General features: G+C 35.2%; 2 protein-coding genes and 1 non-coding gene across 3 annotated transcripts; 1 reads left to right on the top strand and 2 right to left on the bottom strand.

The window, feature by feature from the left end:
* Positions 1–17255: 17255 nt before the first annotated feature.
* LOC121230071 (small nucleolar RNA R71) lies at positions 17256–17362 on the bottom strand. Its single transcript, XR_005928023.1, has one exon. It is a non-coding gene; the product is annotated as a small nucleolar RNA R71 (small nucleolar RNA).
* Positions 17363–32680: 15318 nt separating this feature from the next.
* LOC121228934 (uncharacterized) lies at positions 32681–36167 on the top strand. Its single transcript, XM_041111968.1, has 4 exons — positions 32681–32877; positions 32971–33898; positions 34115–34842; positions 36035–36167. Exons 1-4 carry the CDS (start codon positions 32681–32683, stop codon positions 36165–36167), a joined length of 1986 nt encoding a protein of 661 aa, XP_040967902.1.
* Positions 36168–46723: 10556 nt separating this feature from the next.
* LOC121228935 (uncharacterized) lies at positions 46724–47731 on the bottom strand. Its single transcript, XM_041111970.1, has 2 exons — positions 47029–47731; positions 46724–46911 (listed from the first exon to the last, which is right to left on the bottom strand). Exons 1-2 carry the CDS (start codon positions 47729–47731, stop codon positions 46724–46726), a joined length of 891 nt encoding a protein of 296 aa, XP_040967904.1.
* Between the last annotated feature and the right edge of the window lie 24358 nt (positions 47732–72089).

A 72089-nucleotide genomic window follows, 5' to 3' on the forward strand; every position in this document is an offset into this window, starting at 1 on the left:
ACACATTAAAAAAAATCTTTAACCCATATTATTTTCGAAAATGATTTCTTATTTTATATTTTTTTTGATAAAAATCTCTAATTTTTAAACTAATAGACATAATCTTAACCATCAATCATTTCATCATTCAATTAATACCTGTCAAATCAGTTGAAAAAATAATAAAAATAAAAAATAAAGTCGCTTTACTAATATTGATTTTATAATTTCTAAGGTAATGTGAAATCAGCTCCAATGATTTTTTTTTATTTTTATAAATTGAACTTACTTAAATAATATTATAAATTAAATGCACAAATTAAATAATATTATTTACCTTTTTTTCATGAAATAAAAAGATTAATTATCAATATAGATGGGATTGTAGAGTAATTAGTAAAATAATTAAAGTAGGCACTTGAAGAACCCAACTTCAATGTTAGCGTCTTATATATATATATAATGGGAAAATATTATAAATGGTTCTCATATTTTATCAAACTTTCATAATAACTAATTTTAGTTAGTTTCAATTATTTTTTTCCCTAGTTTCAATACAATATTGATAAGTTAAAGTCAAGATTTTGGTAGGAACTACAAGTAAATATGACATTAATTTTTATTAATTTCTTATTTTAAAAAAATTATCTTGAAATTGAAATAAAATTATGAGGGAATATTTTTGATATTATTCTTTTCTTTTAGTTGAGAGTAAGAACAACTTGTTTCTATGCTTTGGACTAACAGTGAAATAAGATCACAAATGGTCCCTCATTATTTTATCAAATATTCAAGATAAATTCTTTTAAAAAGAAAATTAGTAAAGCCATATTTATTTGTAGCTCTCACCTAGTTTTTGGCTTGAAACCTATTAATATTGTATTGAAACTGAAAAAGAATTGAAACCAACTAAAATTAATTATTATGAAAGTTTGATAAAATATGGGGACTATTTATGATATTTTCCCATTTTTTATTTGAGCTGAAAAGGTATACACACAGAAGGTGCGGACTTTGAAGTTGGGTGCTCCAACTGCTAACTTCAACTATTTCACTAATTAATCAACAACCCTATCTATTTTGTTAATTAATCTTTTTATTTTATATATATTAAAAAACCCTAATAACAAAATTAATTTAAATATTAAAAAAAATAACATTACAATTTTCAAATAATGGAAAATGGGTCTCTCACATACATTCTCTTCTCCCCTTGCTCCATATTCTCACATACATTTAAAACTAGATACAAAGCTTGAAAATGGAAAAGAGTAGGTGACAGAAACCGATTTTTAATTAATTGTAGAATTTTTTTATAATATGTAAATTAATTTTATTATTTTAAAATTTTAAAATTATTTTTAATTTATCATAAAATTTAATTTAATTTAATATTTAAATTTAAAATATATTTTTTATTTATAAATTTATTGAAGAAATTTATAATTTCTAATATTATTTTTAAGTAACTTATAATTTATGAAATAAATGATCAATTATAATATGGAACTTAATTCAGTTTATTAAACTTAATTAAAATATAAACTTATTTCAGTTTATAAATTATAAATTACTTGAAAATAATATTATAAATTATAAATTGTTGAATAACTTCATAAATAAAAATTGCATTTTAAAATTGAAATGTTAAACTTACTTTAATTATAAATTAAAACATATATATAAAACTTAAAATAATAAGATTTATTTAAATATTATTAAAAAAAGTCAATTTATAAATATTTAATTAGCTTTGAAAATTTTTTAAATATCAAAATTATACATAAACTTTAATATAATTTGCAATGTTATACATCAATTTTAGTTTGGTGCATTTGTATACATCAAATTTTAATTCGGTTCAATTTTCATATTTCACTAACTCTATTACCTATGTGACATAATTTTCCGTTAAATCATGTGTAAATTACTGACATGTCATTTTATTAGGTTAATAAACAAACAAATAAATTGAAATTATTTTTAGGTAGAATAAGAAATTAAATTTCCTAGAGAAAATAAAAAAAATCCTTTTTCTCAAGTATGATTATTTTTTAATCTAAGTGAAAATAATTTAAATTTATTTATTTGTAAACCTAATAAAATATCATGTCAATACTTTACACATGACTTAATGAAAATGTGAAAATCAAACCAAAATTAAAATTTAACCTATACAATACATTAAATTAAAATTAATGTATAACATTACAAGTTATATCAAAATTGAACGGGGAGAAGAAATATTTAATTAAAATTATGCTTGTTAGCTTAAGGGGCGGGGCCCACTCAAATTTTATAATTAAAAAATGTAATAATAAAAAATATTTGCTTTTTATATTTATTAACTTTTAAATGATAATAATTGACTGAATGATGAAGTGATTTATGGTTAAAAAAATAAAATATATTAAAATTAGTTTTTGGAAAATCGATTTCCCTCTCCATTGTAAAAATGTGTACAAGTTTGGTAATTATTTGAAAAGATGTATTAGTTCGAAAATTATTTTATTTTTATATTATTTAGATTAAATAACCGAAAAGTTAAAAATTTTGTGAATAGTCGTTGTTTCTTACAAAATTTAGTACTTTTACTTCAATCTAATATTTTTACTTTTAATTTCAAATTCAAATGGCAATTTTTTTTAATCTATATATTAATTTTAATTCCCAAAATATGATTCTTGCATTTAATTTTTTTCATAGATATTGAATTCAAAATTTATTTAGGAAAGTGTATGTCTTCACTAATCATTTAGCAAAATAGGTAGCTTACTACTTTGTAAAGCTAGAAGTTGGAGAGGACTCGGCTTCGAAGTAAGCATTTCAAGCCTCTGATTCGGTTTCTGGATGTGTCGATTTTGAAGTCAACTCCTCCACTTATTGACTTGACTTTACTCTTTCTTTTTCCTGCACATGTTGGACATGCAAGTTTTGTCACTTTTTTTGTTAAAGATTCAGCATCCAAATCCATTACTCCAAGCAAAAGTTCTATTGAGAACCAAAAAGCTTCATCAATGACCATTTCCAATGCTTCAACATCCCCCTAAGGGTAAATGATATCCTTTCATTGACATTACATGATTGATGAAAAACGAACATGGCCATGGGTCATTTGTAATAAGACAAATGATTTAATTACTATGTGTTAATAATTGCCTTTTTCATATCGGAAGATGTAACGTAAACCATGAGATAAATAGGATCATATTGAAGAATGAACTTTATCCTAAAGAGATTAAAAATATTCTATGAGGGTAACACACTTAAGATATGGTCATTGGACAAGCAATTAATAAAAATAGTGATCTGCCATAATTCGATATGAAAAATTGACTTCTTTTAAACACTTAAAGAGCTTTTAACCAATCATTTTTATGTTTTATTTTGATTTTTTAATTTCTATTTAATTTCCATTTTGTTAGTTAAATTATGTTTTTAAAGTGTGTTTAGTGACCAATTAGGCAAAATCTTGCCTAATGAGTTCTAACAATTATTTTTAGCTAGTGTAGGAGGTGACTTGGGACAAATTACAAAGGAACAATGAGGCTACATCCATGTCGCAACACCACATCTGTAAAGTCATGACATTGAAACTGGACAATCAAACACCACATCTGTAAAGTCAAGACATTGAAACTGGACAATCACTTGGGACTGCATTTCGAGCAACAACAACACAGCGTGTGGATTGTAGCCAAAGTCGCAACATCGAAGGTTGGAAGTCGCAACACCAAGTGTCCAAGTCGCAACAACATGTTGCTAAAGTTGAGACATCGACGACTGTCACCAAGGTTGAAGGTTCTTAACAATGGTGTAACAAAGTAGTGACATAAGGAGCAAAATCGCAACACCAAAGCCACCATATAGATGTTCGAGCAAAGTGTGTGAAAAGGCGTGACATTAAAATTCTGATGTCTCCACATTGAGGCTGGACGAGCTTAATTATGAAGGGCCTTTTTAGTTAACACAAGCTTAAAAGGTTGTGTAAACTCAAGGTATAATTGTCTAATTTCGGTTTTTAAGGATCTTTTTGGTTGATAATTAATTTTTAGGTTTTAGATTAAAGCTTTTCTAAAGTGGCTGCTATAGTTGTCTTAGGTTTTCAATATTTTTTTCTGTAATTTCAATTTTTAGTTCTAATCTAGCAAACTTTTACAATTCTAAGTACAAGTACATTATTCGTGGCTATTTCTTTTCTTCTTCAAAAGTGCTTAATCGAATCTATCATTGAGAATTTTCCTTCCTCTTCATTACAATCAGCACAACCAAGACTTCGATATTTATACACTGAGCGTCTCTAAACTCTCAATTTTTATTTATTTAATTGTTTAAATGAATTGGAAATTGAGTGGGTGTTGTGGGATTAAAACGAATAGGAACTAAATTCATTCGAAAATTTGTTAATTAAAGTGGGGGCAATTAATTTAGGATTTAGGGATTAAATGAAATAATTAGACTAAATTGAATAAAAAATAAAAACCTAAAATTAACACTCTAAGCAAAAATTTAGATAAGGAAAACTAAGAGGAGACCTTCTTAAATATAAATTCAATTGTCCAATTAAAATTTATATTTAGATTAAAACATTAAAAAAATAATAGGAAAATATGATAAGAACATGGAAAGAAAGAGAAAAGGCACTCTCATCTTTTTCTCCATTCAAAAACACCATTTTAGCTAGAGGAAGAATCGGTCATTAAGGTTTGAGCTTCAAGTCTCCCATTTGGTGAGTCTTTCAAATTTATTTCTTGTAATTTTTATATTTTTGGAATCCTGGGAGCTTGATTTAGTTAACTTAGAAACTATTTTGCTAAATTGTTCAAGTTTGTTGAAGATGCCATTTATGTTTTCTTGAAGCTTTTGTGGCTATTTGGTTAGTGTTGAAGATTAGACATGTTAAATGACTAGTTTGTAAAGTAAAAGTTGTTAGTTTTGAACTTAGGGAATAAAATGAAATAAATTTAAAACGTGTTTAAAAATTTTGAAAATATGTGTTCTAATGGACCATTGGAGGATGAAATTGAGATCAATTTTGAAATCGAAACTCAAATGTCAAAGTTATAATATTTTCGGTTTTAGGGACTAAATTGAAATAAAGGCAAAACTTAGAGAATTATTGTATAGATGAAATTAAGCTAAGGCAAGATTGTATTGTACTTTTAAATATTATTTAGAATAGTAAATTGAGTTAAATTATGCTTTAGATCAAGAATTACAACAATTGGAGGACGTACAAAGAAAAAGAAAACTTGTCGATTAATCATTGTTAACTAAACCGCTACAGTTTTTTCAAGAAAGTTCATACAATATAATTTAAATTTCTAATTCTAATGTGCTATACTTGATCTGGTGATAGTGATTATCATTGATTGGAATTGTGCTATAATGTGAGATTAATCCTGATTAAATTAATAAAAGTCTCGTATACGAGGTTACGAGTTATTGCCCACAAGTTTTGAGCTCTAGCATGTGTTTCGGACTCGAGAATACAGGTATATAAAGCCCTGGCCATGCTAATTGTTTTGTAGGTTCAACCCTTACGAGTGATTAGACACTATTATCCGATTTGTGTAGGTTCAACCCTTACGGTTGACCAGGGACTATGATTTATTATTTGTGTAGGTTTAACCCTTATGGGTGACTAGACAGTATTATTCGATTCGTGTAGGTTCAACCCTTACGTGTGACCAAGAATTATGATTCATTATTTGTTTAGGTTTAACCCAAATGGGTAACCAGACATTATTACTTTTACCTATATACAGAGTTCTTTTACGAAGTTTCATCGGGTATTATTGGGAATAAAAAAGTGACGTTGTGTCATTGCATGTTGGCTAAGTTATGCATATGAGTTGGATACAAGAGATAAGTTAGATTGAAATGAAATTGAGAACATTTGAGGTTATATATGTGATTGAGCTCAAAATCTTATAAGTTGATGTTGTTGTTTGAATCTTTATAGGTATATTTGAAATACATAATGAATTGTGTATGGTCTTAAGTGATTGGGGTAAGTAAATGTTTACATTGTATGAGCTTACTAAGTATTTTAAATACTTACTTGTGTTACTACTTTTTTGTAGATTTTGGATGTTTAGAATGTGTGGATCGGATTAGTGAGAATCTCACACCTACTGTCACTTGATTCAGTAATCTTTTGATGTTTAAAGTTGGTTACTTATGGCATGTATGTAGAATGGTTAATCTTTGCAAGATAGTGACCATATTTTGGCATATTTGTTTTGTATATAAGCTTATATGTGTAATTTCGTAGTGATAAGAGTTTGGTACCAATTTAATACTTAGCAGGTTGATGATAATAGCAAAGACTTGAATGGTATTATGCTTTTGAAATAGGTTGTGACATGGAATGGTTAAAAGCTTTGATATGAATTGTATTTAAATTAGTTTATTGAATTGTTGGTGCGAATGAGGGCATATTGGCTTTATGCTAAAATGTTTAGGTAAATTGGTGTTTTGGTTTTGAATTATGCATGTTTTGGTGTTAACTTGAATAGCATGAAATGGCATTATAGGTCACTTGAAGAAATGGTATGGAAACTTACTCAAATAGGTCATTTTGCTTCATATTGGCTACCACACAGTCGTGTGTCACACATGGTTGGATGACACAGCCATGTGTTCAACACGTTCAGCGTAGTTTTTAGTTCACACGACCTCAATGAGTTACACAGCCTAGTGACAAGGCCGTGTGACCCTTAATTACATGACATCAGTCTATTACACGGTTTGGGGACAGAACTATGCTATATTGCACCACACGACCGTGTGACCTCTGTTTAACCTTTTTACCTATTATTTTGTAAATGTTTCAAAATGGTCCTAATTTGGTTCTAAGTTGTTTTAAGGGCTTTCGTAAGCTCGGTTGAAACTCGGATTAGATTGTAATGCATGTTTAACATTGACTTAACTTATATATATACATTGATTTATTGAATGTTATTGATCAAGTTACTAACAAATGTTCTGATTTATTGTTGTAATATATTGTAGCTCAGGTCTGGCGACTGGACTGAGTAGGGGGTGTTACATAAATAATATTATTTAAATAGAAAACACAATCTCACTCTAAGTGAGATAGGGATGAGCGGCACACCCAAGTGTATTGTACTAGGGTTGTCGCCCCTCACCTGCTATATAAGGGCAAGTTGGGTCTCTCATGTATTGGTCCAATTATATATGCTTTCTAGACTTTTGGCCCAACACATTATAATTTAATCCAACCCAATGTTTACTTTCAATTTCTTAAAATAAATATTACTTATTCAATTAATTTAATTAATTTAACTAAATTAATTTCTCAATTAAATAATATTTTAACCCAAATCTAATTAAATTAAAGCCATGATAATTTTACCATAAAATAATATATGAAATATATATTTAATTTCTTTATTCAACTAATTCTTAATGGCTAATTAATTTAATATCATTTTCAAACTTCAATTATTTAATTATAATTTATTAAATAATAATTCAAAAACCTTAAATTAATTCTCAAGTACTTAGCGAGAAAATATATTCATTGCAAATGTGATTTATTTCTCTTACTTCATCATTTCCATTCATTTGGTTTTACATGCAATTCATTTTTTTGCTTCAAAGGGTTTTACATCAATTGAACATATATAATTAGAGCTCAAATAATTTACAATTAAGTTTCGTCTTTTTTTCTATTAATTATAAACTTATTTAGTCACGAAGTCATTCCACTAAAGTATCATGACCGAGCTTTCCCTTAATATATATATCATTATAAAAGCTACTTAATAAGTGCTCATCCAATGACTTTGTCATAAGTGTTAATTCTCATAGGATATCCTCAATCTTATTGGGATAAACCCGTTCTCCCAATGTGATTATATTTTATGTCATGGTAATAATTACATCTTCCTTTATGAAAAGTTATTTACTATCAAATAGTAATTAAATAATTTATCACATTTTTTGCTTTTCATCTATCATGTAATGCCGATGAAAGGATATCATTTACCCTTTAGTTGGGATATGAATCCCACTATTGTGGAATGATGCTATATAATGCAAAAGTCATATACCCAACACACCGGCTTTCGATTCCTTATTTATTTAAACCTAGGCTTTTACTTACATCCATCATCCACTCAAGATTAAGGTATGATACACTATGAACGTCATAAGTGAATAAATCTATAAATGAATTTAGGATCTATTCTACTTGGGTCATGTTCGATGTACTATCAGTCTAATCATTCACATTTATGTCAGTCTAATCAATCACATCCATGTCTTTATTTTCTAGGAGTCATCTACTCCAATACCCAAGATAATGTATCTCCTTAATTGGACTTTATAGAAAACATATTAGTCTTTCAATCAGTTTATTTTTTCTTGTTCCCCTACTGTGATTGACTGATATACTGAGTTTTAAGGGTTCTTGTTCCCCTTTTTGATGTTTTATTATGGTTAAAAATACAAGGGTGGTCAAATGGTCAAAGGGTAAAAGAAACATATAGTTAAACTTAACTTCAAAGGCCAAATCTATTCATTTGAAAATCCAAAAATCATTTCATCACCATACATTTTCCCAACATGAATATTTATTCATCTTTAGATCCCAAATGACCAAACTTAATTTTTCCTCTAATATCAGTTTTTACACGATCAAGCCCAAAACTTTAAAAATGGCTTATTATCATATTTGATGACTTTCCACTAATTCAAAATAGTTAAATCAACTAAAAATGAAATTTCTCATAGAATATATGGATAAAATTATCAAAATAGTCTCATAGAGAATACAAAAAAAAATTTGGGCGTGATAGTCAGACCCCTCCAATATAAGAGTGCAATGAAAGGAGTGGGTATAGCGTCAGGGAAATTGAAGTAAAGGAACCAAGAGTGATGGTTTAAAAGTAGTGATAGTTAACAAAAGGTAAGGGTAGAAAACTTGGAGTTGAGGTCCCAAAGGAGTCGTTCACATAAAAGGCGTTGATCGAAGGATTGAGCATAAAACTCCTCTAGCAACAAGGGTATTGCTAAATTGAGTGGGTCGAATGTCAATCTGCCCATGAGCAAAGCTTCTTGAAGCATTAAATCTGTCACATCCTAAAAAATAGGTTAGTAGAAATTAGGTTGTTAAACCAAAAGGGGTCACACCTTGTTTTAGAATAATTGTTGTAGGAATCATGTTAAGTGAATTGATCTGGTTCAGAGGTTAAGTGTAGTAGTTGTGTGTGAGAGTTCTTGTGTTCAAATCCCTTCCCTTGAATCTTTATTAATTTTCTCCCAACCATTGATTTAGAAAATATAGCTTATCTATTATCTTTAATTTTTGTTAATTTGTTAACAAAAATAAGCTTGTTGGTTCAGTAGTAAGGCTTTAGCTTACCCAAACGTCTTGTGTTTGAATCCTGTGTGTGTGTAAAGTGGAAATATTTTTATTTATCTGATGGTAGTTAGTTAGGGGATTTAATGGGATATGGGTAATTTTCTTTTTTGTAAATTATCCCAAAATATCCCCTAAAATTTCTCCCTCACTTGGACTTTCCTCTCTTCTAACTTCCCTATTTTTTGTTCTTTTCCATTTTTATTGTTTTATACTAAAAAATTTTCTGTCATTTTCTCCTCTCTACTTCGTCCCTTTTCTTTTGTCTTTTTTTTCCTATTTTGCATGATTAACAACCCTTGTTCTTCATTGTCGTCCTTCTTATTTTCTTGTTGCCACTCTGATGTTTTGACCTAGAGTTGTTGCCCCTTTTGGATTCAATTGTAGTTAGTTTGTTCTCGTTTAGGTAAGTGATTCTGTATTCTTGTAAATATATTGTTTAGTTACTCTTTTCTCTTTTTCAGAAAAGGTGAGAAAATATTTGGGTTAATGTGTGAGTTTTAAACTAAGAGATTTCAGTTTTAATTAGGTGAAGATCAAGTGGCGAATAATCCTCTGGCGATTAGTGAGCAGTAGGATCTATTACTTCAATAGGGGTAAGTGACCAAATGTTTGTAAAGGGCTGATTTTTGGGACTAAGGTCGAATGTTTAGTGTGTGTGGTAGATATAGTGTTTGGATTTTTTTGCATATTGTTGCTAATTAGTCTTTTTAAATGTTGTTTTTAGGGTCTAGAAGTGTGTCGTATCATCATTTTCTAGAAAAAAAATAAGGTGTGTAACAATAATCTTGAAAAATAGCGAATGACGTGATGCCAAAAATTCATTGTTGATGCCATACGATCATGTAGGCCACACAAGCTGGGTTAAGTAGGTCGTATGGGGCACATGGACTGGGCTAGTTGGGTCGTGTGGACCCATTTTCAGCAAATTTTAGTTAGGATCATGTTTTGAAGTGCGAGGTCAATGATTCTGTAGATTTAAAAAGTGATATGTATGATGTATGTTAATGGAAAACTGTTGTCCTGATATGATTGCAAAATTTTAGAGGTATGTTGCCTTATACAATGTGATTCTGATATGTAAATTAATGAACATCATTGACATGTTTCTAATTGGTTAAGTATATACAATTATTGATGTGTTATATTTTGTTCAATTCTCATAGAATGTGACATTATGATCATTCTGATTAAAATGATTCGTAATTATTAAAACCTGATATATTTGTTTTGTAAAGCATGAAATCACATGCTTACTGGTTTCTGTTAAAAAAAACAAATGTATGTTCAACATACTTACTGTTTTGATTTTGTATTTTCATGTCATGTCTTATTGCATGGGGTTGGGATAATTTGGAAAGGAGGAAGTTTTGACAGTTTAATGATATGCACTATCTGGCGGTTTAACCACATATCTATTATAGCAGTTTGACTGCAAATATAGTGGCTCAACCATGTATATCTGATATGGTAGTTTAATCACAACTCTGGTGGCATTGTCTACAATTTTGTTGGTGTGTTTTTGGAAGGATGAGTTTTGGGTAGGAAGTTTTCTGAAAAATCTATATTATATTTTTCGAAAATACTGCATTGTCATAATCATGCATGCACAATTTTTCCATTTGAATTTGATTTGATTCTTTGCAATGTTTTGATATGTTTATTATGTTATTTATGTTTCTATTTGAGTTTAGTTATACACTGAGCTTTATGGCACACCCCTTTCAAGTTACTATTTTAGGTAATCAATAGAATTAGGATTGTGCAGCGTTTGGGAACTCGGATTGGTTTTCTTGCATATGATGGTTTGAATTACTAATAATTAAATTTTTGGGACTTTTGATTTTTGGACTAATTTTCAAATTTAATTTTGGTTTCAGGTTTTTGTAGTGGTTTTTGTTATTTAGTTAAGGCTTCTGCATGATTTCTGTCAATTAAAACCCAATGCTTGGTTTCCAAAATTAAACAAGCTAAGAATTTTCCTGCTACAAAGTTTTATTCAGAATTAAGAGTTTTACAAAGTAAGTGTATTAAGTGTTATGATTTTACAAAATTGGGTTTTGTAAGTAAACAATTAATAATTTCACATAAACTTTTTAAGGATGATAAATTCTCCTACCAAGAAGTTTTGGCGAGTTTTTATAAATCCTCGAATTTTGATTTCGTAATGAGAGACGTTTTGGGAAAATAAAGAACCAAAATTTCAACATATCAAAATAACCTTCCAAATTCGGTTATAATGTCTATGCCAGTTTTGGGACGTTACAAGATCAAGTTCGAAACGATGCGAGCATGAGAAACTCAAGTCAAGAGGTTGTTAAAGTTCCCTAGAAGACACTAGAAGTTTGAAGAAGGGACTGAATCCTTGTAGAATTTTCCAGAAGCTTTAGAACTCTCTACACTTGTAAAACATTTAACAAGGTAGTTGAGAAAGCTTTAGATGATAGATCTAGGCCATCCATTAAGATGTATTGTAACTGTTAGATCCAAAGAGGCTTGCCTATATAAGGCTCTCTTCCTTTATTTAGTACAGGTTAACTTTGAGAGTAATAAAGGTACTTCCTCATTCTCCCATATTTCTCTTGTGCTTTCTAAGTGCTTGTCTAGGTCAAATGTACCAATGCCTCTCCCAAGTAAGGATCGAAGGTTGACTTAAGCTTATAGTCATTGGAACTAAACCTAAGCTAGTATGTGACATATAATTGGAGCTAAAGTCTCGGCCCGTGACACATGAAATGTTTTGGGTATAATTTATAGTTACATGGATATGGAGAATTTATGTCAATGTGATAGCATTTGTAGCATCTTTTAAACTGAAAGGACACTAGGTTGCCTCTCTGTGTTAGAGTGTATCAAGAAGTTGCAAGTTAGTTATGTTGTTCAGATTGTTAGTAGGTTGTTAACATTCAATTAATAGTAGTTGAGTTCTATAGCTTAGTAAAAATATGTATATTAACAATAATCAAAGGTATGAAATATGCACTCGAGTTTAAAATGTAAAAATATTCATTTTACCAGTCTTAGTTTTTTCATATTATTCCATTCACTTTCATGGTATCATTCGCCTAGATCCTAGTTGTGTATTCTTACTACGTTCTCATGGCTCAGTCCACAAAATTTTTCTCTGCCAATAATACCAATCCTCTACCTGTGCATGATCTGGCACCTTCGGTTCACTCTGAATATGGTAAGATTCTTTTAGTGCAATGTTTTCCTAAACATAATACTGTTAAGCTTGATGAAAATAATTTCATCCAGTGGTAGCCAACACATTAGTTCATCCTAGAAGAATATGAACTCACCGATTTTGTCGATGGATCTTTTTCATCTCTACCTCGTTTTGTGTCAACTCAAGACGGCCAGATGGTGTTGAATCCTGAAGCCTTAGTGTTTCATCAACAAGATAAGCTCATTGCGTCGTTGCTATCCACGATTGACGGCCCTTTACTCTTATGTTTCACTTATGTGCGAACCTCTTCTGATGTGTGGACTATTGCCAATCGTCAATTTGCCGCCATAATTGGTGCCAAGTTGTCTCGCATCAAACATGATTTACATTCCATCAAGAAAGGTACCCTAACCATTAAATAATACACTGATAAAATTCAAAATACCTATGCTTTGATTGAAGCTTCAGGTTATCAGATCTCAGAGCCTAAGAGGGTGGACATCATTTTGCGGGTTATGTTCGGATTATGATGCAGTCATTACTCTTGCATCTTTCTCCTCCGAGCTGCTTTCAATGAGAAGGTTACTGAACATTCTCCTTGAATTTGAAAGTCGGCAACGACGCATGGTGTTGGAGACACCCTACCATTCAAATCTCCTTAAAGCACCTTTTTCTGGATTGGCAATGGTGAACTCTTCAAGAACTGTTCGTTCCTCGCATGGTGGTCGTGGGTGAGGTTTCAGGGTCATGTACAATGCCAGATCTGTGGCCGTTTTGGTCACGTGGTGCAAAGGTGCTTTTATCACTTCAATCAGAACTATGATGGTCCACCGGCGCCAATGGTGGTTCGCTCGTCCTATGAACGACCTGTTGATGTAGCTAGAATGATGGAAATGTGCAAGTGTAGACAATTGTATCAAGTAATAAAGTGACAAGTAAATGTCAAGTTATCATACCCACAAAGATTGTGAAAGAAAAATATTTATGAAATGAAAATCAAACACTTTGGTGATTAAAAATATTTTGATTTTGAGGAAGTGATTAAAAACTAAAATTTAAGTAAGTAAAATAAAATAAAAATAAAAATAAAAGTTTCAATGCACGATTTCAAAAGATGGTTTTAATCAAGATGACATAATTGTGTTAGATCAATTACATTTCTTAACTTAATATTATTAAAATAATGTTCATGTTGTTATGAATAAATTCACGGCAACTTGGTAATTTGTTACTTGATACGATTGTGTACATTTCCACATTTCCATCATTCCAAGTTTTTGGCGCCGTTGTAGAGGAATGTTTTAAAAGTCATTATTTTGTGAATTTGTTAATTTTGCATTTTGGTTTATTTTTCTGTTCAACTTTAACTTAATTAATTTTTCGGTGTTTGTTTCAGGTGTTTATGAGTATTGATCATATTATCAATTCACTCCCCGTTGACCCTGAGATTGAAAGAACTTTTTGACAAAGAAGAAGACAAGCAACTCAAAGAATGACCAAAGAGATGAACTACAAAAATCCGAATTAAGGAAACAGAACAAACGCTGCTCAAAATCATATCCTTATTGTTGATGATAAGGATATAGCTCTAAGACAGCATGTCGTGCCAGTGTTTCATTGTTTTAATTTGGGTATTAGGAGACCCGAAATTGAGGCATAATAATTCGAGCTAAAGTGGATTATGTTCCAGATTCTTCAGACAGTGGGCCAATTCAGTGGAATACCTACTAAAGATCCTCACCTTCACTTAAGATTGTTTATGGAGGTGATCGATTCTTTCAAGTTAGCTGGAGTACCCGAAGATGCATTACGATTTAAGTTGTTCCCATATTCACTAAGTGTAACACGCCTAACCCGTATCCGTCGCTGGACTAGGATTAAAGGTGTTATAGGAAAAATCAAAACATTTAATGAGCAATTCATAAACTTCATCCAAAATCATAATCAAACATCACAATAGAGTCCCTTATATAGGTCGTCGATACCTTAAACATGCATTAGAAAGGGGTCAGGACTAAACCAAGCTCATACACAATTTTTCTAAACTTAAACATTTTTCAAAGTTACAGAGGTGACACGCCTGTGTGAACAGGCCGTGTGCCTTACACGGCATTAGACACGCCCATGTGCCAGGCTGTGTGAAAATTAGGGAGGCTACTAACTTGGCCACACGGCTGACCACACGTCCGTGTGTCTAACCCGTGGTCAAAACTGACTTGGCCACACGGCCTATCACACGCTTGTGTGTGCGACCGTGTAGTTTGCCCAGGCTCATTTCAAAATGGCCCTCGAGCAACACGGCTGAGACACATGCCTATGTCTCTGCCCGTGTGGGTAAAAATAGGCCATTTACAAGGCCAATTTGCCATCCATTAAGAATCCTCCCTACAAGCATCAAAACCACAACATTTTATACCAAATTCTTAACCATTTCACAACCAAATCATGCCATAACATTATCAACCAATTTCATACTTAATTGTCATATCAAATTATGCCAAAACATAAGACAAAATCATATCTAAAATTTGTTTCATAACCTCATTTTTACTTCATTCAATCACATGCTATAAACTTACCAATTTCTCAAATATGCACATACCAAAACTTACCAAAATTGACCATTTCATTTGGTCATTCATAAACACATCACATAAGCATAATTTGCATCACATATCATATACCAAAATCAAACCATATCACATAGCTAAATTTACACTTCACAAAACATGTTCAACTACCTCTAGCTTATACATGCCATACTCTAATATTTAGACATTCAAAATGTACCAAAATAGAGTTTGATAGTGTGGTGATGATCATTGATGATCCCCGAGCTCCCGATAGGTGCGATATCTAAAAAAACAATGCAAACACACCCAAAGTAACTTTCAAAAGCTTAGTAAGCCATATACAAATAACTTAACATTCAAAACATGAAAATATCATCAAATTACATATATTCCATGGCCAAATACTATCTCAAACCACATAGTTCATATACATTTAACATATTCCCAATTCATTTGTATATATAGCATATTTTCTCATATTTATAACACATATATCATCGCTTGTACTTATACTTACCTCTTATTCTCAAACATAGTATACATTTCAAACGTACCCGAATCGGATACACATCACATATAATCATTCATTTCTCAAAATGTCTGTTGAACCATTCGAAATCATAAGGATACGTGGATAGCTTGGAAAGCTCGTACAATGCCAAAGTCCCAGACGCGGTCTTACATGTAATCAAATATCAATGCCACTATCCCAGACAGGGTCTTACACGAAATCAAATATGATGCCGATGTCCCAGACATGGTCTTACATGTAAATCATAAGTTGATGCCAACGTCCCAGACGTGGTCTTACATGATAACACATATCGGATCCTATGGCATGACATATGTATCATAACTATTCTTAAGGTTCATACGGGGCTTTTCGGACATCGGAACTTTGTTGATACTTTCTCAAATGTCTCATTTTTCTCAACTCATATATTCATTCATCATAGTTCAATAGCATATAATCGATAGTAATTCAATTCATAACACATTTATTTGTATATAGACTTACCTCATACAAATTCGGATAGACGAAATCGACTACTCGACGACTTTCAACTTTCTCCAATCTAATTTTGTTTTCTTTAATTCTTGATCTATATAAATTCAAATTTAACTCTTTTATTCACCAAATCATTCAAATCAATCCACAAACACACTTTAAGGTATTTTACAAATTAGCCCTTATATTTTCATATTTTGATAATTTAGCCCTAATCACAAAACTTTGCATATACTTATGCTTATCCGAATATTCATAGCACTCATACAAGTCCACATACTTCATTTATTTTACATTTTAGTCCCTCAATTTACAAAATTCACAATTTAGTCCAAATTACTCAAATTAATAAAAAATTCAAAGAGAAAACCTAGTAATTTACCGCATATCTTCCATTTACTAATATCAAACTTCATAAAACTCATAGTTTCATCAATGGCTCCACTCAAAATCATCAATAAAATAAAAAATTAAAGCATGGGCTTGATAGATTACTAAGAAACGATTACAAAAACGTAGAAATTATCAAAAACAGACTAAAACACATATCGTAATTCTCAAATTTCCTAGCCGATCCCTAACTCAATCTTTTTCTTTCTTATTTCTTTGATTTTCGGCAAGCATGGGTGAATATATGACTAAAATTATGTTTTGTTTTATTAATAATAACTTTAATAACTAAATACCAATTTTACCCTTTGATATAAAAACATTTAATCATTAAACATATGACCATTTATGTCCATCCATTAAGCTAATGGTCTATTTTCATCTTAAGGACTTCACATTTAATAAGACACATCAAATAAGCACTTTAACAAATAGAAGGCCACTTTTACAATTTAAGCGATTAGGTCATTTTATCAAATTGAGCACACAAACGATTAAATTTTCATACGAAACTTTCACACATGCTAATTCACATATTATAAGCCCAAAAATAATATTTAAATGTTTTTTGACTTAAATTTGTGGTCCCAAAACCACTATTTCGACTAGGGTCTAAACTAAACTATTACACTAAGGGATAGAGCTTGAGCCTAGTTGAACTCATTACCATTGAATTCCATTTCTACAAGGAAAGAGTTAGCAGAAAGATTTCTTGTGAAGTACTTCTCACCTAGCAAGAATGTTAAGTTTATGAACAAGGTTACTACCTTTCAACAAATGGATGAAGAGTCCTTGTGTGAGCTGTGGGAAAGGTTTAAAGAAATATTACGAAGATGCCCTCATTATAGAATCCCTCATTGCATCCAATTAGAGACATTTTATAACGATCTAAATGCCCATACGAGGATGGTAGTGGATGCTTCTACTAATGGTGCTCTCCTTTTTAAGTCTTATAACGAGGCTTATGAAATCATTGAGAGGATTGCCAGCAACAATTATCAATGGCTGACCAATCAATTAGTCTCGGGAAGATAAGTCACTAGAGTACATGAAGTGGACGCTCTCACTTCACTTGCATCTCAAGTATCCTCAATATCATCGATGCTTAAATTTTTTTCCATTAATGGGTTTAATAGTGTTACAGCACAACCACCCAATTAATTTGAAAATATAACTTATGTTTATTGTGGGGAAGGAAATTTGTTTGAAGAATATCCATCAAACCTAGAATCCATGTATTACATAGGTAATCAGAACCAGGATCGAGGAAGGCAAGGACTGCAATCTAATTTCTATAACCCATCTTGGCAAAACCACCCTAATTTCTCTTGGAGTAACTAAGGGGTTGGACCCAATAACAATTATGCCCAATCTAGACTGACCCAACCACCTGTTTTTACTCAACAAGTTCAGAAGAAAACTCAAGCTGAATCTTCCAATGACTTAGAAAACTTGTTGAAGGCATATATAGCCAAAAATTGTAACAGTTCAGTTTAGACCCTAGTCGGAATACTAGTTTTGGGACCACAAATTGAAGTAAAAAATATTTTAATATTATTTTTCATGCTTATAATATGTGAGTTGACGTGTGAAAGTTTCGTATGAAAATTTGATAATTTGTGTGCTTAATTTTGAAAAAGGACCTAATCGCCGAAAATGTAAAAGATGTGTTTTATTTCCTAAAGTGCATATTTGCTATGTCTTTATAATTGAGAGGTCCTTATGTTGTTATTTGAACATTGAAAATATGAGTGGACATTAAAGGCCTTAAATATATGTGATTTTATAATGTTATTAATCAAGGGCAAAATTGGTATTTAGTAATTTAAGTTAATATTAATAAAACAAAGCATAAATTAAGGCCATTAACACTTATATTGCCGATTCATCAAAGAAAAAGAAAGCAATTCAAGCTTAGGGTTTCGACTATGGTTTTGTTTGATTGAGGTATGTGTTTTGATAAGTTTTTGATAATTTTTACATTTTTATAATCGTTGCTTAGTAATCTATCAAGCCCATGCCCTAATTTTTGATTTTTTTTAATGATTTTGAGTTATTCCATTGTTGATAATGTGAGCTTTATGAAGTTGATGATGGTAAATTAAATATATGTGTTAGATTACTAAGTTTTGTTTTTGAATTTTTGATGAATTTGAGTAATTTGGGCTAGATTGTGAAATTTGTAAATTAAGGGACTAAAATGAGAAATAAATGAAATATATGAACTTATATGAATACTATGAAAATTCTGCTAAGTATATGAGTAAGAAATTTTGTGTATTTTATGATTTTGTGAATTAGGGACTAAAGTGTCAAAATGTGAAAATGTGAGGGCTAATTTTTAAAATTCTCTAAATGTGTGTTTGTGTATTGAATTGAATGATTTGGTGAATAAAAGGGTTAAATTTGAATGTGTTTAGATCAAGAACTAAAGAAAACAGATTTAGATCGGGGAAAGTCGAAAGTCGTCGAGTACTCGACTCCGTTCGCCCGAATCTGTACGAGGTAAGTCAATATACAAATAAATATGTTTGAATTGAATTATTATTGCTTATATGGTATTGAATTGTGATGAATGACTATTTGAGCTCAATAAGTGTTATCTGAGAAATCTTCGATAATGTGACAACGTCCGAAAAGCCCTGTATGACCCATCGGAATAGTTAGGATACATATGTCATGACATAGGATCTGATATGTGTTATCGTGTAAGACCACATCTGGGACGTTGGCATCAACTTATGATTTACGTGTAAGACCATGTTTGGGACTGATAAACCGTAAATTATACATATTTTTACCCCACGTTTAATGCATTTTATGGATGATTTCCCATTAGAATTGGTGAATTCGATGCTCCTAATGCTTTAGTTTCATGTTTTATACTTAGGAGAGCATAGGAGAGAGAAAAAAACTAGAAACGGGCCAAAAACGGAGAAAATTAGAAAAAGTACAAAATCAACACGGCCTGGACCTCCTCACCACTAGCAGACCACACGGCTGTGTCAATTTGGTAGGCTCGAACACGGCCTAAAGTAATCGAACACAGGCGTGTGCCACGGGCATGTCCCTGCAGAGCCCAAGTTGAGTCCAATTCAGAAAAGGCTAATTTTGAGGGCTTTTAGGCATTCCAAAGCCTATAAATACACCCTAGTGAAGGAAGAAGAGGGGACGAAGAATAGGGAGTAAGGAATTACTCCAAGGAAGCCGATTGATCCATCTTAGAAGCTGGATTCATCATCAAGACTGAAGATCTCTCCTCAATTTCCCTTCAGGAGTTTTGGGTTTTCTTTATGTTTTGTATTCTTTATTCTTCTGAGATGCTTTCTTATTTAGTTATGAACTAAAACCCTTAAATACCTAAGGGGAATGAAACCTAAGACGAATCTTGTTATTATTTTCTGAATCGTATGATAAATATTTAATTTGTTCTTATTTATGTGTTCTTAATTCTTGTTTTGATATCTCAGGATACTGATTCAAGACAAGCTCTTATTCAGAGGAGGAATAGACCCTATCTAAGAGTACATTTGTCATAATTAAGTGGAGTTGATTGCGCGCCTAGACATAGGGTGACAAGATTTTGCCAGATTAGGGTGAAACCTAATAAAAGGATCCATAGATCGAGTTAATGCAACCCTAGAGTGTTAATTAGAGAAAAGTCTCGGTTATTCAATCTAGGGATTAGATGTTATTAGTCTTGAATAGGGATAATAACATAACTTAGGGTTCTCTACGGAACAATTTGAATGAATAAATCGTCCAATTCGGAGCCAGAATAACAAATAAAGTCTAGGTGGATTTTTCCTTAGGTATTGTCTTAAGTCAATCAATTTTCCCCAAAAGCAATTCCCCAATTATTTTCTTTGTGAGTTCTTAGTTTAGATAATTAGTTAATTAAAACAAAACCTCTTTACTCTTAGGCTAGATAATAAAAAGACAGTCATTACTAGTACTTTTAGTTCCTTCGGGTTTGACAATCCGATCTTGCTAAAACTATACTACTGTTCGATAGGTACACTTGCCTACATCGTACTAATAGTTAGTTCAAGAACGAGTAATTATAAATATTTAAAACCTATCAAGAAATCATGCAATTAGGGACATTGGCATCATATTTGATTTCGTGTAAGACCCTGTTTGGGACAGTGGCATCAATATTTGATTACATGTAAGACCACGTCTGGGATGTTGGCATTGTATGAGCTTTCCGAGCTATCTGTGTATCCTTATGATTTCGAATGGTGCAATGAGCATTCCGAGACACGAATGATTATATGAAATGTGTAACTGATTCAGGTACGTTTGAAATTGAGTATCATATTTTATGTTGAAAGGTAAGTATATGTATCTTTGTGATCAAGTGATTATATGTGACAAAAGTATGAGAAAATATGTTATATGTGCAAATGAATGGGGAATATATGAAATGTATTTGAACTATGTGGTATATGATAGCATTTGGCTAAGGAGTATATGGATATTATGATGCTTATATGTTTATATTGTTAAGTTTATTTGTATATGGCTTACTAAGCTTTTGAAAGCTTACTTTGTGTGTCTTTCATCTCTTTTATAGATATCGTAGCTACCGGGAGCTCGGGGATCATCGAGGATTATCACCACACTATCAAACTTCATTTTGGTACCTTTTGAAAATGTGTACATTGAAGTATGGCATGTATAGGCTAGAAGTAATTGTATATGTTTTGGGAATGTGCATATCTAGCCATGTGATTTGGCTTGGTTTTGGTAATGAATATGAATGAGTTTTTGGTATGAATTATGTGATGCAATGTTGTCTTTATGATATGTTCTTGAATGGCCAAAAGAATTGGTCAATTTGGTAAGTTTTGATATGTGCCTATTATGGAATTTGGTAAGAATTTGGCATGAGATTTGATTATGTGATTAGAGATTATGAAACCTATGTTTTGGTATGATTTTTGCCTAGGGTTTGTGTATGTTTCGATTTATATATTGAGTATGAAATTGATGAATAATTTTATGGCATGAAAGGTATATGTTTTGGTTGAGAAATGATTGAGAATTTGGTATAAAATGATATGGTTTTGATGCCTGTAGGGAGGACCCTTAAAAAGGTAGCAAATTGGCCTTGTAAATGGCCTATTTTTGCCCACACGGGTAGGGACACGGGCGTGTGTCTCAGCTGTGTTGCTCGAGGGCCATTTCGAAATAAGCCTGGATGGACCACAAGTCGTACACATAAGAGTGTGCTAGGCCGTGTGGCCAAGTCAGTTTTGACCATGGGCTAAACATACGGGCGTGTGGTCAGCCGTGTGACCCAAGTCAGTAGCTTCCCTAATTTTCACATGGCCTAGCATATGTCTTGTGGCTATGTGGATAAGTCAATATATATGCCCTGTTTTGACATGGCCTACACACACGGGCGTGTCTAAAGCCGTGTGAGGCACATGGCCTGTTCACACGGGTATGTGACCTGTACAACTTTGAAAAAAATGTTTAAGTTTTGAAAAATTTTGTATGAGCTCGGTTTAATCCCAACCCCTTTCTAATGCATGTTTAAGGTCTCGATGACCTAAATAAGGGACTCTATGGTAATGTTTGAGTATGATTGATAATGATGTATATGAATTGCTCGTAAAATGTTTCAATTTTTCTGGTAACGCCTTTAACCTTAGTTCAACGATGTATACGGGTTAGAGGTGTTACATTTGGTTGGTATCAGAGCTACAATTTAGTCGATTCTAAGACTAACGTAGCATATGTGAGTCTAGCTATATATGCCATATTTATGAACTGCGATAGTGTGATGAATCCTGACAATGAAAATGTGTTTTTATATAGCAAATGGATCCCGAACAGCTATAGTTGAAGATGTTGAGAGTAATGTGCCTACTCTCGCACAAGGGACAGCGCCATTCGACTCTAGAACGGCTACGAGTACCCATGATGGAGAGGCAAGACAAGCCTTTTATCAGATGATGAATGATTGGTTCACCCAATATATTTGAATTAATCTGGCTGTTCAACAACACCCAACCTCGACTAATCCTTCGTAAATTCCTGTCATGCCACAAACGAATTTGATTCAGTTAAATAAGCCTCCGGTTGATAAGATTAGAAAGTATGGAGCTGAAGAATTTCGTGCTCAAACTAATGGTGATGCTAAAAGAGTCGAGTTCTAGTTAGAAAATACAATACGAGTGTTTGATGAATTGTCTTTGACTTCAGATTAATGCATAAAATGTGCCATTTCACTTTTGAGAGATACGACATATCACTGGTGGAAGACATTGATATCGGTGGTTCTGAGAGAGCGAGTCACCTGGGATTTCTTCCAAGCTGAGTTCTGAAAGAAATACATCAGTCAGGGATTTATCGACCGAAAATGTAAGGAGTTTCTTGATTTGAAATAAGGCCGTATGTCTGTTACAGAATACGAGCGAGAATTTGTGAGACGAGCCAGTATGCAAGAGAATGTGTTTCGACTGAAGCAATTATGTGAAAAAGATTCGAGGATGGCTTGAATGAAGACATCAAATTATTAGTTGGGTTTTAGAAATCAAAGAGTTTGTTATGCTTGTTGAGTGAGCATGTAAAGCCGAAGAGCTCAGGAAAGAGAAAAGAAAAGCTGATTCAGAAGCTAGAGATGTGAGAAAGAGATCTGCAAGTAAATCATTTCAGCCTGTGTCAAAGAAGTTTCGAGATGATTTTAGCCATTCAAAGGCTGATGTGGGACATTCGGGTAGAGATCATGCTAGATTACATTCGAGCTTCAAAGCTCCAACTACTTCTATTGCTAGTGTTAGAAATGTTCGATCTAATCAACCTGAGTGGAAACACTGTGGTAAAAGACATCCTGGTAATTGTAGATAGTATGATCGGGCTTGTTTCAAGTGTGGATCATTAGATCACTTTATTCATGATTGTCCCGAGTCTGTTGAACAAGAAATTATGCAAAATACGAGACCGAGTAACAGTCCAGCTAGAGGTAGACCTCCTAGAAATACGAGAAATATGAGTGGTAGTCAAAGAGGGACTAAAAACACTGTTGTTTGATCCGAGGCTCGCGCACCTACCAAAGCCTATGCCATTCGAGCTCGTGAGGAACTTTCATCTCCAGATGTTATAACTGGTACTTTTACTCTCTATGATACTTTTGTGATTGCATTGATAGATCCTAGATCAATGCATATATGCATGAAATTAGTCTCTAGTAAGACTTTGCCAGTAGAGTCTATTGAATTTGTGATTAGAGTATCGAACCTCCTAGGAAAAAGTGTTTTGGTTGACAAAGTCTGCAAGAATTGTCTATTAATATTTCAAGACATTTGTTTTCCGGTCCATCTGATGTTATTACCTTTTGATGAGTTTGATATAATTTTAGGTATGGATTGGTTAACTTTGCACGATGCTGTTGTGAATTGCAAACGAAAAACTATTGATTTGAGAGGCAAAAATGATGAAATAGTCTGAATTGAATCTAGTGATTTGAATGGATTATCGGCTGTGATGTCTTTGATAAAAGCTCTGATATAATGAGAAAAGGTTGTGAAACCTACTTTGCATATGTGATTGATTAAAAAATAACTGAAAAGAGAGTGGAATCAGTGCCTGTTGTTTGTGAATTTCCTGATGTGTTTCCTGAAGAACTTCCGGGATTACCTCTGATTCGAAAAGTTGAATTTGGTATTGAGTTAGTACCAAGAACTACTCTGATTTCGATAGCTTTGTATAGAATGGCTCCGACCGAGTTAAAATAGTTAAAATCTCAGTTGCAAGAGTTGATAGATAGAGGATTCGCAAGGTCAAGTTTCTCACATTGGGGTGCTCTTGTTCTGTTTTTGAAAAAGAAAGATGGTACAATAAGAATGTGCATCGATTATTGTCAGTTGAACAAAGTGACTATCAAGAATAAATACCCTCTGCCTCGAATTGATGATTTGTTTGATCAGTTGAAAGGAGCTATCGTGTTTTTAAAGATAGATTTGAGATCAGGCTATTATCAGTTGCGAGTAAAAGACTCTGACATTTTGAAAACTGCATTTAGAATGAGGTACAACCACTATGAATCTTTAGTTATGCCTTTCAGATTAACTAATGCATCTGCTTTCTTTATGGATTTAATGAACAGAATTTTCAGACCGTATTTAGATTGATTTGTTGTCGTGTTCATTGATGACATATTGATTTATTTGTGTGATGAATCTAAACATGCCGAGCATCTGAAAATAGTACAATAGACTTTACGTGATAAGCAATTGTATGCGAAGTTTAGCAAATGTGAGTTTTGGCTACGCGAAGTTGGTTTTCTGTGCCATATTATGTCAGTATCAGGTATCCGAGTTGATCCGAGCAAAATTTTAGCTATTTTGGATTGGAAGCCGTAGTTTTCTGGGACCTATCGTGTATTATAGATGATTCGTAAAAGGCTTTTCTAGATTGTAACTCTGTTAACGAAATTACTTCAGAAAGATGTGAAATTTGATTGGTTTGAAAAGTGTCAGAAAAGCTTTGATCAGTTGAAAGCCCTATTGGCTGCAGCTCCAGTGTTCATACAACCCAAATCGGGTGAAGAATTTGTGATCTATAGTGATGCTTCGTTAAACGATCTGGGATGTGTTTTGATGCAGGAAGGCAAAGTCATTGCTTATGCTTTGAGAAAGTTAAAGCCACATGAAAAGAACTATTCAACGCACGACCTTGAGTTAGCTGCGATTGTATTTGCTTTGAAGATTTGGCGTCACTATCTGTTTGGTGAGAAATGTCATGTATATTCTGATCATAAGATTTTGAAATATCTGATGACTCAAAAAAATCTGAATCTGCAACAAAGAAGGTGGCTAAAACTGCTAAAAGACTATGAGCTTTTGATTGACTATCATTCGGGAAAAAAATGTTGTTGTTGATGTTTTGAGTCAAAAATCACTGTTTGCATTACATACCATGAATACTCATTTACCTTTGTTTGATGATGGTTCGATTTTAGTGGAATGAAAGCGAGACCATTATTTTTACAACAGCTTATTGATGTTCAAAAAGTTGATAATGAGATAATAGCAAAATGAGCTCAGGGTGATTTAGATTCTGAGTCAGAATTCATAGTTGATAAAGATGATTGTCTGAGATTCCGAGATCAGATTTGTGTTTTGAGAAATTTAGAGTTGATTCAGATGATTTTGAATGAAGCTCACAATAGTCATTTATCTGTTCATCCAGGTAATATGAAAATGTATAATGATTTGAAACAACATTAGTGGTGGTTTGGAATGAAAAAGATATCTCCGACTTTGTTTCTAAATGTTTAATCTGTGAGCAAGTTAAAGTTGAATATCAGGTGCCTTCCAGTTTGTTACAACAGATTATGATTCCGGAATGGAAATGGGATAGAGTGACAATGGATTTTGTTTTGGGTTTGCCCCTATCTCCTCGAAAGAAAGATGTTATCTGGGTTGTGGTTGATCGATTGACAAAATCAGCTCATTTTATTCCAGTACGATCCGATTACTCGCTTGATAAGTTAGCTGAGTTATACATTTTCAATTTTGTGAGATTGCACGATGTGTCATTATCTAATGTGTTAGATAGAGATCCGAGATTCACATTGCGATTTTGGAAGAAATTGCAAGACGCTTTGGGTATGAAATTGCACTTCAGTACTACTTTTCACCTACAAACGGATGGTCAATCCGAGTGGATTATTCAGATTCTTGAAAATATGTTGAGATGTTGCATTCTTGAGTTTGAAGGTACGTGGCAACAATATTTTCCTTTGATTGAATTCACTTATAATAACAGTTTTCAATAGAGTATTAAAATGACACCGTACGAAGCCTTATATAGTCGCAAATGCTATAAACCTTTGTATTGGACTAAGCTCAGTGAGAATAAGATACACTGGGTCGATTTGATAAAAGAGACTGAACATAAAGTAAAAGTGATTCGAGATAGTTTGAAAGTAGCTTCGATCGTCAGAAATATTACGTAGATTTGAAATGAAAAGATATTGAATTTGAGATTGGCGACAAAGTGTTTTTGAAAGTATCCCCGTGGAAGAAAGAACTCCGATTTGGAAGAAAAGGCAAATTAAGTCCAAGGTTTATCGGGCTATATGAGATTACCAAGCGTATGGGGCCGGTTGCTTATAGATTGTTGTTGCCACTTGAGCTAGAAAATATTCATAATGTATTTCATGTACCAATGCTTCGACGATACAGATCCGATCCTTTGCATGTGATTTCTTTGTCGGAGATTTAGATTCAGTCCGATATGACCTATAAAGAAGAACCAATCCATATCTTAGCTAGTGAGGTTAAAGAATTATGAAATAAGAGAATAGCATTAGTAAAAGTATTGTGGAATTGACACGGTGTTGAAGAGGCTATGTTGGAGCCCGAAGATGCTATGAGACAGCAATATCCGAATCTGTTCAACGGTAAGATTTTCGGGGACGAAAATCCCTAAAGAGGGAGAGTTGTAACAGTCCAGTTTAGACCCTAGTTGGAGTAGTGGTTTTGGGACTAGAAATTTGAGTTAAAAAATATTTTAATATTATTTTCTGTGCTTATAATATGTGAATTGACGTGTGTGAAATTTTTGTATGAAATTTGATCGTTTGTGTGCTTAATTTTGAAAAAGGACCTAATCGCTGAAAAATGTAAATGATGTGTTCTATTTGCTAAGGTGCCTATTTGCTATGTCCTTATAATTGAAAGGTCCTTATGTTGTTATTTGACCATTGAACATATGAGTGGACATTAAAGGCCTTAATATATGTAATTTTATAATGTTATTAATCAAGGGCAAAATTGGTATTTAGTAATTTAAGTTAATATTAATAAAACAAAGCATAAATTAAGGCCATTAGCACCTTATATTGCTGAATTCATCAAAGAAAAAGAAAGAAATTCAAGCTTAGGGTTTCGGCTATGGTTTTGTTTGATTGAGGTATGTGTTTTGATCGATTTTTGATAATTTTTACGTTTTTGTAATCGTTGCTTAGTAATTTATCAAGCCTATGCCCTAATTACTGATTTTGTTGACTATTTTGAGTTATGCCATTGTTGATAATGTGAGCTTTATGAAGTTGGTGATGGTAAATTAAAGATATGTGTTAGATTACTAAGTTTTGTCTTTGAATTTTTGATGAATTTGAGTAATTTGGGCTAGATTGTGAAATTTGTAAATTAAGGGACTAAAATGAGAAATAAATGAAATATGTGAACTTATATGAATATTGTTATAGGCCAATTTAGGCCTAGTTATATTTACAACATAAGCCCACCTACCCAATACACAAGACCCATTAAACCCACACCAACAAACCAAATACCCTAGCCCAAGTACCACCAACCCAATACTCAACTAGCCCAACATCAAAAAAGAAAAAAACAAATTAGGAAAAAACCCTAGCCGCCGCCTCTGTCCCATCATCTCTGTCAACCCCCATACCAGCCTCTGCTCCACCGTTCAACCACCACCTGCACAGCAAGCAGAACACGCAACAGCAACAAAAAAAGGGGAAATAGACAATGTAACAAATGGGCTATAAAGCCGAATGGAAACTATTGTAAAAAGGGATTTTTTTCTTTGATGAATACCAATAGATTAAAACACAAAACAGTAATTTCAGTGTTACCAAAGAACGATTCTAGCAAAATCGTAGCATAAGAATCAAGCAACCAAAGATATCGAAGGCTTAAGGTATATATATATATGTAGCAATGTTTTTATTACTTTATTTTAATATTTTTATTATAGTAGCTTTTTTATTTTAATATTAATATTATTATATTATTATTATTATTTATTATTATTATTTGTATATATTATTCATACTATCATTATTATGTTATTACCACTATTACATTTATTATATTAGTATTACTATTGCTATCATTATCAATATTAGTATTATTGGGTGTTTTCATTATATATATGTCGTTTATATTTATAGTATTATTTAATATTGTGTTTACTATATATATTTACCCTTTTTACTATTATTACCTATTATTTTATTTTTAATATTATTAAGTTATATTTTGTATATTCTTTTATTATTATTATTATTATCGTTATTAACTTATATATACATATATATATTTGTACATATCATTATTTTATATTATTGTTGTAAATATTTTTATTTATATATTTTATGTACGTCTCCTAATATTTTCTTTTATTGTAGATATTATTATTATTATTACATACTTTTATTATATGCATATATACATGTATTTTTACGTACATATTATTATTTTATATTATTATTACCAAATATATCATTTTTTCTTATTTTATTATTAGTACATGATTTGTTTTTATTTTCTTTTTTTTTTGTAAATATCATTGTTATTGTTATTGTAATATTCTAGTATTCTATGTTAATATTTTTCATTAATGATATCATTGTTTGTGTCGTTTATCTATTTTTAAATTCTCACTTTAGAAATATTTTTCTCATGTTTTAATTAATTTCAAAAATAAGGCAATGTACCAATTTAACATTAAGCCATCGATTTCATCGCTATGTTGGGTGAAATTCGTCGGCTCGTGTTAAAAATCGGACACCCTTTCTAAAAAAATCGAAAACTAAAAATTCTCATTTTTCAATTGGATCACGAGTAAATGTCAAATTGAATTCGTACTTTTGAAAATCAAGACAACACGAGTTTAATAAAGATACCAATTTTGGGCGTCGCGAGGGTGCTAATACTTCCTCGTGCGTAATTGACTCCCGAACCCAACTTTACTTTGGTTTTTTGACGTAGACCTAAATTTGGCCTTCATTTTTGTTCAAGAATAAATTTTCTTTTCAAAAAAGATGATTTATTAGGTGTCTGATCACACCTAGAAAAAAGATCGGTGGCGACTCCCTTTTTTTAACAAAATCGAAAGTCGTTTTTTTCTAGCTTCCAATAAGTCACCTCAATTAGCGATAGAAAGCAAAAATTTTTTACGTCGCTACAGCTGGCGACTCCGCTGGGGATCGCATTTTTGAGAGTCGATTCGAATTAAACGCGTGTTGTCAAAATTTTCAAAATTCATTGTTCAAATTAATATTTAGTCGTGATCACAAAATTGTGTTTTTGAAAAATCATGCATTTGCATCGTGTTGTATATATTCTTCTAACTTGTTTTATCTGGTTATTTTTCAGCTTTAAATTTTTTAGTTTTGGTTTAGTTTTTAAATAAAACGTAAAGGTTTGTGAGTTTCTCCCCACACACCGTGCACTTGCATTTTTGCATCACATGAGCTCTCTACAGAGGCTCCGTCCGCTTAAGTGGAAGTAAACGCTATGCCTTCGTGAGTTAACTCGTCCCTCTGCACAGGCTAGTGAATACTTCCGGGTTACATATGACTTATGCTTTCGTGAGTTAACTTGTCCCTCCGCATAGGCATAAGTAAATGTAATCCCTCGAATTGAACTTGTGAGCCTGTGATGGGCTACGACCGAGACTTCGTACTAGTCTTAGTAGACGATAGTGCGAACAATTCGAGTACCTATCTAGAACTGAAACTGCATATAGTGAACCGTATGAGACACCTAATTAGAGCCATGCCGAACATCTGTCCGTTAATAGTCACCAAAATAAATACATGGGATAAACGCCTCTTACCTTTTATTTCGTTGACATTTACACTTTTTATTTGGATTTTCCATAATTTATATTTGTTGTGATTACTAACCAAGGTTGTTTGTCTTTATTTTTATTTTTCATCATGCATTATAGGCATCATATTAGGAAGGTGTTGACTAGAGATTGGTTACCAAAAAAAAGGGTTTCTAATGGAAGAGTCAATTATACAAACAACCGAGAAGAATGCCGTGGTTCGGGACTGGTCTCTAAAAACTTAGAAAAAAAAGGGATAGTCTAGTGGAGGGATGTATTGCCAATCTGCCCGAGCACGTAACTGTGAATGTTCGCCAGAATGACCTTGAAGATTTGGTGCGGATTTGGAGACCGTGGGATTCGGGCACTAGAGGCATCTTCATTGAAAGGTACAGGGATATAGCCAGCCTGATCGCCGTCAACATAGATGAAAAATTGATTCAGGCCATGATCAAATTCTGGGATCCGGCTTACCAGTGTTTCATTTTTAATCAAGAAGATATGACCCCAACCGTGGAAGAGTACGCTGCTTTACTTCGTGTTGATAATGTGCAATTCTACAAGATTTATGTGAAGGAGCCCAAGCCGATGACTTTCAAGAAAAAACTGGTAAAGTGGACTGGCTTGACTGACACAGGCCGAGAAATAAATAAAGAAAAAGAATGAAATCAACTATATTCCGTGGTTTTCCCTGCGGAATTTAGTCCTAAATCATCCCGATATTTTAAAGAGAGTGAATCTGTTCGCTTTGGCCATTTACGAATTGGTCGTCTTCCCAAAAGTTCTGGGACATATAGAGGTTACAGTAGTGGACTTCTTTGAAAAGTTAAAACAAGGAATCAACCCTATCCCAACTATTTTGGCCGAGACCTTCAGATCCCTAAGCAGTTATAGGAGAAAAGGGGAAGGACACTTTATCGGATGTGCGCAATTGCTTAATGTTTGGATTTTGAGCCATTTCTGGAAAGTAGAGCACACACCGTACCACATGTTTTCAACCTTCGCCCCGATGGAAGCCTATCTTGGGAAAGAATGGCCAAAGGATGTCACCGAAGAGCATTGGGTTTTAGTTTTTCAGAACCTTCGAGCTGAAGATGTAACCTAGAGAGCACCGTGGATCCGCCCTTCGGTTCTGTTATACAAGGTTGGAAACCAAGATTGGGTGCCACTGCTCGGATTATAGGGGGGAGTATGTTATGCTCCGTTATTGGCCCAGAGGTAGTTTTCTTCGCGACAATTCATACCCCCACTAGAGGATTAGCACAGTCCAAATTTGCTTTCGCAGGCAAGGGTTATATGAAAAAGGTTCGAGATACGGCGAAGTCTTGGAAGAAAATTCATCTGATGGAATTGGCTCTATACGCTGATACTTTCACCCAGGATTATGACGTATGGAGAAAACAACAAGTGAATAGTCAGCAAGTCTCGTCAATGAATTATACCTTCTAGAATCCTTTCTCGGAAGAAATGCCATCCGAGCTAGAAATGGCAAGACTGGAATTTGAACAAGAAAAACCCAAGATGTCACGGGGACCTTAGTGCTCTTCAAGAGGAAAATTACCAGCTGAAGATTGATGTTCAAATTGAAAGATCCAAAATCGAGAAAGTGCAAAGAGAAGTTGAAGTCATAAGAAATGACTTAAGGGACCTTCATTTGGAAAATAAGAAGTTAAGAGTCACTATCAAGAATAATGGGTTTGGCAAGTCATCGGTAGAATGGAAGGAAGAACTAAACAATATCAGAGGAGGAATGGAATTTTGGAAAGGAAAAGCGAAAAAAGAAGAAGAAAAGGCTGCACGGGCTATGATGGAGCTAAGAAAGAAGAACGCCAAATATGAAGCTGTGTCTGCCGAAGTAATGACTAGTTGATCTAAACGTCAAGAACTAAAAGAGAGGATACGGGATTTAGAAGACATATTGCAAGATCGTCAACAACAGCTAGATACTCTCTTGAAGGTTTTGGAAGAAAAGAATAGTCAATATGATAGAGACATTCGTGCTTACGAAGAGGGCCTCCAAGAAAAAGAAATGCAACTTAGCTATTTAATCAATAAAATTCGTGGGGTAGCCATGCACGTGGTACAACTATCGGAAAAAGCTGAAATTCTCATGTGCCAATTCCCTTCAAGCTGAAGATCAAACATATTAGAATTCTTAGCACGAGTAAAGAAATATGGCGATATAGCTAGGAAGTTTGTGTAATGGCTGAATCGAAAATGGCAAAATGTTTTGTAATGGACTCTTTTGATAAATGAAATGCCTAAATAGGGGCTATCTTGAAATCAACACCAAATTCTTGCATATGCATTTATGACTAACATTCATTTAACATTTATGCATTCATTCATTCATTCATTGCATATCCCATAATCGTTCGCTGAGGTTAAAACATACAATTCGCAGTTGTAATACCACAAGACTGGAACCACATCATTTGTATAGGACACACTGACAAGCTAGAGTAATGGAGGCTGAATTCAATGAAAGGATTGAAAGGATGGATAGAATCCAAAGGAAATTGCAAGAGTAGTTGGCCAAGTCACAGCAAGAGACAAGAGACTTAATGGTGAGATCTCGAGAAGAATCACTCGAACAGAAAGATCAAATGGCCAAGATGATGGAAATGATGTCGGCTCTGGTAGAAGGAAAGGGACCTATGAACCCTGACATTGTGGAACCACAGTCAAGGGTTAACCTCGATCAGGATCCACCCTACCCTCCAGGATTTACTCCACCGCATGCCCACGCAACACAAAGAGGGTACGCTTAATGGGAACCTACAGGCCTGGAGCAACGACCTGCGCCACATGCTAATCTGGGGCAAGGAGTGTTCGTATCAAACCCGGGGGCTAGTCCTGCTGATCCACTCTTTCCAGATTTGGACGATCCAGCAGAGATAGCCAGGTTGAAATTGGATGATCACGATGCAAAGGAAAAATATAGGAGCCTAGAGGAAAGACTTAAGGCGATAGAAGGCACTGAAGTCTTCTCTGTACTGAACGCTAAAGAGCTCAGTTTGGTACCCGATTTAGTTTTGCCTCCAAAGTTTAAGGTACCGGATTCTGAAAAGTACGATGGGACAAGATGCCCAAAAGCGCATCTCATCATGTTTTGCCAGAAGATGACCGGCTATGTGAATGAAGATAAGCTGATCATACACTGTTTTCAGGATAGCTTAGTCGGATCAGCTCTTCGATGGTATAATCAGCTTAATAGAGAAAGGATTCGATCATGGAAGGATTTAGCGTCAACATTCTGTGAACAGTACAAACACGTATCCGATATGGTGCATGATCGAATGACTCTGCAAATGATGAAGAAGAAACTAACGGAGACCTTCAAGCAATACGCCCAAAGGTGGAGAGATATCTCGGCCCAAGTGGAGCCTTCACTGACTAAGACTGAGATAACGGTCCTTTTCATCAACACGTTGAAAGCGCCATTCTATAACAAGTTGGTAGGAAGTGCCACAAAGGACTTTGTGAATATTGTGATATCTGGGGAACTTATTGAGAATGCCATCAAGAGTGGAAGGATGAAAGGTTCTGACAGTTCAAGAAGGGCAGCACTCATAAAGAAAAGAAAGCCAGAAACCCATATGGTGGGAGCTGGAAGCCGCTATACTCCAAACCCATACTCAAACCAACCACGACCGCGATATCACTTATCCCCAAACATCTATTTTCCTCTCCAAAACTCTTACTACCAAGCACCACCGCCTTCTTACCCCGTATACGCCACGAACAACCACAGACCCATCGCCACATTCCCACAAAACACTGTACCCGCTCAAAGCCAACCCAGAAACGAACCAAGACCAGCAAGGCCCAATCCCGAGAGACCGCAATTTACTCCTATCCCTATGTTGTATGGGGAATTGTACCCAAAACTTTTGGAGAAACAATTAATATCTTCCCATTATATGGCACCCTTGAAACCCCCGTACCCGAAATGGTACGATCCTAACACTAGTTGTGTATACCATGCTGGAAACCAGGGGCATTCTACAGAGAATTGCCTTGCCTTTAAGAAGAGAGTTCAAGGACTCATTGATGCGGGCATCCTGCGATTCGATAGTGCTAGTAATGCAACTGGGAACCCGATCCCTGACCATGCTGAAGGGAATGTGAACGTGGTAACGGAGGAGGGTAAGTGGCAAACAAGAAGCTGTGTTTTTGAAATAAGAACGCCTCTGCAGAAAATCTGGGAGGTTTTGGTTGAGAAGGGATTACTCTGTCACACCGACAAAATGCTCGGAGAAAGAGGTCAAGTTTTTTGTAATTTCCATGGTCTTGAAGGGCATAACATTCAATCCTATGAAGAATTTAGAAAATTATTACAAGACATGATGGATAATAAGGAGATTAGGATCTTTAATAAAAGGGAAAAGGCCGATGAAGGAGAAGTATGCACCTCTGACAATCAATCGTTAGGTCTCCTGTATAGCGCCAATCGACCATTCGTAATTTATTATGATGCAAGGAAGGAATCGGTGAAACCAAAGATAATCATTGAAGTACCATCTCCTCTCCCTTACAAGGATGACAAGGCGGTTCCGCGGAAATACGACATCAACATCGTCACACCTGAAGGTGAAAAATCCGAAGCCACAATTGGAGATATTGGGGAGGTAGGCCATTTTACCCACAGTGGGCGGTGTTATTCTAAAGAGATTGAGCCGATAAAGAAGAACAGTGACTGGAAGCAAAAAGGAAAGGCAGTGATGTATGAGGTCGAAGTCGAGCAGGAAACTCCACCCGTGCAAGAAACTAAAAAGCTGTGGATGAGGAGGAAGCACAGGAGTTTTTGAAATTTATCAAGCACAGTGAATACAATGTGGTGGAACAATTGAATAAGCAACCAGCACGAATCTCAGTTTTATCTCTACTGTTAAATTCAGAGCCACACCGGAATGCTTTGCTGAAGGTGTTAAATCAAGCTTACGTAGCAAACAACATATCTGTTGAGAAGCTTGATAGGTGGGTGAATAATCTGAACATTAACAATTTCATCTCTTTTAGTAATGATGAGATACCGCCAAATGGTAGAGGCTCAGTGAAAGCATTGCATATTACGACTCACTGCAAGGGCTACATAATATCGAATGTGCTCATCGATAATGGGTCGGCACTCAATGTCATGCTTTTGGCCATGCTTTCCAAGATTCCTATGGATCTGTCCTATCTAAGGCCTTGTCATTCCATAGTAAGGGCATTCGATGGGACAAGACGAGAAGTCATGGGAAAGATTGAGATCCCTCTGGAAGTGGGCCTTTATATATACGATGTTGAATTTCAAGTCATGGACATTACACCATTATACAATTGCCTCTTGGGAAGACCTTAGATCCATTCTGCTGGAGCAGTCTCGTCATCCCTCCACCAAAAAATGAAATTTATCATGGATGGCTGTTTGGTCACAGTCGAGGGCGAAGATGACATTGTCGCATCTATCTCTGCTGATGCGCCGTACCTTAAAGTAAGCAAAGACGCAGTGGAATGTTCCTTTCGATCTCTTGAATTTGTCAATGCCACATTGTTCCCGGAGGAAACAGAATTCCCGTGCCTAGGCTGTCAAGAAATACCATGATGGGAATCAAGCTGACTGTAGGAAGGGGAGCTCGAGCGAGAAAAGGTTTAGGGAGATATCTGCAAGGAATAGTCAGGGCTTTAAAGCCAGTGCACCACAAGGCCCGATACGGTTTAGGGTTCCAGCCGGACATGCGTCAAAGAAGAAAACAATGGAAGAAAGATCAAGAAAGAAGGATCGCAAGAACCTTAGGCCGAGAATTAGAATAGGAGTCCATAACGTACCATCCTTTGTCAAAAACATTTACATCTGCAGGAATGATATACCCCGGGCAAGATAATCCAAGAAGCACACTGTTATTAATTGAAAGGGGTCTTCAGAATGTCAGTATAAATGTCATTGACAAAGGAAATGATGCAATTAAGGATGTTTCAATGATACGCCCTTGTCCTCCTAGATTCGTTTTGAAAAATTGGACTGCTGTGGATCTCCTTGTAGTTTTTAAGTCTTCTCCAGAGTAATGCTCAATGTTAACACTCTTCATTTTGTGTGCCCCTAAGTGATAGTAGGGATTCTTTTGTAAGAGCTTGTGATTTGCTCTTTATCATTTAAATGAACATCAATGGAGATGCATTTTGTCATGATCTTTTCATTCTCATTAATTTCATAATTTTTCCCTCTTTTCACAACTTGTCATTGCATATATCCCACATCATGCCATTATGCTTGTTGGTCCCAATACTTTGATGCTCCTCTATAGTTTTCTTTTCCATTCAACTTTCAGGTGTTCAGATATCAACGATATGAACAAACCCGTTACAAATCTTAAAATCGATTTCGAGAAGGCTATTTGTTTAGGAGAGTTCGAAGCTGAGGAAAATGTTGAAGACTATGTCTCGTCTCCTGACTTGCTAAGAATGGTAGAACAAGAAGATAAACAGATTCTACCTCATCAAGAATTTGTTGAGATAGTAAACTTGGGAAATGAAGAAAAGAGGCAAGAAGTGAAGATTGGGACCTCCATTTCAGATGACACTAGACATGATTTGATCACTTTGCTTGATGAGTATAAAGATGTATTTGCATGGTCGTATCAGGACATGCCAGGATTGGATGAGGATGTAGTGGTCCATAGACTCCCACTGAAACTAGAATACAAACCCATTCAACAGAAGCTAAGACGAATGAGACCTGAAATACTGTTAAAGATAAAAGAAGAAGTCAAGAAACAATTCGATGCTGGCTTCCTACAAGTCTCCAAGTATCCACAATGGGTAGCTAACATAGTCCCAGTAACGAAAAAGGATGAGGTGCGAATGTGTGTGGATTATCGCGATTTGAATCGAGCAAGTCCTAAAGATAATTTTCCTTTGCCACACATCGATACATTGGTGGATAACACAACCAAACATTCATTATTTTCATTCATGGATGGATTCTCGGGTTATAATCAGATAAAGATGGCTCCTGAGGACATGGAGAAAACTATTTTTGTAACTATATGGGGAGCATTCTGTTATGAGGTGATGCCGTTCAAATTAAAGAACGCTGGGGCAACATATCAGAGGGCCATGGTGATGTTGTTCCATGACATGATGCACAAAGAAATAGAAGTCTATGTCGATGATATGATCGCCAAATCCAAGGGGGAAAGAGAGCATGTTAGGAACCTCAGAAAGTTGTTCGAAAGACTGTGAAAGTTCCAGCTGAAGCTTAATCCAGCCAAATGTACGTTTGGGGCTACCTCGGGAAAATTACTAGGCTTCATCGTTAGCGAAAGAGGCATTGAAGTTGATCCAGATAAGATAAAGGCCATACAAGAACTACCACTTCTGCGCACGCAAAAAGAAGTAAGAGGATTTTTAGGGAGGTTAAACTACATCGCTCGGTTCATTGCTCAACTTACCAACCAGTGTGACCTAAATTTTTGACTCCTTCGAAAACATAATCCGGAAGAATGGAACGAAGAGTGCTAAGTGGCTTTTGACAAGATAAAACAGTATTTGTCTAGTCCTCTGGTGCTAGTACCGCCAACTCTAGGAAAACTTTAATATTGTATTTGACTACATTCGAAAATTCAATGGGTTGCGTACTGGGGCAACATGATGAGTCAGGGAAGAGAGAAAAGGCGATTTACTATCTAAGCAAAAAGTTCACAGAGTATGAGGCAAAGTATTCGTCAATTGAAAAATTTTGTTGCGCTTTGGTTTGGGCAGTTCGGAGGCTCAGGCAGTATATGTTGTATCATACGACATGGTTAATTTCAAAGTTGGACCTAATAAAGTATATGATGGAATCACCTGTACTCTCAGGAAGAATGGCACGATGGCAAATCCTACTGTCAGAGTATGACATCGTCTATGTGAGCCAAAAGTCGATAAAAGGGAGCGCAATAGCTTACTTCTTAGCAACTCGAACAACAGAGGAATACGAGCCATTGAGATTTGATTTCGCAGATGAAGACCTGATGTGCATTACGGGAAAAGAATGTGAGTCGTCAAAAGAAAAGTCGTGGAAGATGAGTTTTGATGGTGCTTCAAATGTGTTGGGGCATGGGATTGAAGCAGTCTTAATATCACCAGAAGGGAACTATTATCCATTCACTGCCAGATTAAACTTCTTTTGTACCAATAACATAGCAGAATATGAGGCCTGTATCATGGGACTTCGTGCAGCTATGGAACGAAACGTCGAAACTTTAGAGGTATATGGAGACTCAACATTGGTGATTTACCAAATCCGTGGAGATTGAGAAGTGAGGGATCTGAAATTGGTTAAATACAGTGTGATCTAGTGGCAGAACTAATTAAAGAATTCGAGGAAGTAACTTTTAATTATTTCCCACGAGAAGAAAACCAATTGGCTGATGGCCTGGCCACTTTGGCTTCAATGTTCAAAGCTAATAGAGAAACAGAAATAATGCCTCTTCAAACGAGCATATATGAAGTACCGGCACATTGTTTCAGCATTGAAAAAGAGCCAGATGGACGGCCATGGTTCCATGATATCTTAGAATATGTCAAGAATCAAAAGTATCCCGAACAAGCAAATAAGAACGACAAAAGAACAATCAGAAGAATGGCAATGGGATTTGTTCTTGATGGGGACATCCTGTACAAAATAGGAGAAGATCAAGTGCTCTTGAGGTGCGTGGATGATGTTGAAGCCAGAAAAATACTTGAAGATGTCCATGAAGGAATTTGTGGAACACATGCAAATGGTTTCACTATGGCCAGGAAGATTATAAGACTCGGTTACTGCTGGCTGAGGATGGAAAGTGACTGCATTAGTTTTGCAAGAAAATGCCACAAATGCCAAATTTAAGGCGATAAAATTCATGCAGCCCCTTCGCCCCTTCACGTCATGACTTCTCCGTGGCCTTTTTCTATGTGGGGCATGGATGTTATAGGGCCAATTTTCCCAAAAGCTTCTAATGGACACCGATTCATTTTTGTGGTCATTGATTACTTCACAAAATGGATAGAAGCCGCTTTGTTTGCCAATGTCATGAAGACTGCAGTTTGTAGGTTTTTGAAAAAGAAAATCATTTGTCGATATGGTTGGCCTGAAAGAATCATTTCAGATGACGCCTTGAATCTGAACAACAAGATGATGAAGGAAGTGTGTGAGCAATTTCAAATAAAAGCATCATAACTCATCACCCTATCGCCCGAAAATGAATGGAGCTATTGAAGCAGCCAACAAAAATATTAAGAAGATTATTGGGAAAATGATCGAGGCATATAAAGACTGGCACGAGAAGCTACCATTTGCTTTGTATGAATATCGCACATCTGTGCGGACATCTACGGGAGCAACTCCGTTCTCTCTGGTCTATGGAATGGAAGCTGTGCTACCTATCAAAGTTGAGATCCCCTCTCTACGAGTCTTAATGGAGTCGAAACTAGAGGAAGCAGAATGGGTTCGAGCTCGATATGACCAGTTAAAACTCATTGAGGAAAAACGTCTAAAGGCAATTTGTCACGGACAGATGTACCAGAAGAGAATGATCGCGATCCATGACAAGAAAGTACGGCCAAGAGAATTCCACGAAAGAGAACTCATGCTGAGAAAGATTCTTCCAATACAAAAAGACCTACGAGGAAAATGGGTACCAAATTGGGAAGGACCATACGTCGTAAAGAAGGCATCTCAGGTGGAGCTTTGATTCTCACTGAGATGGATGGGAAAGAGTTACCTAATCCAGTGAATTCAGATGCTGTGAAGAAATATTATGCCTAAAAAAAAAAGAGATCAAGGTGAAAACCCGAAAAGGGCGTCTTAATGAACAAAAAGGATTAGGATGAAAACCCGAAAGGGCGTTCTAATGAAGCAAGCACTGACTTAAAAATTAAGGCGTTTTGCACGGTGGGTCAAACAATGAGACTACAGTATTTAAAGCATTTCAACAGCTAGAAATCTTCTACGTAAGAAGCCATGCTCGAAAAGATTCTTGATTAAGGAATGTGGAAGAGCTCATGCGTTGAATATCTAGAGCATTTGTATCCGTTGAATGCGATCCATTTTCTCTTTATGACACTTTTTCACTATCATTGGTTAACTTTCTTTGTTTGCTACATTTGAAATAAATAAATGTGAGGTATCCTTTTGTCCCTACCTGACCATTTTCATGTATCTTACTATGTCGTTTATTTACATGATAAATAGTGAAATGACATACTCTAAACAAAAGAAATGTTAAGCATTACCCAGATAAGAATTCGATAAGTACAAGAGCCTCAAAGCAAGGAAAAAGTTCAACCAGGGGCAAAAGAGCGATATCTAAGAAACGCAGATTGTTCGTGAAGCTTAAGGATGGGTACAAAGCCTAAAGAGAAGTCAAGAGTCGAAGTAATGAATGCAAATCATCACAAAAAAAATCGTGACGAAAAAGGACATACGACAAACCTGCCTAAGGCACATAGCATAATCATGTAGGCATAAAGACATTTAAGACAAACATGTGCATATCATGATAACATCATGCATGACATATACAAGTACTCCAGTAGAGAAAGAGGATGTGATGATAGCTGTACTGAATCAAAGGAAAAGACACCTGAGTTCCACCAGATGACATCTTTTGGTATTTTGATGTTTTTATTTCTGTTTTCAAAAATTAACTCATATTATGAGAGGCGAGTTGAGCCTCAAGACACGTTGAGGTATTTTCAATTTCTGTCTTTTGAAAAAAATTGACTCATATTGCGAGAGGTGAGTTGAGCCCCAGGACACGCTGAGGTAATTTTAATTTTTACTCATCAAAAAAATCAACTTATATTGCGAGAGGTGAGTTGAGCCTTGGCTCACGTGCTGAGGTATTTTCAATTTCTATTCGTCAAAAGAAATCAACTCATATTGCTAGAAGTGAGTTGAGTCTCAGGCCACATGCCGAGGACTTTTTAAATTCTATTTTAAATTCTATTTTTCAAAAAAAAAATCAACTCATGTTGCGAGAGGTGAGTTGAGCCTCGGGTCACATGTGCGAGAGGTAGTTGAGCCTCGGACACGCTGAGGTATTTTGAATTTCTGTTTTTCAAAAAAAAAATCAACTCATATTGCAAAAGATGAGTTGAGCCTCGGGCCACATGTCGAGGTATTTTCAAAATTTCGTTTTTCAATTTCTGTTTCTTCCAAAAATCAACTCATATTGCGAGAGGTGAGTTGAGCCTCGGCTCACATGTTGAGGTATTTTCAATTGATGTTTTTTCAGTTTATGCTTTTCAAAAATCAACTCATATTACGAGAGGTGAGTTGAGCCTCGGGTCACATGCAGAGGTATTTTCAAAATCTGTTTTGCAAATTCTGCTTTCAAAAATCAACTCATATTGCGAGAAGTGAGTTGAGCCTTAGCTCACGTGCTGAGCTATTTTCAATTTCTATTTTTAATGTCTAGTTTTAAAGAGTCAATTCATATTACGAGAAATGAGTTGAGCTCAGGATCACATGCCGAGTAAAGAATAAAGATTGGAGCTGATTGAAGACACTAGATTTTGTCTCCTTGAAGTTATAGTGGAGCTGATCGAGGATATCAGATCTTGCCTTTCTGAAGTTGCAGAAGAAAAGACCACAAACCTTATCTCACTGAAGCGATAGAAGAGCAGATTGAAGTTGTAGATCTCACCTTTCTGAAGTTACAGTGAAGCAGATCGAAGCCACAAATTTCATATCCTTGAAGTTACACTGGAGTAGATTGAAGCTACAAGGCGTATATCAGAAGATGCAGTGGATTGAACTAAAGCTACAAGATGCGGTGGACTGAAAGGAGACTACCTGAACAAGAAGAGCACCAAAAGAAGTCAATACTTGGCAAGACCAGGCAAAATTGACCTTTTTTTGTGTCTTTGCTCTATTCCCATTACACGACAATGAGCAAAGAGGGGCAGCTGTTATATGCCAATTTTGGCCCAGTTACATTTACAACATAAGCCCACCTACCCAATACACAAGACCCATTAAACCCAAACCAACAAACCAAGTACCACCAGCCCAGGTACCACCAGTCCAATACTCAACTAGCCCAACATCAAAAAAGAAAAAAACAAATCAGGAAAAACCCTAGCCGCCGCCTCTGTCCCATTATCTCTGTCAACCCCCATACTAGCCTCTGCTCCACCTTTCAACCACCACCTGCACAGCAAGCAGAACACGCAACAGTAACAAAAAAAAGGGGAAATAGATAGTGTAACAAATGGGCTATAAAGCCGAATGGAAACTATTGTAAAAGGGGATTTTTTTTCTTTGATGAATACCAATAGATTAAAAAACAAAACAGTAATTTCAGTGTTACCAGAGAACGATTCTAGCAAAATCGTAGCATAAGAATCAAGCAACTGAAGATATCGAAGGCTTAAGGTGATCTTAGCCTTTTATTTTTATATTTTTTTCAAAGTTTATTCCTTTATACGTTCTATATATATATAATATAAATATAAAGAGAAAAACCTTTTTTATATATATATATTATTTTTCATGAGTACATGAGCCCCATATATATAGGGGTTAAAAGTAACTTTCTAATTATTATAGGACATGTAAAGGGTCATGACCTTTTATCTCCCATATTAATGGGGTATAGGAAAAGTTTCATAACTTATGGGGTATAGGAAGAGTTTTATAACTTATGGGGTTGATAATGGCATCCACATAAATATTTCATAACACTCCCCCTTGGATGTTTATTATCTAATTATGCCTCGTTAAAACCTTACTAAGAAAAACCCAGTAGGACAAAAACTTAGTGAGGGAAAACGAGTACATAATTATACACTTGATATGCTGCCTCATTAAAAACCTTACCTGGAAAACCCAGTGGGATAAAACCAAGGTTAAGGGAAAAAGAGTACAACGCGTATTAACTCCCCCTAATGGCTACATCACTTGAGATCTCGAAGGTGACGTATTCCAATGTAGTAAACCAGCTTCTGAAACACTGATGTAGGAAGCGTCTTAGTGAATAAATCTGCTAAATTCTCACTTGAACTGATCTGCTTAACTTTTATCTCCTTAATCTTCTGGAGGTCATGAGTGAAGAAGAATTTTGGTGCAATGTGTTTTGTTCTGTCACCTTTGATGTATCCACTATCGAGCTGATCAATGCATGTTGTGTTGTCTTCAAACAAGACAATTGTAGCTTCCTTTCTAGATGATAAACCACAATTATTCCTTATATGCTGGATCATAGATCTTAGCCATACACATTCACGACTTACTTCATGGATTGCTAAGATTTCTGCATGATTAGACAATGTTGCTACAATTGTTTGCTTCATTGAGCGCCAAGAGATTGCAGTACCTCCATATGTAAAAACATATCCAGATTGTGATTTTCCATTATGAGGATCTGACATAAATCCCGCATCTGTAAAACCAATCAACTTTGTCTTGGATTTATTAGGGAAAAATAGACCCATATTCTTTGTGCCTTGGAGATAACGAAATATCTGTTTTACTCCAGTCCAATGTCTCCGAGTTGGGCATGAGCTAAATCTTGCTAGCAAATTTACAGAAAAAGATATACCAGGTCGGGTATGGCTAGCAAGATACATTAATGGCCCAATTGCACTGAGGTAAGACACTTCAGGACCAAGAAAATCTTCACTATCTTCCCGAGGACGGAAAGGGTCTTTACTTGGATCAAGTGATCTTACAACCATCAGGGTAGTTATTGGATGTGCCTTATCCATATAAAATCTCTTTAGCACATTTTTAATATACGTTGATTGATGCACAAGGATTCATTCTTTTAGGTACTCAATTTGTAACTCTAAACAAAATTTCGTTCTTCCAAGGTGTTTCATTCCAAATTCTTTCTTCAAGCACTCAATAGTCTTTTGGATCTCTTTAAGAGTTTCGATGATATTAAAATCATCAACATATACTGCAATAATTACATATCCAGATCCAAACTTCTTAATGAAAATGCATAGGCAAATTGGATCATTCTTGTATCCTTCTTTCAACAAATACTCGCTTAGGCGATTATACCACATGCGTCCGGATTGTTTCAATCCATAAAGGGATTTGTGCAATTTGATCAAATAATGTTCTCTGGAACCTGAACTCACTGTTTCAGGTAGTTTAAATCCTTCAGGGAGTTTCATATAAATGTTAGTATCCAGTGGGCCATACAAATAAGCTGTTACTACATCCATTAGGCGTAAATCAAGCCCTTCTCTTATAGCTAGACTTATCAAAAATCTAAATGTAGTTGCATCCACCACAGGAGAATATGTCTCCTCATAATCAATTCCAGGTCTTTGTGAGAATCCTTGTGCAACTAAACGTGCTTTATACCTTACAATTTCTCTCTCTTCATTTCTTTTACGCATAAAAACCCATTTGTATCCCACTGGTTTCACACCTGTAGGTATACGGACTACAGGTCCAAACACTTCTCTTTTCACTAGCGATTTCAATTCATTTTCAATTGCTTCTTTCCATTTTGCCAATCATCTCTTTGTTTACATTCCTCAATCGATTTTGGTTCATAATCCTCTTTATTATTTATAACATCTAGTGCTACATTGTATGCAAAAATATCATCGACGTCGATTTGATTTCGGTTCCATTTTATACCGGACATGACATAATCAATAGAGATCTCTTCATTGTCAGGTACCTGATTTTCTTCTGAAAATATTCTTCCAGTCATGTCTATAGTATCTTCGGGAGATCCCGGTATAATTATTTTTTCTTTGATTTTGCCATCATTAATCTTTGCTCCTTTCTTTTTTCGAGGATTCTTATCTTTGGAACCAATTGGTCTACCATGCTTCGGGCATGTATTAGACTCAGTAGCAACTAGATTTTGTCCTTCTGGGACATCAAGTTTTGTTGGAGCATTCACAACTGGTATATGTGACTTAGTCACTTTCTTTGGGTCAAAAAATATGTCTGGCAATTCATTAGCTAAACTTTGTAAATGAATAATATTTTGAACTTCTAAATCACATTGCTTAGTTCGAGGATCAAGATGAGCTAATGACAACTCTTTCCAACTAATTTTTTTATCCAGCTGTTTGATTTCTCCCCGTAATGTTGGAAAAATTGACTCGTCAAAATGACAATCTGCAAAACGAGCCGTAAATAGATTCCCTGTAGATGGTTCTAGATATTTAATTATGGATAAGGATTCAAATCCAACATATATACCCAACCTTCTTTGAGGTCCCATCTTAGTTCTATGTGGTGGAGCAATTGGAACATATACGACACATCCAAATGTTCTTAGATGGGAAATATTTGGTTCTTGACCATGAACTATTTGTAAGGGGGAGACTTTATGATAACTTGTTGGCCTGATGCGAATTAATGCAGCTGCATGTAAAATTGCATGCCCCCAAACAGTGATTGGGAGTTTTGACTTCATAAGTAACGGCCTTGCTATCAATTGAAGTCATTTTATTAAAGATTCTGCTAGACCATTTTGTGTGTGAACATGAGCTACAGGATGTTCAACACTTATTCCAATGGACATGCAATAGTTACTAAAAAACTGAGAAGTAAATTCACCAGCATTATCAAGACGGATGGTCTTAATAGGAAAATCTAAGAAATGGGCTCGTAATCGAATCAATTGAGCAAGCAATCTCGCAAACGCCAGGTTGCGAATTGATAACAAAGATACATGAGACCATTTACTCGATGCATCGATTAAAACCATAAAGTACCTAAATGGTCTACATGGGGGATGTATAGGCCCACATATATCCCCTTGAATTCGCTCAAGAAAAGTAAGTGGTTCGTTATTTATCTTAGCTGGTGATGGTCAGATTATTAATTTCCCAGTGAACATGCAGCACATGTAATGTTTTGAAGAATCTGTTGGCTCTTCCATGAATGTCCACATGAATTTTCAATTATTTTTTGTATCATTATTGAACCGGGATGGCTTAACCGGTCATGCCAAAGAACAAAGTCATTAGTAAACTTCTGGTTTACTATAGCATGTGTTTCTATAGAACTGATCTTTGTGTAGTACAAAACAGTAAAGAATGTAGGCAATTTCTCAACAATTTGTTTATTTCCTTGAGCAATACTCGTAATTTGAAGGAATTCACAATTTCCTTCGTTTAAAGTCTTAATATGATATCCATTTTGGCGAATATCTTTAAAACTCAATAAATTTCTTTGAGACTTAGAGGAGTATAATGCATTAATAATTTCAATTTTTGTTCTCCTTGGTAATAAAATAATTGCTCTTCCAGAGCCTTCTATAATAGTTGTACTACCAGATATAGTGCTCACACTTTCTTCTTTCATTATTAAATGAGAAAAATATCTCTTGTCTTTCAATATGGTGTGAGTAGTTGCACTGTTTGCTAGACATATATTTTCACCATTCATAGCTGATTTCCTTTGCGAGATAATGTTCTTCAAAGAAACAAAATAACCACAAAATGTCACACATAATGGTGAAAACAGGTATTTAAAGTTCAAATTACTAAAAGGTCTATAAAACAAAATTATCACATAAAACATAGCACTAGTAAAGGTCATAACATCATTATTAGAGTTGCTAAATGAAACATAGAATAGTAGATGTTTATTTTATTATTTATCGAAATTTGCGGCCTTAATAATTTCCTTCAGGGGTAGAAAGAAAATCAGCCACTTCTAAGTGGGTTGCATTGCCATCATCAAAATGACCTTCGCCATCTTTATACACAAGATTGGTTTCTACTTTCTTTCCCTTCTGTTTTATGGACTGCTGATAAAGATCAACTAGATGCTTTTGTGTGCGACACACACGAGACCAATGTCCTTTTCATCCACAATGATAGCATACATTAGTCACATTTTCACCTTTTTCTTTCTCTTCCCTGTTATAATTTTTCCAATCCCACTTCTGGTAAGAATGTGAATTTTTAAAACGATTACCTCGACCATATCCATATCTATGTTCCCGGCCACGCCCATGGCCACGCACACTACTATTTGCATGGTGTGTTTCTTTTAATTCTTGCCCATTGTGTAAACTCACATTCGCTTCAGGAAATGGACCAGAGCCAGTTGGGCGTAATTCATGGTTTTTCATTAGCAGCTCATTGTTTTGCTCCGCCACTAGGAGACAATAAATTAATTCAGAATATTTCTGGAAGCCTTTTTCACAATATTGTGTCTGTAGGACAACATTATTTGCATGGAAAGTTGAGTATGTTTTTCCTAACATTTCTGCATCAGTAATCTTCTCTCCACATAAATTCAATTGTGAAGTGATTCTGAACATGGCCGAGTTATAATCACTAACAGACTTAAAGTCTTGTAATCTTAAATTCAGCCACTCATAACGAGCTTTAGACAAAATCACAGTTTTCTGGTGGTCATATCTTTCCTTTAGATTGGCCCAAAGAATTTGAGGGTCCTTAATAGTCAAATATTCGGTCTTTAGACCTTCAAGGAGGTGATGGTGAAGGAAAATCATGGCCTTGGCCTTATCTTGTGTACTTTCTTCATTTCCCTCCTTAATAGTCTCACGAAGACCTTTTGCATCTAAGTTAATTTCAACATCTAGTACCCATGATAAATAGTTATTTCCAGTGATGTCCAGAGCTACAAATTCGAGTTTTGTAAGATTTGACATTATAAATTATAAGACAAAATATACAAGTCAATAATGTAAAATAAAGCATGTTAATATGCAAATGAAATAACACAAATACAAATGAAATAGATCAACTTGTTACCCTTACTTCACCTAAGCGTCCTTCGGCAATCTTTAAGGAAAAATTTGTTGGCCTTGATTTCTTGTATTAGAGATTTGTGATGATAACGTGTTGTGAAATAATAAAGAAAGAATAAACTAAAATGTGATAGAAAAAAGAATGTAGAGAGAATGTAGAAGAGAGAGTGTATCTCCTTTTTTATATATTATATATTATTTTTCATGAGTACATGAGCCCCATATATATAGGGGTTAAAAGTAACTCTCTAATTATTATAGGGCATCTAAAGGGTCATGACCTTTTATCTCCTATATTAATGGGGTATAGGAAAAGTCCCATAACTTATGGGGTATAGGAAGAGTTTTATAACTTATGGGGTTGATAATGACATCCACATAAATATTTCATGACAATTTTTTCTTATTTTATTATTAGTACATGATTTGTTTTTATTTTCTTTTTTTTAAATATCATTATTATTGTTATTCTAATATTCTAGTATTCCATGTTAATATTTTTCATTAATGATATCATTGTTTGTGTCGTTTATCTATTTTTAAATTCTCACTTTAGAAATATTTTTTGTCATGTTTTAATTAATTTAAAAAATAAGGCAATGTACCGATTTAACATTAAGCCATCGATTTTATCGCTATGTTGGGTGAAATTCGTCGGCTCGTGTTAAAAATGGGACACCCTTTCTAAAAAAATTGAAAACTAAAAATTCCCATTTTTCAATTGGATCACGAGTAAATGTCAAATTGAATTCGTACTTTTTAAAATCAAGACAACACGAGTTTAATAAAGATACCAATTTTGGGCATCGCGAGGGTGCTAATACCTTCCTCGTGCGTAACCGACTCCCGAACCTAACTTTACTTTGGTTTTTTTACGTAGACCTAAATTTGGCCTTCATTTTTGTTCAAGACTAAATTTTCTTTTCAAAAAAGATGATTTATTAGGTGTCCGATCACACCTAGAAAAAAGATCTGTGGCGACTCCCTTTTTTTAACAAAATCGAAAGTCGTTTTTTTCAAACTTCCAATAAGTCACCTCAATTAGCGATAAAAACCAAAAAAAATTTACGTCGCTACAAATACTATGAAAATTCGGCTAAATATATGTGTAAGAAAATTTTGTGTATTTTGTGATTTTGTGAATTAGGGACTAAAGTGTCAAAATGTGAAAATGTGAGGGCTAATTTGTAAAATGCCCTAAATGTGTGTTTTTGGATTGAATTGAATGGTTTGGTGAATAAAATGGTTAAATTTGAATGTGTTTAGATCAAGAACCAAAGAAAACGGATTTAGATCGGGGAAAGTCGAAAGTCGTCGAGTAGTCGACTCCGTTCGCCCAAATCTGTATGAGGTAAGTTAATATACAAATAAATGTGTTTGAATTGAATTATTATTACTTATATGGTATTGAATTGTGATGGATGAATATTCGAGCTCAATAAGTGTTATCCAAGAAATCTCTGATAATGTGACAATGTCCGAAAAGCCCTGTATGAGCCACAGGAATAATTAGGATACATATGTCATGACATAGGATCTGATATGTGTTATCGTGTAAGACCACGTTTGAGACATTGGCATCGACTTATGATTTACGTGTAAGACCATGTCTGGGACATTGGCATCGTATTTGATTTCATGTAAGACCTTGTCTAGGATAGTGGCATCGATATTTGATTACATGTAAGATCACTCTGGGACGTTGGCATTGTATGAGCTTTCTGAGTTATCTGCGTATCTTTATGATTTCGAACGGTTCAACGGGCATTCCGAGAAATGAATGATTTTATGAAATGTGTATCCGATTTAGGTACGTTTAAAATTGAGTATCATAAATGAATGGGGAATCTATGAAATGTATTTGAACTGTGTGGTTTGTGATAGCATTTGGCCAAGGAGTATATGGATATTATGATGCTTATATGTTTATATTGTTAAGTTTATTTGTATATGGCTTACTAAGCTTTTGAAAGCTTACTTTGTGTGTCTTTCAACTATTTTATAGATATCGTAGCTACCGAGAGCTCAGGAATCATAGAGGATCATCAACACACTATCAAACTTCATTTTGGTACCTTTTGAAGATGTTTATAATGATGTATGGCATGTATAGGCTAGAAGTAATTGTATATGCTTTGGTAATGTGTATATCTATCCATGTGATTTGGCTTGGTTTTGGTAATGAATATGAATGAGTTTTTGGTATGAATTATGTGATGCAATGTTGTCTTTATGATATGTTCTTGAATGGCCAAAAGAATTGGTCAATTTGGTAAGTTTTGATATGTGCCTATTAGGGAATTTGGTAAGAATTTGGCATGAGATTTGATTGTGAAACCTATGTTTTGGTATGATTTTGGCTTAGGGTTTGGGTATGTTTCGATTTATATATTGAGTATGAAATTGATGAATAATGTTATGGCATGAATGGTATATGTTTTGGTTGAGAAATGGTCGAGAATTTGGTATAAAATGATGTGGTTTTGATGCTTACAAGGAGAACCTTTAAAGGAGCGGCAAATTGACCTTGTAAATGGCCTATTGTTGCCCACACGGGTAGGGACGCGAGTGTGTTCTCAACCGTGTTGCTCGAGGGCCATTTTGAAATGAGCTTGAGCGAACCACACGGTCGCACACATGGGAAAGTGTTAGGCCATGTGGCCAAGTCAGTTTCGACCATGGGCTAGACATACGGGAGTGTAGTCAGCTGTGTGACCCAAGTTAGTAACCTCATTAATTTTCACATGACCTGGCACATGGGTGTGTCTTGTGGCCGTATGGATAAGTCAGTATGTATGCCCTGTTTTGACACGGCCTAGACACACAGGCGTGTCTAAAGCCATGTGAGGCACACGGCCCATTCACACGGGCGTGTGACCTGTAGAACTTTGGAAAAAAAATTGAAGTTTTGAAAAATCTTGCATGAGCTCATTTAGTTCCAACCCCTTTCTAATGCATGTTTAAGGTCTCGATGACCTAAATAAGGGACTCTATGGTAATGTTTGATTATGATTGATAATGATGTATATGAATTGTTTGTAAAATGTTTTGATTTGTTTGGTAACGCCTTTAACCCTAGTTCGGTGATGAATACGGGTTAGGGGTGTTACAAAAATGATGCCTTAACCCTAAGCCAAGCAACCACATTGAAAAACCTAGAAAACCAAATGGGCTAGCTTGCCACTGAACTCAGAAATCGTCTACAAGGTGCTTTGCCTAATGACACGGAGAATCCAAGAAATCTGGGGAAAGAGCATTGTAAAGCATTGATATTGGAGAGTGGAAAGGCATTAGAGCCCAACACTGTCGAAGTTAAAGAGGAGCTAGCTAATGCTCAAGATTCAGTGGATGTTCAACCAAGTGTTGAAATTCCTACTTCACCAGAACCAAAATCTACAAAACCCGATAAGGTAGTTTCCAAACCAGTCAATTATGATAAACTGACAACTTCGTTAGATGTAGAATTTCCACAGAAGATGAATCAACCAGTTCTAGTAAAGAATCCTCCACCACCTTACCTTCAAAGACTTTAGAAGCAGAAGCAAGAAGTTCAGTTCAAGAAGCTACTAGATGTAACAGCCTATTTTCAGTGAAATCGGAACAGTGGTTTCGTGACCACAAATCCGAGCTAAAAAGAAAATTTTATTTTAAAATTATGGCATGGTCTATATTATGATAGAAAGGTTGCATGAAAATTTTGATAAGAAAATTTTATTGATTTTGTAGTTAATTGAAAAAAAAGCATTTTCGGGACTCCTTCCGGTAAACCAGATTAGTAAATATTTTTAATAAATGTTTACGAAGTTAGTTGTGTGGTTAATTAGATTTTGGATAGGTGAATTTGTTAAATTAGGAGCAATTGAGTGGAAGGACTAGATTGAACATAAGGTAAAAGTTGAATTATAGAATAGAGAAAATTTAAGGGACTAAATAAGAAATTACACCATAAATTGACATGTGTGTGGTAAAAATAATTTCCATGTGTATAAATAATATACATATATTAGTAATTATTATATATTTACTTATAATTTAAGTAAATATTATTATATTATTATATTATATTAATTAAATGAACTAAATAAATTAAATTAAATTAAATTATGACAATTGTGTGGTAATAATAATGTAAATGTGTAATAAATACATATGTACATTTGTAATACATATATGTATTTATTTATTATAGATATTATAATATAATAATATAATTAAAATATAATAAACAAAAGAAACAAAAGAAAAAAAAAGGAAGAACAGAATGAAAACGAAAAAAAAAACAGGGGAGAAAGAAAGAAAGGAAAAAGAGAAAGAAAAGGAGAAATTAGGGTTTAAGGGTTCAAGTTCAATTGGTAAGCCAATTTAGTTCATTTTCTTATAATTTTGATGTTTTTGGAATCCTAGAATAAAATACTACTTAGTACATGTTGAAATTTTGAAAGTTAGTAGATTTTTGGACATGGTTTATGTTGAATTAATTGATGAATTAGGGGTTAAATTGATAGAATTTCAAGTTAGAATTAGGTAAAGGATTAAATTGAAGAATAAATTAAAAGTTGTGTAAAAAGGGACTAATTTGTAAACTTGTGAAATTTAAAGAAAAATTCTAAATTTTATGAAATATAAGTGCTGTAAATGTCAGATGTAAAAATCAAATAGGCTTGGAACAAGGATTAATTTGAATAGATATTAATTTTCGAGTCTAGGGACAAAAATGGAATTTATAAAAAGTTTGGGGCAAAATAGTAATTTTTTCTAGAACATGAGTTGAATTCAAATGAGTATGAGATATGTTGAATTGATGTTAAATTTATTTATATAGACCCGAAAAGATCGAAAAAGAAAAGTGATCGTGGAAAAGAAAAGATATCAGATTAAAGAATTTTGATTACAAGTTGCTATCGAGGTAAGTTCGTATAACTTGAATGAGTATGTAAATATGTTAATTTAAATTTTGTATTGTATTATATATGATGTATGAAATTGAATATATGAATTATATAGATGTGAAATGAAAGAAATGATACATGTTTGGAAATTAATAAATGGGTGAAATTCCGTTTGAATATTGGTGATCGATGGATAACGGAAATTTCCCGAAATATATGAGGTTCTGCATGTGTTGCAGAAATGGATTGAGCTCGGATGGAAAAATCTAACAAAAGCCTTCTCGAGAATTAAAAGTGAATAGGATCTATTCTTGATTCACTAAAAGAAACTAAAGTGAATAGGATTTATTCCTGATGCACTAGAAATATATAAAGTGGATAGGATTTGTTCCTGATTCACTATGGTAACTCAAGGTGAATAGGATTTTCCCTAAAATGGTAATCCTGATTTGCTACGGTTACTTGATATGTAACTCGAGAGGGTGCTTGATGATTTAATATCCTAAGGGCTAAATCCTGGATATGAATTGACGAAATATGAAAATGTACACTTTGTATGTACTACTAGAAAATCCATCGATAATTCCAATGATTAAACGGATGAGATAGTAAAACTAAACATGAGAAATATGAGATGGAATGAGACAATAGCATGATGAGCTCATCCATGCCTATTGGTACGTTTGTTACTAACGTGTTTGATTGAAATGTTTATGAATAGGCAAATAACCAAAATGAATGCAAAATCATGCTTTTATATGATTTAAATATTAAATATGATTGGTAAGTTTGATTCATGTTATATGAACTTACTAAGCATAAATATGCTTATTAGATTTTATTTTCCTTGTCTTATAGTACTTGAAAGCTCGGAAGAACTGGAAGACAGGTCAGAGACTTCATCACACTATCATCCTGTCAATTTTGGTATAATTGTTTACATATTTTGAAAACGGCATGTATAGCTAAATTACTGAAATAATAAATGTTACACAATGTTTGGAAGTTAGCCATTGGTATGGGTAGCAATGATATATATATAAAAATATGAATTCATAAGGTTATAAATGGTTCTCATACACACATGGATGAAATAGTATAAGTATGGTAAGGAAAAATATGCATATTAATGTGCCATATGGTATATTAATTAAGGATATATGATATTATGTAATAGGTATTTGTGATGTTAAAGTAGAGACTATGTTCATAATATGACAGTGAAGGAAAATAAAAGGGAGTGATAGGAAATATTGTAGTGAAAGAAAATAAAGGTGTTATAAACTTAGTCAGTAATATTTTGCACTAAAACAGTCTTATATAATAGTTGTAGTCTGATTTTAAAAATCCACAAAAAATTGTGGAAATTGAATTAGAGGTTGAATTAAATATAAAATTAAATCCTATTGAGTCTATTTACATATAAATGAAACTTTGTAAGCAAAAGAGTTTAATATTAGGATATATTTGAATTTGTGTAAGACAGAGTCAGAATGATTTTGAAATCCCCTATTTTGATTTTATAAAATCATTAAAAATTGTACAAAAATAATTATGAGTTATAATTTATATTCTTAGAATACTTGATAAGTCTATTTTCAAAATAAATAAACAAGAACATCATTCGAATCTTTTACTAAGAGATAATTAATTTTTTGTGAAGAGGGGTTAGTACTGTTGGATAGTGAAACAATGGTGAATTTAAAGAATAAACTGCACTTATTGGCTAGACCAAAAATTCTGAAAATTTTATGGTAAGAATATATATGAGTTTAGTTTCAGGGAAAATTAGAGATTCTCAATTTTCAGTTCTGTAGCTCAAGATATAAATAATTTAATGTCTATGAATCAGGTGGACAGTTTTGTTTTGAACATAGGAAAATTTTTGAAATTATGTGTAATTATTCTGTAAACTTCGGTAACATCTTATAACCCTGTTCCGGCGACGGATACGGGTTAGGGGTGTTACACTAGAAGTACGCAAGCAACTTCATATCAACATCCCATTGGTAAAAGCACTTAAACAGATGCCAAACTACGTCAAATTCATGAAGGATATCCTGTTCAAGAAACGAAGACTTGGAGAATTTGAAATGATATCCCTCACAACAGAGTGCAGTGCATATCTTCAAAATAAACTACCCCAAAGATGAATGACCCTGGATGTTTTACCATACCTTACAAGATTGAAGCAACGTATTGTGGTAAGACACTAAGCAATTTGGGTGCAACCATCAACTTGATGCCCATGTCCATATTCAGAAAGTTGGGGATAGGTGATGTTAAACCTACTACGACTGCACTTCAATTAGTAGATCAATCTTTAGCACATCCAGAAGGAAAAATTGAGGATGTATTGGTATGTGTAGATAAATTTATTTTCCTTGCTGAATTTGTTATTCTAGACTTTCAAGTAGATAAAGAGGTGTCAATCATCCTAGAAAGGCCTTTCCTAGCAACTGGAAGGACCCTTATTGATGTGCGAAGGGCGAGCTTACTATGAGTGTTCAGGATGATCAAGTAACATTTAATGTTTTTAAGTCTATGCGATTTCCTAACATAGTTGATGATTGTTTTTGTAACACCCCTAACCCGTATTCAATGCCGGAATAGGGTTACGAAGCATTTTCGGATAATACACCTCATTCACATACATTAATATATTCATAATAAAAATTCATTCATAATGTCCCTTATAAGGCTCTACGAAATCTTAAAACATGCTTAGAAGTGGTTCGAGACTAAACCTATAACATTTGCAAACTTTGAGAAATTTAGAAAATTTTTCAACATTAAAGGGTCACACGCCCCTATGAATAGGCTTTGTGCCTCACACAATCACCAGACATGCCCGTGTCACAGGCCGTGTGAAAATAGGGCATACATACTGACTTGTACCACACAGCCGGGGACACGCCCATGTGCCTTGGCCACAGAAATCTGGAGGGGTTACTTACTTGGGTCACATGGCCGACCATACGCCCGTGTGTCTAGCCCGTGTACCCTTCGAAGTGGCCAAACACGCCCGTGTGCTAGGCCATGTGCCATTTAGGGGAATACTGACTTATGTAGCATAGTCAGTAACATGCCCATGTGTGAGTCTGTGTTGCACACACAGCCAGTAGACATGCCCGTGTGTCTAGGCTGTGTCAAACCTGTAAGGTACACTGTCTTAATTCGAAAGGGTACCCCAAGGGACACACAGCAGTGTAACATGACCGTGTGTCGCACACGGTTAAGACACACGCCCGTGTCTCTGCCCGTATGGAAAAAAATAGGCCATTTGCAAAGCCAATTTGCCACCCTTCTCACAAACACACCTAGCAACCAAAATGGTACCATTTCTAAATACTTATAGGTAGCCAAAACATACCAATACCAATTCATACACATATCATGCCATCTATCATCAACCAATTCATGCTTCTCAAACATACCGATTTATTATCCACAAATCATACCAGAATTTACTATTTCTCCAACATTGATAATTAACCAAATCAACTTCCATTAGTTATATCCACAACTATAGAAAACATACCAAAACAAGCTATCATATAAGGCATTCTATGCACCACATATTTCACTTATCAAGCACATAACTTAAGCCAACTTAAATGGCTAAAAACATACCAACATTTACATCATTAACAAGCCATATCACATGGCTAACATCATTGCTCAAAACATACCAAAATGACACTAGTCTATACATGCTATATACCATATATACAAGCTTTAAAAGTACCAACAAATTGATCGTTAGTGTGATGATGCTCCTGATGATCCCCGAGTCCAAGCTAGCTTTGACTATCTATAAAACATAGACAAATAACACACAGTAAACTTCATAACTTAGTAAGTTCGTAAGTAAATAACTCAATTCATCAAATAATATAGTTCAACCTTTTGCACATTATCGAATCAACATTACATTAACACAAATCTTATTCATGTCTGAAACATGATTAAATACCATTTCATTAAACTTTCTCAATGTAGTACTTGAATAGGTTCCGTACATACCCATATCACCTTGTACTAACCTCTTTCTCAACCACGACATTCATTTATCAGTTGAACCATTAGGGTTAGAAGCCGGATACTCAAGAATCGCAATTGATAAGTACCTATACCATGACCCGTAGCCAAATCAAGGTAACTTATCCCTAAGTACCTATACTATGGCCCGTAACCAAATCAAGGTAACTCCTCTCAAAATACCTATATCATAGCCCATAGCCAAATCAAGGTATTATTCACACCCGAAGTGTCGATATCATGGCCTGAACCCAATGCATTAACTTAATGACATTATATTAGCGTCATAACTGTACCTAAGGTTTAACCGGGAAGTTTCGCTTATCGATTTCATCATCAAACACTTTCGTATAGTCGTATTCACAATTCAAACATTATCCGCAATCTCATAAACACATTTTATGCAATATCATAGCATATAACATCCATTTATAATGAAATTAACACCTACGAACTTACCTCTGCCGTAGTAACAACAAAACTAGCCAATTAATCGAGTACTTTGTTCTTGCCTCGATCTAAGTCCGAGTTCCTCTTTTCTTGATCTATATAATATCAAATTCAACTTGTTTATTCAACTACACATTCAATTTAACCCAAAATACCTATTTGGGCATTTTTTCACTTTAGCCCTTAAAGTTTCACATTTCTTACAATTTAGTCCCTATGTCATAAATACACAAAATTCACAAAAATTCAATATGGTCCATACTTGGACGAATTCTCTATAGCTTCATAAGAGCCCATATTTTCATTTATTTCACACTTTCAACCACAACATTTCACATTTTCTCAATTTAATCCCTAATTGACATTTTTACTCAAAATCACTTTACAAAACATGTAAAACTATCAACAATTATTCATTTTTCATCATCATCTATCACAAAGCTCAAGCATTCATCAACGAAAACTCACAATTTCATCAAAAAATTCAAAAATTAAGGCACGGGCTAGCTAGTACTCAAACCAACGATCACAAAAACATAAAAATCATCAAAAACCGAGCAAAGAACATACCTTAATTAAGGATTAAGGTGCCAAATATACAAGCCTTAAATGATATTCTTTTTCTTTGACATTTTCGTTGATAAATGCATGAAGGAATGAACATTTTGTTTTGTTTCAACTAATATTAACTTAATAATCAAATACCAATTTTACCCTTAATGAAAACATTATAAAATCACCTAATATATGCCCATTTATGTCAAATTCCACTATAAAGGGTCAAATTACAACATAAGGACCTTTCATTTAATAAGCCATGACAATTAAGCACTTTTAACAAGTGGAATGCAACTTTTGTATTTTATGCGATTTAGTCCTTTTTCTCAAATTAACTACTTAAAGGATAAAATTAGCAAACGAAATTTTCACACATATAAAATCACATAATGTAAACATAAAAAATAATATTAAAATAATTTTTTAACCTCGGATTTATGGTTCAAAAACCACTATTTTGATTTAACTAAAATCGGGTTGTTACAGTTTTGCAGTATCTGAGTTAGAGGAATTAATCATGGAAAAGGAAGTCAACTTTGTTGAGGACCCATTAGAGAAAATTTTGATTTCAGACCCTCCAAGTAATGAAGAGGGGGAGGAATACTTAGCTTTTCTAGAAGCTAATCAAAGGGGATTTAATCCGCAATCCAACTTTGAGTCTTTGGGGGTTAAGAAGTAGGGATTAAACCCAACCAAAAGCATCAATTGAGGAGCCACCTAAATTACAACTCAGGGTACTTCCCTAAAATTTAAAATATGTTTATTTAGGTAACACTTCTACTTTGCTTGTGATTATTTCAGCTGAATTAACCGAAGAGCAAGAAAAGAAACTCATCCTAGTGTTGAAACGATTTAAGAATGCTATCGGATGGACCATAGCTGATATTCATGGCATTAGTTCATCTGTATGCATGCACAACATCATCTTAAAAGATGGCAAGAAGGGGATGATTGATGGACAATAAATACTAAACCCCATCATGAAGGACATGGCAAATAAAGAAGTCGTTAAATGGTTAGATGCGAGTAAAATTTATCCTATCTTAGATAGTTCATGGGTAAGTTCTGTCCAGTGCGTGCCAAAGAAAGGAGGTATCACGGTTGTAGCAAATGAAAACACCAAGTTGATACAAACTAGAATGGTTACAGGATGGAGAATTTGCATTAATTACCAGAAGTTGAACAAGAAGACTAAGAAAGATCACTTTCCTTTGTCGTTCTTGGATCAAATGTTGGATAGACTCGCGGGTCGAGACTATTACTATTTTCTTGATGGATACTCAAGGTATAATCTAATTACAATAGCATCAAAAGATTAACACAAACCAATATTCTTGTGCCCGTATGGTACATTTGTATTTAGACACATGCCATTTGATTTATGTAATGCACCTACTACATTTCGAAGATGTATGATGTCTATTTTTACTGATATGGTTGAGAAATATTTGGAGGTGTTTATAGATGATTTTTCATTGTTTGGAGACACATATGATGATTGCCTTGCCAATCTAGCCAAGGTACTAAGGCGATGTGAAGAAACAAACCTCGTACTCAACTAGGAAAAGTGTCATTTCATGGTACGAGAAGTATTGTTCTAAGACATCGGATAACAAGACATGGAATCGAGGTAGATCAAGAGGTAGATGTTATTGAGAAACTCCCACCTCCAACATCTATAAAGGGTGTTAAGAGCTTGTTTGTCCACTCCAGTTTCTATCAGAGATTTATTAATGAATTCTCTAAAATTGCTAAATGCTTATGCAAATTATTTGAGAAGGACACAATGTTCAAATTTGATGAGGAGTGCTTAAGAGCTTTTGATGACTTGAAGAGTCTGTTAGTTTCAGCACCAATCATCATCACACCAGACTGGGATTTACCATTTGAACTGATGTGTGATGCAAGTGACTTCGTGATAGAAGCTGTGATGAGCCAACGAAGGAAAAAAGTTTTTCATCCAATTTACTATGCAAGTTGGACTCTAACGAAAGCTCAATTGAATTATATAGTAATAGAGAAAGAGTTACTTGCTATTGTGTTTGCTTTTGACAAGTTTCAATCTTATCTTGTAGGTACCAAACTGACTATCTATACAGATTATTCAGCAATTAAGTATTTACTTGCAAAGAAGGATTCCAAACCTAGATTAATCCAATGGGTACTTTTACTCCAAGAATTTGATCTAGAAATTCAAGATTGAAAAGGGTTAGAAAATCAAGTAGCAAGCCACTTGTCCAGATTAGAGCCGTAAGAAGGAAATTCTCCACTTATACCCATTCAGGAGACATTTCCAAATGAGCACATGCTTTAGGTAAATCATGTCCATAATACCTATTGGTTTGCTAATTTTGCTAACTATTTAGCTTGTGGTTTGATGATGATTGATAAGACATATCAACAAAACAAAAAGTTTCTTCACGTTGTGAAGTACTATTTTTGGGAAGAACCATACTTGTTCAGAAAGTGTGCAAATCAAATTATCAGGAGATGGGTGGTAGAAGATGAAGTACATAAGATTTTATATCATTGCCACACAACTTTGAGTGGGGACACTTTAAAGGTACACGTATTGCGACCAAAGTATTGCTAGCGGGCTTCTTTTGGCCAACACTATTCAAAGATGAGTATGCTTACGTAAAGAGTTGTGATCGATGCCGAAGGGTTGGAAACATTACCAATAGAAATGAGAGGCCTCGAACAAACATCGTTGAGGCAGAATTATTTGATGTTTAAGGTGTAACATCCCGAAATAGGGCCTAGTCAGAATAGTAGTTTCGGGACCACAAATCTGACATCAAAATATTTATTTTATGATTATTATGAGGCCTAGAATATGAGTATATGCATGTGTTAGAGTTTCATAAAGAAATTCTTTGAGTAAGGTGTTCAATTGGAAATTAGGGACTAAATTGAATAAATTACAAAACTTGATTTCTAGCAGCAAGTTGTATGAAATTGCTTTCAGTTATGAATTAGAAGGTCTTGGAGAGAATTTGCACAAGTTTTTGGACAAACATGGGCTTGCATAGTTGAAATTTTAAAGAAAGGGCATGAGGGCATTTTGGTCATTTGGTATTTTAATGAAATAAAATGGGAAAAGGAAGGAAAAAATCAGCCATTTTCTTCTCCATGGCTACCGAAAATTCAAGGGATACCATAGCTAGGGTTTTCAAGCTTTTCAAGCTCAATAGTAAGTGCTCCCAAGCCCCGTTTTTCATGCTCTCTGTATTTTTGAAATCTCAGTAGCTTGCTCTCTCCATTTCTACCCATATTTCATGCTAGAGTTCATGTTTAAAAATTTACCCATGCATGAGTTGCTTGTATTTTGATGGATTATGGAGGGATATGAAAGATGAATGTGTATTAAACATCTTTTCCTAGTTGATTTTCATGAAAAACCCTTATAGGGACCATTTTGCAAATGTTGTAAAATGTGTGGTACAAATGAGAAAACAATGGGAAATTTGGGCTACCATAAGAAGGAAAAGTGTTCGGCTAGGCTTGGGTAAGATAAAGAGTGCATGTGTTTCATTATACGAGCCTAGGGACTAAATCTTAAAAATGTGAAAGGTTAGGGCCAAAACGGTCATTTGGACCCGGGGTAGATATTAAACTTGAAATGCATAATGTAGTGTATTAATGAGTTAATTTTATTGATATATACCCTGAGGAACAAATTTCGGAGGTCGATCGAGGTAAACGCAAGGTTTCGGAATAACCGAAACACAACTTTGAAACGAATACCAGGTAAGTTCGGATAACTTAAAGTAAACCCCTAATATGCATAATTGTATGATTTATGAATGCATGATGATTTCATTTATTATTGGCATGAAATATCATAGAAATGCATATTTGATAATAACATGTGAAAAATGTCTTGGTTGAGGTTGAAAAAGGGAATTCGATGGACAAACTCTGTTTGACATGTGAACTGAGATCCTGCATGTGTTGTAGTAAGGATTTAGCCCTGACGGGTAATCTGTGATCTCAAGTATAAAAAGGATCTAGCCCAGACGGGTGTTCCTAGAATGATCAAGCCTCCCGAAGAATATGTGTGCATTATGGATTTAGCCCGGAGGGGTTATCCGATTAGGGTCTGAATTTAGCCTGGACTGGTAATTCAGATCTGAGCTCATTAAGGGTGTTTGTCGCTATAAGGGATTTAGCCTGGACTGGTAATCTCGATATCACCTTATGAGTTCATGATATGAGGGATTTAGCCTGGACTGGTAATCCTGCCATGAGATGTGAGGTTCGGCAGAGTGCATATCTGTGAAATGATCATTCGTAAGAATTGACGAATAATGGGTATTCCTTCTAGATTTCCTAGAAACTCAACAGGATCATTATGATGTATTTAAATAAGATAATGAATGATGAGCTCATCTACATAAATTACATGATGCTTTATTATATGATTAACTTATTGATTGAGTGCATGTGATAGGGAATCATTTCATAATTGACGATTACATGATTTAAATATGGATGTATGCTAGTTACTCGGTAAGTTTACTTCCCGGTTATTCGAGCTTACTAAGCATGAAAATGCTTACCCCTCTCTTTTTCCCTGTCTCACAGAGCTCAAGGCTCATAAGGACTGAAAGACGATTGGAGAGTCAACACACTATGAACTAGACAAGATTTGGTATAAAGACTTTGTTTATTTTGTTTAATGGCATGTATAGTATTTTTGAGTATTTTGTTATATGTGTCATTTGATTTGCTAAATGAAGGATGTAAAAATATGTTTATTTTTTTGTATATAGCCACGAAAATTGGCTTAATTGAAGTAGGCTATGACCTACGAATTTATGCATGATTTTATTTACAAGTGATGGGTTGTTACCAATTGGCGATGAGTCACATGAACGAGCCAATTTCGGACGAATTAAAGTGACATGGAAACCCATAAAAACTATATGGAAAATAACCTTTCATGTATGAAACCAATGATATGAGGTTTCCATACAACTAGTTTTATTAAGATTATTTACAAGTGTATAATCATGTTTTCCTTCGAATTTGGTAACCACTAAACACAAGTAATGGAAAGGGGTGACTAAAGGCTTGGAAAATAGCCTATTAGAGTCCACATGGTTAGACACACGGGCGTGTGCCTAGGCCGTGTGTGACACACGGTTCCCTCCCATGGGCATATGCTATGGTCGTGTGTCCCCTGCATTTAAAATTGTAACTCAAAGTTGTACACGGGTAAGCCACATGGGCGTGTGCCATAGCCGTGTTAAAATGACAGTGTCGTCCACGGGCAGGCAACGCCGATGTGTGCTTGACTGTGTTGATAAGTCAGTGTTGCCCACGGCTGAAGGGCATGGGCATGCCCCAAGATACACGGGCGTGTGAGTCTACACGGCCCACCTACACGGGCGTGTGACACTTTATGATAAGGAAAAATCTCCTAAGGAGCCCAAGGTTTATTGAGCGTACCCGAATTTGTCCCGCAGTGCCTCTAGGTATGTTATAGGCCTCGAATGCCTATATAAGGGGCGAGTTGTTCATGGACGAAAAGCTTAAAATTTAAGTAAAACTTGGTGACCCAATTTGGTACGTTTCAAAATGTAAAGTCTTGGTAATGCCTCGAACCCTATCCCGGCGTCGGGTAGGGTGAAGGATATTACATTTATTGGTATCAGAGCTATGATTTAGTCGGTTCTAGGACTACCATAGAGGATGTTAAAGTTCGCTATACATGCCATTATTTGAATGTTGATAGTGTGACATCTCCTAATTGTGTAAATTGTTTTGAATATAGTAAATGTCTTCCAATCAAGCACAAGATGAGTCTGAGGGGGCCGAGAACCATACTCCAACTTCCGTACAATGAGCTGTATGATGTAGTAGTAGAAGGCTGATGTCAGAAGGTCGAGAAGAGGCTCGAGCTACCTTCTTTTATATGATGGATAAATGGTTTGAGGATTATTTGAGAAATCACCCAACATACTGAGACCTCCCCCACCCCCTAACCAAACTGATGAGGATGTGCCACGAGGTATGGCACCGGTGAGAATCGGTAAAGCCCCAGTAGATAAGCTTTAAAAGTATGGGGCTGAAGAATTCAGAGCGAAAGTTGATGATGACACTGAAAGAGCTGAGTTCTGGCTCGAGAACACTACGCCGGTGCTAGATGATTTATCATGCGCACCCGAGGAATGTTTGAAGTGTGCTGTGTCCTTTTTGAAATACACTGCATACAATTGGTGGAAGACCATATCCTCGGCAGTGCCGAAAGAAAATATTACTTGGGATTTCTTTCAAGCAGAGTTTAGGAAGAAATATATTAGCCAACGATTTTGGACTCGAAGCGAAAGGAGTTCCTAGATCTCAAACAAGGGAACAAGACTGTAGCAGAATACGAGAGAGAGTTCGTACGACTAAGTCAGTACGCAACTGAATGGGTCCAAACGTAATCAGAAATGTGTAAACGCTTCGAGGAAGGTCTAAATGAGGACATCAAGTTGTTGATTGGGATCTTGGAAATATGTGAGTTTGCCGTATTGGCCGATTGAGCCAAGAAGGCCAAGGAACTTAATAATGAAAGAAAACAAGCTAAGAGAGAGGCTCGAGTTGCGAGCAAGAGGTTTAGCAGTAGAACACTCTCGTTCTCCATGAAGAAAGCCAGGAGCTTGCATGAACGCTCCACTTCGTCAGTGGGATATTTGGGTAGATCGAGAAGCTCTAAACCACGAGGTCAAAATTCTTCCTCCCTGATGGTGACTAGTGTGGGAAGTGTAGATGATCAAAAACCAAAGTGTAAAAGCTGCAAAAAATTTTATTTCGGAGAGTGTCGAATGAAGAGTGACGCATGTTTTAGGTGTGGTTCCTTTGATCACTTTCTCAGAGATTGCCTGGAACGAGCTGAAAAAGAAGTGGAAATAGCCCCGAAATTGAGTGCACCCATTCCACGAGGTAAACCTCCAAGATACCCTAGGAGTGCTAGTGGCAATCGAGTTGTGATGAAAGACGTTGCAAAATTAGAGGTTCGAGCCCCTACAAGAACGTATGCGATACGTGCTCGAGAGGAAGCCTTTGCTCCTGATGTTATTACGGGTACTTTCTCTCTTTTTAATACAAGTGTTATTGCTTTAGTTGACTCGGGGTCAACCCATTCATATATCTGAATGAGATTGGCGTCTTGTATAAACATATTCGTTGAACCTACAGAATTCATCATTAGAGTGTCGAACCCACTAGGCAGATCAGTCCTAGTTGATAAAGTCTGTAAGATTTGTCCTTTGACGATTCAAGGTCATTGTTTTCCGGCTAACCTTATGTTGTTACCATTTGATGAATTTGATGTAATACTGTGTATGGATTGGTTAGCCCTTCATGATGTAACAGTGAATTGTGGTAGTAAGTATATTAAGTTAAAATGCCCGGATGGTAAGATTCTACGGGTCGAATCAAGAGAATTGGGTTCGCCGCCAATTGTAATCACGGAAATGGTTGCCCAGAGATATATGAGGAAAGGATATGAAGCCTACCTTGCGTTTGTACTGAACACTAAGGAAACAGAGCTGAAGATTGAGTCCGTACCGATAGTATGTGAGTACCCAAATGTGTTCTGGAGGAATTACCTGGATTAAGGGAGATAGAGTTTGGTATTGAATTGGTGCCAGGGACGACTCTCATTTCTATTACCCCGTACAGAATGGCACCTACCGAGCTGAAGGAGTTAAAAGCACAGTTGCAAGAGCTGACGGATAAAGGATTTGGTAGGCCAAGTTTTTCACCTTGGGGTGCCCCTGTGTTGTTTGTGAAGAACAAAGATGGTTCGATGAGGTTATGTATCAATTATCGGCAACTAAATAAGGTGACTATCAAAGAATAAGTATCCTTTGCCAAGGATCGATGATTTGTTTGACCAGCTGAGAGGAGCCATCGTATTTCCCAAGATAGACTTGAGGTCTGGCTATTATCAGCTGCGAGTTAAAGATTGGATGTGCCCAAGACAACTTTTAGAATGAGGTATGACCATTATGAATTTCTTGTCATGCCGTTTGGGCTGACGAATACACCGGCTGTGTTTATGGATCTAATGAATAGGATCTTTCGGCCATATTTGGATAAGTTTGTTGTAGTGTTTATTGACGACATTTTGATCTACTCTAAAGATGAGACAGAGCACAAGAAGCACCTGAGAATTGTGTTACAGACCTTACGGGAAAAGCAACTGTATGCTAAGTTTAGCAAGAGTGAGTTTTGGCTCTAGAAAGTTGGATATTTGGGTCATATAGTTTCGGGTGAAGGCATCCGAGTTGATCCAAGTAAGATTTCTACAATTATCGAATGGAAATCGCCTAAGAATATAACCGAGGTTAGAAGCTTTTTAGGCTTAGCCGGTTACTATCGAAGGTTTGTGAAAGGATTTTCCATGATAGCGAATCTGATGACGAAACTGCTATAGAAAGACGTTAAGTTTGAATGGACGGAGAAGTGTCAGCAAAGTTTTGAGAAGTTAAAGACATTGCTGACCGAAGCTCCTGTTTTACTGCTACCTGAACTGGGAAAAGAATTTTTGGTTTACAATAATGCATCTTTAAATGGATTGGGTTGTGTGCTTATACTAGATGGCAAGGTGATAGCCTATGCTTCACGGTAATTGAAGCCTCACGAGAAGAATTATCCAACCCACGACCTAGAGCTTGCTACTATTGTTTTTTCCTTGAAAATTTGGAGGCATTATTTGTATGGCGAGACTTGCCTATATTCACGGACCACAAGAGTTTGAAATATTTGATGACTTAGAGATGGTTAGAATTAATTAAGGATTATGATCTGATTATCGACTATCACCCGGGAAAGGCAAATGTGGTCGCGATGCATTGAGTAGAAAATTCTCTGTATGCTTTGAGAGCCATGGATACTCGTTTGAAATTGCTTGACGATGGTTCAGTTCTAGCCAAGCTAGAGGCTAGGCCAACATTTCTGTAGGAAATTCATGATGCTCAGCTTAATGATGATGACTTGCAAGCAAAAAGGGCTCAATATGAGTCTGGTGTTAAGTCAGATTTCTGAATTAGTCCTGATGGATGCTTAATGTTTAGAGATAGAGTTTGTGTACCCAAAGACAATAAACTTATTCGGAAGATTTTGCAAGAAGCACATAACAGTCGTTTGTCTGTTCACCCGGGAAGTACCAAGATGTACAACGATTTAAAGAAGATGTACTGGTGGAACGACATGAAAAGAGATATTTCTAAATTTGTATCAAAATGCCTGGTATGTCAACAAGTTAAAGTTGAACATCAAGTGCCTTCAGGTTTGTTACAGCCTGTAATGGTTCCCGAATGGAAGTGGGACAGAGTTACTGTGAACTTCATGACAGGATTACCTTTGACTCCGAAAAAGAAAGATGTCATATGAGTTATAGTGGACAAATTGACAAAGGCGGCTCATTGTATCCCAGTAAGGATGGAATATTCCCTTGATAGATTGGTCGATTTGTACATTTCTGAGATAGTAAGATTACACGGAGTACCACTGTCGATTATTTCAGACAGGGACCCGAAGTTCACTTCGAGATTCTAGAAGAAGTTACAAGAAGCCTTGGGTACAAAGTTGAGCTTTAGCACAGCTTTTCACCCTCAGACTGATGGCCAGTCTGAGTGGATGATTCAGATTCTCGAGAACATGTTGCATTGTTGCATCCTTGAATTTCAGGGTAGCTAAGAAAGATACCTGCCATTGGTATAATTTGCCTACAACAATAGTTTCCAAACATGTTTGAAGATGGCACCTTATGAGGCCTTGTATGGTAGGAAGTGCCGAACTCCATTGTGCTGGACAGAACTCAAGGAAAATCAGATTCATGGAGTTGATCTGATTAAAGGAACTGAAGAAAAAGTTAAAGTGATATGGGAATGTTTAAAAGCGGCATCAGATAGGCAAAAGTCTTATGCTGATCTAGAAAGAAAGGAGATTGAGTTTCAAGTTGGAGATAGAGTATTTTTGAAAGTTTCCCTATGGAAAAAGGTATTTAGATTTGGTTGGAAAAGTAAATTGAGTCCACGATTTATCGGACTGTACGAGATCACCGAAAGAGTTGGACCGTTAGCCTATCGTTTGGCGTTGCCACTCAAACTAGAAAAGATTCATGACATGTTCATGTATCCATGTTAAGGAGATACTGATCAGACCCCTCTCATGTGATTTCACCGACTGAGATTGAAATTCGACCGGACATGGCTTATGGAGAGGAACCGATTAAGATTTTGGCTCGTGAAGTTAAACAGTTGAGAAATAAAGATGTAGCTCTTGTAAAAGTTCTATGGCATCGACATGGTGTAGAAGAGGCTACATGGGACCCGGAAGAAACCATGAGAAGTCAATATCTGAATCTATTTTCTGGTAAGACTTTCGAGGACGAAAGTCCCTAAGGGGAGAGAAATGTAACATCCCGAAATAGGGCCTAGTCAGAATAGTGGTTTTGGGACCACAAATCTGACAATTATTATGAGGCCTAGAATATGAGTATATGCATGTGTTAGAGTTTCATGAAGAAATTCTTTGAGTAAGGTGTTCAATTGCAAATTAGGGACTAAATTGAATAAATTACAAAACTTGACTTCTAGAAGTAATTTGTATGAAATTGCTTTGAGTTATGAATTAGAAGGTCTTGGAGATCAATATACCCAATTTCTAAGTTTTTTGACAAAAATGGGCTTGCATAGTTGAAATTTTAAAGAAAGGGCATGAGGGCATTTTGGTCATTTGGTATTTTAATGAAATAAAATGGGAAAAGAAAGGAAAAACTCAGCCATTTTCTTCTCCATGGCTGCAAAAATTTAAAGATTACCATAGCTAGGGTTTTCAAGCTTTTCAAGCTCAATAGTAAGTGCTCTCAAGCCCCGTTTTTTATGCTCTTTGTATTTTTGAGATCTCGATAGCTTGCTTTCTCCATTGCTACCCATATTTCATGCTAGGGTTCATGTTTAAAAATTTACCCATGCATGAGTTACTTGTATTTTGATGGATTATGGAGGGATATGAAAGATGAATATGTATTAAACATCTTTTCCTAATTGATTTTCATGAAAAACCCTTATAGGGACCATTTTGTAAATATTGTAAAATGTGTGGTAGAAATGAGAAAATAATGGGAAATTTTGGCTACCATAAGAAAGAAAAGTGTTCGGCTAGGCTTGGGTAAGATAAAGAGTGCATGTGTTTCATTATACGAGCCTAGGGAGTAAATCCTAAAAATGTGAAAGGTTAGGGGCAAAATGGTCATTTGGATCGAGGGTAGATATGAAACTTGAAATGCATAATGTAGTGTATAAATAAGTTAATTTTATTGATATATACCCCAAGGAACAAATTCCGGAGGTCGATAGAGGTAAACGCAAGGTTTCGGAATAACCAAAACACAACTCTGAAACGAATACCAGGTAAGTTTGGATAACTTAAAGTAAACCCCTAATATGCATAATCGTATGATTTATGAATGCATGATGATTTCATTTATTATTGGCATGGAATATCATAGAAATGCATATTTGATAATAACATGTGAAAAATGTCTCGATTGAGGTTGAAAAAGGGAATTCGATGGACAAACCCTGTTTGACGTGTGAACTGAGATCCTGTATGTGTTGTAGTAAGGATTTAGCCCTGACGGGTAATCTGTGATCTCAAGTATAAAAAGGATCTAGCCCAGATGGGTGTTCCTTGAATGATCAAACCTCCCGAAGAATGTGTGTGCATTATGGATTTAGCCCAAACGGGTAACCGATTAGGGTCTGAATTTAGCTTGGACTGGTAATTCAGATCTGAGCTCATTAAGGGTGTTTGTCGCTATAAGGGATTTAGCCTGGAATGGTAATCCCGACATCACCTTATGAGTTCATGATATAGGGGATTTAGCCTGGACTGGTAATCCTGCCATGAGATGTGAGGTTCGTAGGAGTGCATATATATGAAATGATCAATCGTAAGAATTGACGGATAATGGGTATTCCTTCAAGATTTCCTAGAAACTCAACAGGATCAATATGATGTATTTCAATAAGTTGATGAATGATGAGCTCATCTACATAAATTACATGATGCTTTATTATATGATTAACTCATTGATTGAGTGCATGTGATAGGGAATCATTTCATGGTTGATGATTACATGATTTAAATATGGATGCATGCTAGTTACTCGGTAAGTTTACTTTCCGATTATTCGAGCTTACTAAGCATGAAAATGCTTACCCCTCTCTTTTTCCCTGTCTTACAGAGCTCAAGGGCTCATAAGGGCTGGAAGACGATTGGAGAGTCAACACACTATCAACTAGACAAGCTTTGGTATAAAGACTTTGTCTATTTTGTTCAATGGCATGTATAGTATTTTTGAGTATTTTGTTATATGTATCATTTGATTTGCTAAATGAAGGCATGTAAAAATTGGTTTATTTTTTTTTGTATATAGCCACGAAAATTGGCTTAATTGAAGTAGGCTATGACCTACGAATTTATGCATGATTTTATTTACAAGTGATGGGTTGTTACCAATTGGCGATGTGTCACATGAACGAGCCAATTTCGAACGAATTAAAGTGACATGGAAACCCATAAAAACTATATGGAAAATAACCTGTCATGTATGAAACCAATGATATGAGGTTTCCATACAACTAGTTTTTTTAAGATTATTTACAAGTGTATAATCATGTTTTCCTTCGAATTTGGTAACCACTAAGCACAAGTAATGGAAAGGGGTGACTAAAGGCTTGGAAAATAGCCTATTATAGTCCACATGGTTAGATACACAGACGTGTGTCTAGGCCGTGTGTGACACACGGTTCTCTCCCATGGGCGTGTGCTATGGCCGTGTGTCCCCTGCACTTAAAATTTTAGCTCAAAGTTGTACACGGGTAGGCCACGCGGGTGTGCGCCATGGCTGTGTTAAAATGACAGTGTCGTCCATGGGCAGGTAACACGGGTGTGTACTGTGATCGTGTTGATAAGTCAGTGTTGCCCACGACTGAAGGGTATGGGCGTGCCCCAAGCTACACGGGCGTATGAGTCCACACGGCCCACCCACACGGGCGTGTGACACTTTATGATAAGGAAATATTTCCTAAGGAGCCCAAGGTTTATTGAGCATACTCGAATTTGTCCCGCAGTTCCTCTAGGTATGTTATAGTCCTTGAATGCCTATATAAGGGGCGAGTTGTTCTTGGACGAAAAGCTTAAAATTTAAGTAAAACTTGGTGACCCAATTTGGTACATTTCAAAATGTAAGGTCTTAGTAATACCTCGAACCCTATCCCGACGTCGGGTACGAGTGAGGGGTGTTACATAGGGTATTGCCTTTCTTGGTTTTTCCTCTCTGTCTTTTGGTCACAAGTACATATTGGTAGTAATAGATTACGTGTCTAAGTGGATTGAGGCTGAGGCATATCTGACGAACGATGCCAAGGTTGTGATGAAGTTCTTGCAGAAACATGTGTTCACAAGGTTTGGTACTCCTAGGGCCATCATCAGTGATGAGGGGTCCCATTTTGTGAACAAATGGTTGAAATGGTTACTTGACAAACATGGAGTAAAGCAAAAGCTTGCCACAGCTTACCATCCACAGACAAATGGGCAAGCTGAACTAGTAAACAAAGAAATAAAAGCCGTACTCAAGAAGGTAGTTTGCCTAAACAGACGAGATTGGTCCAAAAGATTGGATGATGCTTTATGGGCCCACAGGACAGCATACAAGTCACCTTTAGGGATGTCACCCTGTAGGTTGGTTTTTGGGAAAGCTTGCCATCTATCCTTGGATTTAGAACACAAAGCTTACTTGGCTCTCCAACAACTCAACTTGGATCTTAAGCTTGCTAAAGAGAAACAGATACTTCAATTCAATGAGTTAGAAGAGTTCCAAATGTTCTCATACAAGAATGCCAAACTATTCAAGGAAAGAATTAAAAGTTGGCATGACAAGCACATTCGAGTTCTAAAATTTGAAGCAACTCAGCAAGTCTTGTTATTCAATTCTAGATTTAAGTTCTTTCTAGGTATGTGACAGCCCTAAAGTGACCCTAGTCGGAAAGTAATTTCGGGACCGCTAAACCGAGTCACCAAATTATTTGAATATGATAATTATTGTCTAAAATATGTGAATATGAATGTGTGAAAGTTTTAAGCTTCGATTTAGTTAATTGCATGTGAATTTAGTAAATAGGACTTATGAGTAACACTTTTGAAATGTGATAGGTTAATCTATAAGGATCTATTAGTGCATGTAGTCAAAAGGGTGGACTTGCATGTCAATTTCCCCACTTAATTAGTAGTGGCCGGCCATGACATTGAGGATA

This window comes from Gossypium hirsutum, chromosome A05, assembly GCF_007990345.1.
Source record: "Gossypium hirsutum isolate 1008001.06 chromosome A05, Gossypium_hirsutum_v2.1, whole genome shotgun sequence".
Lineage (NCBI taxonomy): Eukaryota > Viridiplantae > Streptophyta > Magnoliopsida > Malvales > Malvaceae > Gossypium > Gossypium hirsutum.

What these genes read in the sequence shown, in the direction of transcription:
- LOC121228934 (XM_041111968.1), top strand. Translation starts at nt 32,681, where the DNA reads ATGGTGAGATCTCGAGAAGAATCACTCGAACAGAAAGATCAAATGGCC. An exon ending in GCCCACGCAACACAAAGAGG is followed by an intron (nt 32,878 to 32,970) that starts GTACGCTTAATG and finishes CCCGGGGGCTAG; the next exon opens with TCCTGCTGATCCACTCTTTC. An exon ending in CCACATTCCCACAAAACACT is followed by an intron (nt 33,899 to 34,114) that starts GTACCCGCTCAA and finishes GCTGGAAACCAG; the next exon opens with GGGCATTCTACAGAGAATTG.
- LOC121228935 (XM_041111970.1), bottom strand. Translation starts at nt 47,731, where the DNA reads ATGTCAAATCTTACAAAACTCGAATTTGTAGCTCTGGACATCACTGGA. An exon ending in TAGATATGGATATGGTCGAG is followed by an intron (nt 46,912 to 47,028) that starts GTAATCGTTTTA and finishes GTGGATGAAAAG; the next exon opens with GACATTGGTCTCGTGTGTGT.